This window comes from Haliotis rubra, unplaced genomic scaffold (genome assembly GCF_003918875.1).
Source record: "Haliotis rubra isolate DU_JTF1 unplaced genomic scaffold, ASM391887v1 Scf1523, whole genome shotgun sequence".
NCBI classification, from domain to species: Eukaryota; Metazoa; Mollusca; class Gastropoda; order Lepetellida; family Haliotidae; genus Haliotis; species Haliotis rubra.
In genome coordinates this window covers 50,506-122,594 of record NW_025765474.1, presented here as the reverse complement: position 1 = coordinate 122,594, position 72,089 = coordinate 50,506, and the positions used below count along the sequence as shown (strand labels likewise).

The window sequence follows — 72,089 nt, the reverse complement described above, 5'->3', positions numbered from 1 at the left end:
AGGAGATTGTGAGAAACAAGGAAATAATCAAGGCGTGATTGTTTTAAAGGGGTAGGCTGGCCAGGTATACCTCCTTTCAGTTGGGTTATGTAGTCTCAAGGGTCTTTCAAATCATATAACTCTATATAATATCCTTTATTTTGGCTCTATTTTTAGGGTTATTTACATTTTATAATTAAATTGATCAAGTATAGGATTTAAAGCACAGTTCCAATCTCCACAAAGAATAAAGAATTCGAGTCAGATTCATTTAGAATGTTGATTATTTGTTCATAAAATTCAGTATCTTCGTTTGGGCCATATACATTTATAAACAGATATGTCTTATTTTCAATTTCAATATCAATGGCTTTAAAATTTCCACGTTCTGCATCAGGATATTCTTTACTAACATAAAATTCAAAATTATTGTTGAAAAGAATTGCCGTTCCCCTCAGCGTTTGATTTGAATGAGTTAAAATAACATTCCGAGTAACCCCATTGTTGTTTGATAAACTGCTCTTGTTGTTTTGTAAAATGAACATCTTGTAAACAATATATGGGCGCTTTTTTCTTTTGAGGAATCTAAATACTTGTTTTCTCTTAAGACTATCGCCAATGCCTCTACAATTCATGGAAATAATTTTGACTCTTCGAAACCCATTATTTATTATTCATGATTCGCAATTGATATGATATAAATAAGATGGTATAGGTTGAGATGCTGACATTTTAATGACTTCCAGAATTTGTGTATTTTTCACAAGTAACAAAACGTAGTGGAATTATAATTAATAAGAAACCAACAAATAGTAAAACATGCTTCATCGGAAGCTGTCGTTTGGGTGGTCAACCCGTACCCGCAACAAATTCCAAAGTATAATTAGCGATTACTATGATGTTATAAAAAAATAGAAAAGGAGCCGTGCATTTTACATTACAGTACTTGAGCGCATAAATCAGGTTAATTTAGACTGAACGTGACTCTTTGGAAAACAAATCTAACAAGTTTCATGTAGTAGCTTCGGAATTGACTTGTGTCAATGAATGTTTGACTTGCCTTGGCCAGTGTTTGACCCAGATCAGTGTTTGACTGGACTTGGTCTTCATTTGATCTGACACAATGATTGTTTTGACCAGAGTCAGTCATTTTTCGTCTTGACTTCATGAGTGTGACCTAACTGGGTGAATGTGCAACTTGACTTGCGACTTAATTCAGTTGATATACGAAAAGATTTAGTCAGTTTTTTACTCTGCTCAGTGGGTGTTTGACTTGATTAGATGAGTTATAGCAAATGTTTGGGGCGACTTACTTAGTGATTGACTGAATGTTTGGCCCATTTCAGTCTAATTGTGTATTGGCTCAATGGACGTTTATGTCAGATAGGTCATTTTATTCTTTGTATAGTTTCTTGGGGTGGTGGTTAGCCAATTTATTTACAAGTGTTCCCTTGTGACGCTATAGACCCAGCTTCGATTCCCACGTGTGGTACAATCTTTGAAGCCTGTTTCTAGTGTCCCCTGTAGTGATTTTGCTGGAATATTGCTAAAAGCAGTATAGAACTCATTCGATAGTTATTAAAATATGAATGACAATAAAATCCTCCCGTTTGTCCAAGAGTTAGCATATGCAGTGTGAGTAACCAGATGACTCTGTGTAGGAGAAGATTGAGCTGGAGAACCAGGTGAGCAAGCTCCAGGACGACATGGCAGCCGCAGCAGCCAACTTCATTCAGCAGATGGAGGAAATGACAAGGAAGCATAACCAGGTAATGCAGACCTGTCAAGAAAAAGGCATGCAATTCTATCATCATGTCTCTCAGATAAAGTCACACACCTGGATAGAGACTCTACATCATGATTGAATTCCTGGCCACATAATACCCAAAGGCTTTTGCTTGGTATTGATGGGATGACTGGCTCAAAGTCAGTAAGCTGTGTGTGAGTTAGGTAGCTGTATTACACTGTCTCATACATCAGTGGGTTCACTCTGTAAAACTGGCATAAGTCTCAAAAGTGTTCAAGCAGACACACTTACATGTACGTCAAGATATAAATACAGTAATATCAGCATTAAATCCCATTTCACCTCATCTCACCCACCCATTTCTGTCCTTCAGGCCCTGGCAGGCTCGAACACAGAACTGGAGGCATACTACCAGGCCCAGCTGCAGACAGTGAAGGATCAGCAGGAACAGCTTCTCCAGGACAAGAAGACGGAACTGGAATCCCTGGAGCAGGACCTGAAGGAGGTCAAGGCCGCCATGGAGGAGAAGGAGTGTGAGCTGGAGGGAAGGACCGGTGACTACGAGAAACAGATCGCCAAGCTGCAGACTGACCTTGTTGAAAAGGAGGAGGAGAATGTGAAGGTTAAGAAAGAACTTGAGAATGTTCGACTCGAAGTTTGAAGATGTTAAGACATCATTGACGGAACAGATATCCAAGTTGCAGTCCGCGGTTGATGCTTTGGAGTTAAGTAAGAAGGAGCTTGAAGAGAGTAGTGTGAGGTTAAAGGATGAGTTTGATTCATTCAGGACTGAAAGTGAGAATCGCGTACAGGAGTTGACATCACAGCGAGAGCAACTTGAAGTTCAGCACACTCATATGGTGGAAAAGTGTCAGCAGATGAGTTCAGATCAAGTTGACTTTTCAAAATCTCTTGATGAGAAAACATCTTTGGCTGAAGCCGAAAAACAGACTTACTAAATCAGATTGAAAGTAAAAATCAGGAACTTGCAAGTTTGCATCATCAAATAGATGCACTGCAGAGTGAGAAAGGACAGCTAGTTGAAGAGTTCAAACAAAAACTGGATGAATCTGAGTCCGAAAAGCAGCAGACGTCAGAAGTTGTTACAGCATCTCAGTCACAACTGCAGACCATTGAGAATCGGGTTCGAGAGTTGGAGGAGGAGGTTGTGAAGAAGGATGAGCAGTTGAAACAGCTAGAGGCTGACAAAGAGTTGATCCTTCTGGAACGAAGTGACATCGAAGCTCGAGGCTCCGAGAAGGATGTGTACATCGGGCAGCTTAAGGAGACAGTGAAGACACTGGAGGAGTGTCAAGCTGATATTGAGAAGGAGAAAGCAAACATGGAAGATAAACTTACATCACTAGAATCTGTTTTGGAACAACTGGGTAAAGCAAAAAACAGAGTTGGCAGAAAAGTTGGAGGAGAGTAAACAGACCTTTAGCCAACAGGCTTCTGAAGAGAAGGAGGTCTTGGAGGGAAGAATTGCTGCACTAGAGAAGGATCTCACTGAATATGTCCAGAAGTTAGTAGACTCTGAGAAGACATTAAGTTCAAAGGATGATGAAATTCTAGCACTGAGAACAGTCATTGATGACAACACAGGATTTGTCAAATCTTTGGAAGACAAGCAAGGAGAAACAGTAAAGACTGTCCTCAAGAAGGATGAAGACATTAAGACCATGGAAGGAAAGCTTGCTCAGAATGTGGAGAAGTTCAATCAGCTGAGAGCTGAGGCAAAGGGGAAGATCAAGGAGCTGAAGGAGTCTGCAGACCAGACGAAACAGAAACATCAGGAGGAGAATGCCCAGAAGCAGAAGGAATGGGAGGAGAAAGTGAATATGATGAACATTGACAAGACAAACATGGAGAAGCAGTACACCAACCAGATCCAGTCCTTGGAGCAAAGGCTGGCTGCAGAGAAGGAAAACATGCTGAAGTTGGAGGATGGCTTCCGGAAACAATTTGAGGAGAAGCAGGCCAAGTTCAAGGAGACCATGGGCAAGATCAAGGAAAGGTTTGAGGAGAAGCTAAGGGAGAAGGATGCAGAAGTTGAAACCAAGATCCAGGAGCTCACTCAGCAGAAGGAACTTGGGATGGAAGACGTCACCAAGAGCCTTGAGGACATGCGTGAGCAACAGCTCAGGGACCAAGCGGAGCGCCACCAAACTGCCATTCAGGAAGTAGTCGAGGAGTGGAAATGTAAACTTCAAACTGTTCAGGATGAATTTGATTCAAAGTTTCAAAGGAGCTCTGAGGAGAATGAGCAAAAGAAAAGTGAACTTGAATCCATACATTCCTCCAAACTGACAGAAATGTCAGAGTCATTTGAGGCACAGGTAAAGTCTCTTCAGGAAGAAATTGAGAGGCATAGGACAGAACTTGCTGATCTTAATTCAGAGAGAGATGAAAAGATGCAGGAGCTGTTGGAGTTAAGACAACGGTTGAATGAGAAAGAAACTAGGATCAGCAACCTGATGTTGGCTCTGGAAACAGAGAAACAGTCAGGCCAGAGTGCGTGTGAATCAACTGTGAGTGAGTATAAAGGGAAAATTAGTCAGATGGAATCTGTGATTAGTGAACTCAATGAAAAACTATCTGAGGTTCAGGAAAAACATACGCAAGAAATTCAAGAGAAGGATGTTCAGCTCCAGGATCATCAAGGGCGGGTAACTATGCTCCAGACAGAGAACTCTTCAATGGAGGAGATGCTTAAAGCACTCAATGAAACTGCTCAGAATAAAGATGACCAAATACAGTCTTTGAGTGAAGAATGTGAATCTTTGAAATCTGGACAGGTTCAAGTTCAGGAAGTTACACTACAGTTGTCAGAACTGGAGAATAATTTCAAGAACTTGCAACAAGACAAGGCTGCTCAGGAGGCGGCAGCCGAACACTTGAAGGAGGAACATTCAAGGATCGTGCAAGATTATGAAACTCGGATTTCTGAAATGGTTGCAAATGATGGTGAACTACAAATAAGATTAAAAGAACTTAATGGCAAAGTGTCCAGTACAGAGGAGAGATTGCAGGAATGTATTCAGAGTTATGAGAGTCAGCTCGAGGAGTATCGCGGAAAGTTAGAGCGACAGGAAGTTGCAGTCAAAGAGGAGGTAACTCTTCTAAAGCAGCAGTTGCACGATGTGCAGAACAATGCACAGTTGACTTCAGCAGAGTTGCAGACATCTCTGCAGCAAAAAGTCCAGGAAAATGAACAGAAATTTGTAGACCAGGCAGCTAAACATCGAGAGATATGGAAACAGTTGAGACATCATGGAAAGGGAAGATGAAGGAGATTAAACAGAAATATGTAGCCAAACTCAAGGAGATTCAGGAACAAAATAAGGGGAAGGTTGCTGACCTGGAGGACAGGTTGAAGAAGGAGGTAAAGAATAAAGGGGAAGTATCCTCAGAGTTGTCCCATGCAAATACACGTCTGCTGCAACTTCAAGAAGCTGGAGGGACTTCTAAGGATACCATTATTGATCTTGAACGAAAACTGGATGAGATGTCAAAGACTTTGAATGATAAGGAAAACGAGCTTGAAACAGTGAGACAGAGTTTATTGTCAACTGAGAACCGAGTTCAGGAAGTGTCATCTGAGAAGGATCAATTGAGCCAAGAAATCTTGCAGGTTACTTCATCCCTGCAGGTAAAAGATGAAGAGATAATGAAACTGAAGAGAGACGCGGAAGAGAAAGAAAACCTTGTGAAGGAAATTGAACATAGTCAACAGTCTTCCTGTGATGAACTGAGTCAAAAGGTTGTTGAAAAACAGAAATCTATTTCAGAGAAAGAATCAGTGATACAAACGCTTGAAGATTCTCTTAAGCAGGGTGAGGCAACAGTTGCCAACCTTGAGGCAGAGAATCAACAGCTGAAACAAAGTGTTTCAGATTTCCAACAGAAATGTACAGAACTGACTTCCACGTTAGAGACTTTACGACAGAGTGAACAAGCCACAGGAGAGTCCGAAGCGAAGTTGAATGAAAGTTTAGTGGAGAGAGAACGATTGAAAGAAGAGAGTGACAAACAGCTGAAGGAATTGGCTGACAAACACAGTGAGGAAATCAAACAGTACAGCTCAAAACAAGATACAGAAAATAATTCCAAAGTTTCAGAATACAAGAAAAAGGCAGAAACTTACCTGGCTCAGATGAAAAAGCAGATGATTGAGGAGAAGGAAGAAGTAACAGCCAGAGCTAAAGAAAAAATATCTTCTTTACAAACTGTTATTGAAAATTTGAAAATAACTCTTGATGAAGAGAAGTCTGAGAAACAAAATGCCTCGAAAGAGTTCTTGAAGCAGACAGAACAGTTAGAATCCTCCCATCTCAAAGTAGTGCAAGAAAAAGATAAGGAAATTGAAGAAACAGTTCAAAAACTTGAAATGTCAGATAAAATGAAAAGTGAATTGATGACAAATATTGAACAGTTGAACTCTGAAAATAACACACTGAGTGACAAAATGTCTGCAAATTTGAAAGAAAAGGGTGAAATGAAAACTGAACTTGAAGGTCAAATCAAAAAGTTGGAATCACAAATCAAGAAACTGGAAAAGAAGTTACAGCTGTTAAGGAAGGAGAAAGAGGAAGAGATTGATTCAATGACAAAGTTACATTCACATGAGGTTGAAAAGATGGAAAAGGATAAACTTGAAGAACACAGGTCTATTGAGGAAGATCACGCTGTGAAGATCAAACAGCTTGTGAGAGAGTTCAACACCAAGTTAGCTGAAAAAGAGAATTTGTTTGAAGAATCACTCAACGAAGCTGTCAGTAAGTTTGTACATGTTGTTGGTTTTTATCTCACAGTTACTGCTTCAGGAGTCTTTTCACACGTTTCACAAATGTCAAAACATACGTCATTTTCTACATTAAAGGCATGAAATATAAAACATTGTTCCAAGCTGCGATAGACTGACCGAGTTGTAAATGACTGGCACTTAGTCAAAATTAAATTACTCTTTTTTTATGTCTTACTCAAATTTTTTGAAAATTTGACTTTTGAGTATTGTATGTGGCTACATATCAGATCCTACCTTAGATCTGTGTCCTTTGGATCTGACTCCTACATTGTTTCTGAATACTACCTTCAGTCTAAGTCCTACCTGGGGGTGGTGGGGTAGACTAGTGGTTAAGGCGTTCGCTCGTAACGCTGAAGACCCGGGTTCGATTCCCCACATGGGTACAATGTGTGAAGCCCATTTCTGGTGTCCCCTGCCGTGATATTGCTGGAATATTGCTAAAAGCGGCGTAAAACTAAACTCACTCACTCACTCACCAAGTCCTACCTCATACTCATATCTCTGTGTGTGTGTGTGTGTGTGTGTGTGTGTACCCTAGTGGTTAAAGCGTTGGCTCGTCACTCTGAGGACCCGGGTTCCAATCCCCACATTACAATGTGTGAAGAACATTTCTAGTGTCCCCCACCGTGATGTAACTGGAATATTGCTAAAAGCGACGTAAATCTCAGTCAGTCATATCTCGGTCCTTCTGTAGATCAGACTCTATAGATCACAGATGTATCATTGATCTGTATCCTACCTTTCCTCAAATCTGAGTCCGACCTGTTCTCTCATCTAAGACTGTGTGAAGCCCATTTCTGGTGTCCCCTGCCTTGATATAGCTGGAATATTGCTAAAACTGGCGTAAAACCATACTCACTCACTCACTCTTTCATTCATCCTAGATTATCTAAGTCCTGTCTTACAAGTCCTGCCATGTAGTACCCGGGGTCAGCAGCTTTTAATCATGTTAATGAAGTTTTTCCATGCCTAATTACCGGTGCTGTAGCCTGGTTGTTACAGCGTTCGCTGGTCACGCCAAAGGCCTGGGTTCATTTCCCCACATGGGTACAATGTGTGATGCCCATTTCTGGTGTGCCCCACCATGATATTGCTGGAATATTGATAAGCAGCGTAAAACCCAACTCACTCACTCACTCAGCATGCCTAATACTACCATTGATCCAAGACCTACTTGTTATCAAAGTCCTACCATATTTACTAGTCCAAACATTGAGCAGCCCTAAATAGCTCAAAATCTTCATCCTTTAGCATGTTTACGTTACCTTAAGCATTTTACAACCTGACTCAAGCTAACTAGACTAACTTACTCAAGCCAACTAGACCAACTGACCCAAGCTAACTAGACCAACTGACCCAAATACTAAATGTCCAACTGACCCAAGCTAACTAGACCAACTGGACCCAAGCTAAGCCAACTGAGTGACTAAGCTGTGACCAACTGGACAAGCTAACTAGGACCAAGACCAACTGACCAACAAGCCTAGACTAGACCAACTGACCAAGACCCAAGCCAACTAGACCAACTGACCCAAGCTAACTAGACCAACTGACCCAAGCTAACTAGACCAACTGACCCAAGCTAACTAGACCAACTGACCCAAGCTAACTAGACCAACTGACCTAAGCTAACTAGACCAACTGACCCAAGCTAACTAGACCAACTGACCCAAGCTAACTAGACCAACTGACCCAAGCCAATTCAGCTAACTGGACCAACTGACTAGCCAACTGACCAACTGACCCCAAGCCAACTAGACCAAGTGACCCAAGCCAACTAGACTAACTGACCCAAGCTAACTAGACCAACTGACCCAAGCTAACATAACATGACCCAAGCTAATAGACCAACTGACCCAAGCCAAAAGCCAGTGAGTATTGTGAGTATCAGTGAGAGTGTATTTCAGACAAGAGTCACCGTGGAGAGCAGCAGATCGTCCACGAGCATCATGAGCAGGTTGAGGAGCTGTACAAGGATATCCATGAAGCTCAGGAGAGGCATGAGCAGATGCAGCAGGAACATGAGGAGGCCTTGCAGGTACTGTACTCAGTCGGGTGACCGCTGGTCAGTGTGGTCACTACCAGTGCTGCATCTTACCATCATACAGCAACAGCTTTCCTGGACCTTGTTAGCATGCAAATCTTAGGGAAATAGATAAATATGAGAACTCTTAGATAGTGGTGGTCCAATGATCGAAAATCGATCTAAAGATGGATTAAACATAATTGTCGATTGTAAAATCATATTTTCGATTAATCAGAATTTTGTTGTTTTAGTATAACAACACTTGAGCGAAGTAAACTAATCATTAAATTTGACGAATATTCATGAACAAACATGCGCTCAACAGCATAATGCTAAGTGCATTGTATTCACAGTTTCGTATTCATCACAACGGTAAATATTACTGTAACCTGTCTATGAATAAAGTTACATCTATTGTGAACGTAATGAGATATACTGATAAATATTTGTTGCATAAATAAACAGAATAACTACATTAACATTAATTAGAAAACAACTGGGGAAAAATCCTTGAAATTGGTGATCACATTGAAAATGTATAAATCAATTATAATCAATAATCGTTCACCACAAGTCGTCCAATAATCATTAGTGGATTTGGTTTCCGATTCCCAACACTACTCTTAGATATTCTTTCAAGTTCTACTGTGCAGATACATTTTGTTGATGATGTCAGTCACAGTGCTTTGGCAAGGTTTGAATGCAGGGACGTCATAGTTTAAAGTATGTTTTTATGTTTCACCATAAGCAAAACACAAAGAAGGAGTTAACTTACTTTACGTATGGTATTTTACACCAAATTTTCTGCAGGTTTGACTTTTAGCCTGTCATGCTCTTCACACTGACCTACACTGTCCTAATCATAGATGTAATACCAGTTCTGATATATGACACTTCATGCAGGTCATTCAGATAGACATCCTTCAAGCTTTAATTATTATACTTGGTGAATAGGACAGGTCCTTCTTTGAAATTTTGAGTTAAGATAAGTTACTCATTTATTCATTGAGTGAATAATTTTTGTTTAAAACATTGTCATATGATTGTCAGTTTCTCGTTTCCTCTAGTCCTTTACAATCCTTTTCTTGCATGACATGAGGTCAAATGTCAAGGTCACATGACAAAAATTCTCATTGAGATATGTACACCATCTCAAAAAGTATAATGCTTTTATCATCAAGCGTGGTCCATGTATTCCCTGGCATGGTTCTGTGTGGAAGAGTTTGGTGAAGACTGTCATATGTCATGGTCAGCATTGATTATTTAGAAAACGGCTAATTCGTCTTAGCCAAGAGACTTTGTGGCATAATAGGTGTCGTCAGGCTTTGAACCTGCAATTTGTCTGTAGGAACGAGAAAGAGAGATGACTGAACAATTGACAGCCCTGCAGTCAGAGTTATCCGCCCTTAAAGAACAGCACCAGGTGGAGCTGTCAGAAATGGAAGAGAGGTTAAAAAAGTCATATGAGAAGACTCTTCAAGATCGGAAACATTCCATAAAGAGGAAGTCTCAGCTCTGACCCAAGAATGGAACCATGAAAGAAAGGTAGGGGAGGTGACTCTTGTAAGACTCACAATTACACCACTAACATGTTTTGTTCCTTTGCTGCAACCACCTCAAAACTAGAGGACAGTGGAACTTTGAAAATCGGAAAGCTAGAGCTGACTCGTCATGGCTTCCACTAGATGTAACATGTGTTGACTGAATGTAGATCACTGGACATAATGCACATTCTCTGCCGTGTTCTAGGAAGTTTTATGTTGTGTGTAAGTTGTCTTGTGGGTGGATCTTGTGTGACCTAGATATTACCTGTATTTTGGGACCATTTATATAAATATAACAGTAAATTGAAATTTCACAATAGAATGTCCAGAGTTGTGGCCCTTGACAGTAAGCAGGATCAGAAGCTATGCTGCTTTCCTGCAGTGAGTGTGGCAAGTGTGCATTTTGGAGTAGAGGCATTGTGTTGGTGCTGTTGTAGACATAGATTCTGTTGTAATGCACAGTTGGCAATATCATTACAGAAAGGTAAGGTTAAACTTCTGCTGATAATGATCACAGTGTCTTTATCAACACAACAAGCATGGGGATTCTGAGTGAGAACATGAGCCTCCAAGAACCACTTTTGTCATGAGAGCAACAAAATGGAATAGTTTGTCAGGCGCAGTGACTGTCGGGACCCGTGAAGATCCAGGGTAGAATTGATCTTCAGTAACCCATGCTTGTCGTAAGAGGCGACTAACGGGATCGGGTGGTCAGGCTCGCTGACTTGGTTGACACATGTCATCGTATCCCAGTTGTGTAGATCATTGCTCATGCTGTTGATCACTGGATTGTCAGGTCCAGACTCGATTATTTACAAACCGCCGCCATGTAGCTGGAATATTGCTGAGTGCATCGTTGCTTGATGCAACATGGATGAAACAACAAAGCATATTGTCAACATGATGTCATGATCAATACAAAGCTATGATGAATAAAGTATCACTCATCACCCTATTCCTCTGAGTTAATACACCCATCATGCAGGGCACAATGTATTTATTTGCCATAGAATTTAGATCAAGCTGCATCGCATTATAGTTTCACCGAAATCAGCATCATCTAGCTCTCGTTTCATTTCTGTATGAGCATGATAGTGGTTGCAAGCATATCTCTCCCAATCCTACCGACTTCATCAGACCATTATCCACATATTTCTGTTATGGTTCGTTTGACTGAATAATTTATCAATATAATTTACAACCTGAAACTGCAATATTCAACCTCATATTTATACCAACTCGTACCCAGTCCAGCATGTTAATATATTGTTGTTCAAAGAACACAGACTCAACCTGGAACACTGAATGATGAGAGAGCGGAAGGTCGCGGGTTCGATCCCCGACCGCGTCATACCAAAAAGATCATTGTACAAAATATATGGTACTTGTTGGTCCCTGCCTGGCTTTGTGTGATTAATGGGTACAACAAGGACTGGTCGGAACATTTGTCAGTCAGTATAATGTGTCTGAGTGGGGTATGGCATGCTTCACTTCACGCGGCATGGTATCTCAGTGGGCTAGCACTATAAAACCAGCTTCAGTCTGGGCTAGTACAAGCAGCCACTCATACACATAACACTTTGCGTTTTCGCATGCAAACAGCATATGGTGAGTCCGGAATATTCTCCAATATACGACGCTAAACCCAATTTCACCTCACCTCACTGAATGATGAGGAACTGAATAGCAGTGACTGATGACTACACAGACAGTGATTGATTGACTGTTCCTGATCATGTCATGTAATTTTACCAAGTACAATAGAATGATCTTACCAGACTCAGAATCATCAATACTACAGCTTGTGCATTAAATATGATTTTATATTGAGCAGCAGGTGCAACCTTTTTATTATTAGTGCAACAATGTTAGTACCTAAGGTTGCACCAGGTGCAAGTTTATGAGATAGAATTATGTACTTTAATCAGACTCAGGCTATTGACCAATGTTGCACCCTTATTCAGGCCTTTGTTATTGTAATTTATATAAATAAGATGAACATTTTTCTTAACTCGTTCTCATGAAAGTGAGAGGGTCAGTGGTGTAGCCTAGTGGTTAAAGTGTTCACTCTTTACAAGAAAGACCCAGGTTCAATTCCTCCAAAGGGTGAGCCCATTTCTGGTGTCATTGCCATGTTATTGCAGGAATATTGCACTAAGCTGTTAGCAGCATAAAACCTTATTCACTCACTCATTAAAATGGCTGTTGATATTATTTGATGCTTAATACTCAGTAAGCACGACCCAGTATAATCAGCTTGTTTCATATATTTGAATTTCATCTTAGAATGACACAATCAGTTTCTGCATGACTGAACCCTTGATTCTCAGGTTACCAAGCAGAATGTGACATGGAATGTTTCTTGTAATTGTTTGTAAGGAAGATGACTGTGGCCGTGTAGTAAGTCTCATACCCCGGAGAGTGTTTTGTGCTCGGATATTTGTTTTGTGCTCTGATATTTTGTTTGTTGTTGTCATATTACTAGCGTTGTGTTTGTTGCTTTTTAGTCTGACCATCAACTTGCACCGTTTGATCCCATGGCACAACCACAGGTACTTTATTTTACAATTTATACATCAATTTATTTGGCATCTCATCGCTTGATTCCATCTTTGTATTCACAAATGTATGTCCATCATTTATTTCTGCCTGTTGAATGTGTTGACAATATTTCTCTTCCAGATTTATGTATGTTATATTTGTTTGGTTTACAAATTTTGCAAACCGAAAACTTACGGAGCTATATTCTGAAAGGTACATTTACTTGTTTCATACTTTTTTAATGTGATTGTACAGGTTCAAGATTTCGAAATTAGAGAATCCATTAAGATGGCAATGTTTTTAAGGAAAAATGTAGAACAAGTCTAAAGCTAAAGGTATGAATACACAATGCCATTTAGAAAGTGGTCAAATGTAACGTCAAATGATTACATGTTCTTAGTAAAGTACAGATTCAATACTTTTTGGGGTTGAGTCTCATCTGGGATTCAAACCCTCACCCTCCGAGTCAGGCACCTAATCGCCAGCACACAAAGTCAGCCGCCTAACCCGCTCAGTCACCGCGGCTTCCACTTGTTTGACCACTTTCTAAATGGCATTGTGTATTCATAAGTTCAAGTTTACCTATTAACGAGGCCACGTTTCGGGTTGTGGCTGACATTGTGTGCTGGCAATTAAGGTGCCTGACTCTGAGGGTGTGGGTTCGAATCTCGGACGAGACTCAGAAAGACTAATCCCAGATATAACACATGTTACAAGTCTAAAGGTGTACACATAAATTCTGAAAACTGTTCATGAACAAAACAAACTTTGAAATTGTGTAAAGATTTTCCTAACAAAAAAAATCTGTAAACCAGTGAACAAAAAATGTCTTTGATGTATACAACTCACAGGCCTAGATATGCTGTGTATCCGGGTAAAATACGCCTAGAATGACGCATTGAAAAATAATTGTTGCGTACCAATTACGCATTTAAAATGTTAGATACGCAAAAAGTTTAAAAGAAATGCGTACAGAATATATTTATAAAAATTGCTTGCGTAATGAAAAAGACATCGATTGCTATCAAGTAGTACAAGTGTTGTACTGTCAGTATAGGATGAGTGACTTTTTATGAAATAATTTCCATTATATTTAAGTTGGTTTTGATTAGGTATGACATAAGGCAGAACATACCTGCTTAGTAAACTTATTCAATGACGTAATCCGACAATTGTGGTTGAGTAAATATGACTGAAATAATATTTGAAAGCAGTGGATAAATGAAAATACCCAAAATATCAACATTCATAATACCCACTCCAAAAAAATACAGTGGGTACAGTACCCACATGAGCTAAATCTTATCTGGAGCTCTGCAACTGTTAATATGACTAAATATGCTATAATAGATGTATCATTATGTTATGATATGGTGTCTGATGCAAGAGAATGACATTTTAAATAATCTTGGTTGTTTTTTCCTGGGATTAATTACACAACTATGAATGGATTTTGTTGCCAGATGATTTCTAACAATTAATTATCTTGTGTTTCTAATTAACAAGTGTGATGCAAGCTAACAACATAGTAAGGCACGCTGGCGCTAATCACCTTTAATGTGTGATGTTTGTGTCGGTCGGATCATCCGAATATGGTGGTTAGCCTAGGTGGTTAAATCTTTCACTAACACCATTGTCTAAATGGTTTTATTCCCAACATGGGTAAACTTCATGAAGCCCATTTCTGGTGGCATGACCTTGATGTTGATGGAATATTGCTAAAAGCACCATAGAACCTCACTCACTACTGAATTTGACATGTTGCTATAGCCTAAAATATATATTTCATGTCATGGATCTAGTATGTCCTTGATGTCTTTGTGTCTGCTCATGGATGTATCCTCCTGTTCATCCCTGTTCCCCCATGCATCAATGTCATGTCATAGATGTCCATCTTGAGTCGGCACATCGATGGCCCTGTTGTCTAAGGTGCTCGTGAAGATCCGGGTTAGAATTGGTCTTCAGTAACCCATGCTTGTCGTAAGAGGCGACTGACAGGATCGGGTGGTCAGGCTCGCTGACTTGGTTGATCAATGGATTGTCTGGTCCAAACTTGATTATTTACAGACCGCCACCATATAGCTGGAATATCGCTGAATGCAGCGTTAAAAAACAACAAACCCCAAAACTAAGGTGCTGCATATTAGTGTGCAGGGTTGGACCCTTGGGCATCACATTCCCAACAGAACATACTAGAACAGATCTCCTCCGTGGTTACAGACCCGTGAAGATCCGGGTTAGAATTATTCTTTTAGCAACCCATGCTTGCCATATGAGGCTGACTAATGGGATCGAGTGGTCAGGCTCGCTGACTTGGTTGACACGTCATCATATCCCAATTGCGTAGATCGACACTCATGCTGTTGATCACTGGATTGTCAGGTCCAGACTCGATTATTTACAGACCGCCGCCATATAGCTGGAATATTGCTGAGTGCAGCGTTAAACAACAACAAACCCCAAAACTAAGGTGCTGCTTATTAGTGTGCAGGGTTGGACCCTTGAGCAGGCTGGAGAGCTATGATTGTGGTTTCAGATCCCAGTTTGTCCTGATTTTATATTCGAAGTTTGTTAGCCCCCATAACCATGCCTCAGGTTTTCACCAAACATCTGAGACCAGCATCACTTCAGGACAGGCCATGATTGAACTTGAATAGTAACACGTGCTATATTTGGGATTGCAAATTATCAGTAAAGTACAAATTCTAGTTCTTTTGGGGGTTAAGTCCCATTTTGGATTCGAACCCACACTCTCAACGAAAGTCAGTGATCTAACCCACTCAGCCACCCTGGCTTGCACGAAATGGAACTCTGACCACTAGTAGTCCAGACCTCATGCTTTGTGTACCCTTCTGACAAGTGTAAATTAGCACAGCTCCCATGTCCCAAAGCTGTGAATACACAAAGGCATTGTGAAAGTGGTCAGCTGTAACATATATAAAATTTGGGATTACACATTCTCTGTGAAGTACAGATTCTAGTAATTTCGGGGGTTGAGTCCCATCCAGGATTCCTACCACACTCTCAGTCAGGCACCTAATCACCTACTTACAAAGCTCCATTAAACCCAAATAAACTCACTCATTCATCCAACATTAAATGTTTTAACTTCTCTCAAAGCATCAACTTGTAATGCGTGCATCGTATATCTACGAGTGCTATATGTTAAAATTGCTTTGTACCCTCCTGACAAGTGTAAACTAGCACGGCTCCCATGTCCCAAGTCTATGAATACACAATACACGTGTCAGATGTAACATATTTGTTAGATTTTATGTTTGGGATTACACTTTCTCTGTAAAGTACAGATTCTAGTATTTTGGCGAGTTGAGTCCCATCCAAGATTCGAACCCACAATCAAAGAGTCAGGCACCTAATTGACCTAAAAGTAGCATAAAGCCCAACTAACTCACTCACACTTTCAGCAGTAAATGTTTTAACTTCTCTCACAGAATCAGCTTGTAATGCTTGTGCTCATATATCTAAGAGTGCTATATGTACAAATTGCTTTTGTTACCACTGTATCTTGCATGTTTATCTACAGTTGCATGTTATATTTTCTTGTAAAATTTGCATAGACTGAATTCTTCAAAATTCCATTTACTGTCATGATTTGGTATATTTGAATCTTCCATAATGTTCCAGCATTTATTTGTCTGCATGGTGATATTGCCATTTAAATTGGAGTGAAATATTTCCATTCAGTTCGCCAATATATGACCTGGCTGCATATCATTTATATTTTACATGGGAGGTTGGGTAGCTAAAGCGTTCACTTGTCCTACTTCAGACCTGGGTTTGATTCCCCATGGGGGGTACATCGAGAACCCCACAAAGCCTATTTCTGGTGTCCTTGCTGTGACATTTCTGAAATAATGCTAAGAGCTAAAACCCAACTCACTTACCACAGTTTACAAATTTACTGTTTACTTTTACTTTTTTTACACAAAGTTTTCTCTGTGTGTCATTTTGTGTGTTGGAAAATTAAAAATATCCTTTCATTGGTAATCAAATATGATCAATTAATGTTTACAATATCTTAGTGTGGTGACCTAGTTGTTCACATGTTCTTTAAACCTGTTAATTACATTTTTTATTATGATTGCTATGAGATATCTAAAAGCTCTGTCAGGATCCTCTCATTCATAGTGCTTACTATTAGCCACTGGGATATGAGAAGAACAGTAAAGAACCCTAAATACAGTCTTGTCTGGAGAGACATGTCATTGCTTTGTGAAAGGTCTCATTAGTTAGACGTATAGGAGATTTTGTCATATGTGATGTCTAACCAGATATGAGCACTTCTTAAGGATATTTATAGCACAGGTGATTCACAGACCAGGAGACACATATAATAGAGATATCATCTTATATTATTACAATCCTGTCTATTTTATCAGTGTTGAACTGCTTCAGCTGATATCACACAAATACAAGATTTATATTATCGGTGACCTTGACCTCCAGGAACTGGTGCAGCAGAACCAGCTGGCCTTGACAGCGATCCAGAGCGGCTCCTCCAGCGGTGACCTGCTCAGGCAGCAGATCATCCTGCTCAACAAGCAGATGGAGGACCTGAGAGAAAAACACAAGTAAGGAGCATGATTATTTATCGCCGCACTCAGCAATATTCCAGTTATATGGCATTGGTCTGTAAATTTAGTCGCCGCACTCAGCAATATTGTAGGTGCAGAAAATTATATGGCACCTTTGGTTTGTGCAATAGTGTTGAAAGCAGCTTTGTACAGTCCTTCACCCGTGATGGGCTTGGGGAAGTGGTGGTTAAAGCGTTCGCTCGTCATGCTGAAAACCCAGGTTCGATTTCCCAAATGGATACAATGTGTGAAGCCCATTTCTAGTGTCTCCCAGCTGTGATATTGCTGGAATGTTGCTAAAAGAGGCGTAAAACCAAACTCACTCACTCACTGTAAATAATCAAGTCTGGACCAGACAATCCAGTGAAAACAGCATGAGGATCGATCTACAAAATTGAGATACGATGACATGTATCAACCAAGTCAGTGAGCCTGGCCACCAGATCCATCACCTGTTACTACAAGCATGGGTTGCTGAAGACCAATTCTGACCCGGATCTTCAGGGGATGAAGCATTAGCCTGAGCATGCTATGAACAAATATTTAACTGTACCCTTCTGAAACTTCTAAAATGATGTAGTCTGACAAGCTTTAATTAACAAGTAGCGCACGTCGTCATATGAAAATATTCTTCAGTAGTCCACTTGACATTGTACAAGTGTTTCATAAGCTTCCAGTGGCCTTAACTTCACCTTACAGCAATGTCACATCCCCAGTGTACTTTGTGTGCATGTTGCAGGCTGGAACTAGCGGAACTAGCAGCACAGGCAGAGATGAGCCATCTCCACAAGCCACTGGTGGCACCCCCTAAGATCAAGTCTCTAGACATCACAGACCCCAACCTCCCAGCTGAGGTGCAGAATCTGGAGCTCTATAATGAAGACCTGCAGGTAGGTCTCAATATTAGGACATGGGCAACTGCCTCACTGGGGATGGGGACACTGGAACTCACAGGTGGATCTAACTGGGGAATTGGGGCAGGGGCACCTGCTTGTGCATCTCACTGGGCTTGGGAACTGGTGCACCTACAGGTGGATCTCACTGGGGATGGGGACAAGGGAACTCACAGGTGGATCTCACTGGGGATGGGGAACTGGGGCACCTGCAGGTGGATCTCACTGGGGATGGGGAACTGGGGCACCTGCATGTGGATCTCACTGGGATTGGGAACTGGGGCACCTGCAGGTGGATCTCACTGGGGATGGGGAACTGGGGCACCTGCAGGTGGATCTCACTGGGGCTGGGGAACTGGGATTGGGAACACACCTGCATGTGGATCTCACTGGGATTGGGAACTGGGCATCTCACTGCAGGTGGATCTCACTGGGGATGGGGAACCTGCAGGTGGATCTCACTAGGGCTGGGGAACTGGGACACCTGCAGGTGAATCTCACTGGGATTGGGAACAAGGGCACCTGCAGGTGGATCTCACTGGGGATGGGGGCTGGGGCACCTGCAGGTGGATCCCACTGGGGATGGGGACAGGAGCACCTGCAGGTGGGATACACTGGAGTACACCTGTAAATAGGTCTTCTGGAAAGGGGTACCAGGGCACCTCAAGATAAGGTCTCAATTGGGAGAGAGGACAGGGTTTTCTGCAGTTAGGTGTCTCTGAGGATATGGTAAGAGCACCTGCAGGGGAGGTCTTATGGAGGGGGTTGAGGAAGAACTCAAACACACAGGTAGGGGTAGAACCTGGTTCTGATATGTGTTGGATAATGTTGCAGGCCCAGGTCTCCCATCTCAACAATGAGCTGTCACACACTCGGCTGAGGGAGAAGGAACTACACCAAAGAGTAAGTTATACGACCATCTGGTCTACACAGAAATACTTGTTACCACAGCACCTCAATAGTATGCCTTTATTGTGTTCAGAAGACTCCCAAGAAGTCTCTGTCTTCAATGAAAAACAAGGACATATGTAAAACAGAATCATGACATATTATGCATTATGAAATAAAGCTTTCAGAAAATAACATTTACTCATACAGGTTTAGTTAAGTTTACTGGTTGTAAGGAATTTACATCATGTGTCTGTCCTTGACATGTTCATCTGTCATGTGTCTATTGGTGAAGTGGTCATGTGTCTGTCCTTGACATGTTCATCTGTCATGTGTCTATTGGTGAAGTGTTCATCTGTATTGTGTCTATTGGTGAAGTGTTCATCTGTCATGTGTCTATTGGTGAAGTGTTCATCTGTCATGTCTATTGGTGAAGTGTTCATCTGTCATGTGTCTATTGGTGAAGTGTTCATCTGTCATGTGTCTATTGGTGAAGTGTTCATCTGTCATGTCTATAGGTGAAGTGTTCATCAGTCATGTGTCTATTGGTGAAGTGTTCATCTGTCATGTGTCTATTGGTGAAGTGTTCATCTGTCATGTGTCTATTGGTGAAGTGTCTATCTGTCATGTGTCTGTTGGTGAAGTGTTCTTCTGTCATGTGTCTATTGGTGAAGTGCTCATCTGTCATGTGTCTATATGTGAAGTGTTCATCTGTCATGTGTCTATTGGTGAAGTGTCCATCTGTCATGTGTCTATTGGTGAAGTGTTCATCTGTCATGTGTCTATTGGTGAAGTGTTCATCTGTCATGTGTCTATATGTGAAGTGTTCATCTGTCATGTGTCTATTGGTGAAGTGTTCATCTGTCATGTGTCTGTATGTGAAGTGTTCATCTGTCATGTGTCTATATGTCTATATGTGAAGTGTTCATCTGTCATGTGTCTGTCCATCATGTCTGTCAATCATGTGTGTGTCTTCATTGAATCACCTGTCATTACAGATCGACATCCTGGAACATCGGCTCCAGAACCCCCACGGTGACGACACCCCTCCTCTCAGCCCTGCGGGTTCCTACTCCTCCGACGGACCTCTGTTGCGGGAACCCACAGAGTTTGAGGTAGCTATGGTAACAGTACAGTAATTAGAATGGCGATAATACCCCTGATAATTAGAGGTTGTACTGGGAAACCTGTTAATCAGGACAGTAACATTCTTTGTAAAATAGTCAGGATTATTTCAGCAATTATTGACTAATATTTATTTCTCAAAATCAGATTACTTAATATGGTACTGTCTGAATGATGGTGGGGTGTTGAGGTAGCCTAGTGGTCAAAGTATTTGTTAATCACACAAGATACCTGGGTTCAATGCCAAACATGGGTACAATTTGTGAAGCTCATTTCTGGTGTCCCCCTGCCATAATATTGCTGAATTTTTGCTAAAAGCGGCATAAAATGTGAAACTTACTCACTTTATTAGACAATTTGGATTCGTTTCTGAAACGCCTTAATTCTGAAAATTCAATTTTAGATTTGCTCATCTGAATCTCACTTGTACTGAGAACTCAGAAGCCTTGACTTTGACTAGCTGAAAGTTCACTTGACGTGACGTCCTTTAGAGTTGACCTCAGATGTTAATAGAGGTATCAGTCAGAGATCTTATTACCAGGGATGAGAATTTTCCGAGGATCCGCAGTATTCTGGGGTATTCTCATTCCTGTATAACAGAGATTGGGTATCTGGACTTATGAGCTTCTATTGTGGATTTCTACAATATCAAATTGTTCTGCTTGTCTACGTGTATGATATCCATGTACAGCCTTATTGCATTTTTTTCAGTATTTGAGAAACATCCTCTACGAATACATGATGGGGAAAGAAACAAAGGTAGGTGTACGATGATGAAGTGTCCTGATACTTCATCCCTTAGGCAACAACATTTTGAACTCATAGGAATACAGGGTTAGAATTGGTCCCCAACAACATATGCTGTTGATCACTGGATGGAATGGTCCAGAGGGGTGGTGGGGTAGCCTAATGGTTAAAGCGTTGGCTCGTCACGCCGAAGACCCGGGTTCGAATCCCCACATGGGTACAATGTGTGAAGCCCATTTCTGGTGTCCCCGGCCGTGATGTTGCTGGAATATTGCTAAAAGCGGCGTAAAACCAAACTCAGTCAGTCAGTATGGTCCAGACTCGATTATTTACAGACCGCCGCCATATAGCTGGAATATTGCTGAGTGCAGCGTTAAACAACAAACCAACCATCCAACCAACCATGCCTTAGGCAATAACATTTTGAACCCATGGGAATTCTGGATGAGAATGGGCCCTCAGCAAGCTGTGGTGGCTGTAAGAGGCGACTAATGGGATTGGCTGGTCAGGATAGCTGACTTGGTTAACACATGTCATCATATCAATGTACAGATCAGTGCTCATGATGCCAATCAATGGACTATCTTGTCCAGACTTGATTATTTACAGGCCTCTGTCATACGACTGGAATATTGCTGAAGTGCAGCATTACACAACAAGTACTCTTAGTAGCATTGCACTGATTGAATGAATGTGTCAGTAAATTATTTGGCAGAAAAGTAAAACAATTCTGTATACTAACTGCGTATAAACATGATGATTTTCAAAATGCAACAGTCATATGTTTTCATTTGGGGAAAACATTTTTAAAATTGTTCTCAGAATCTTTAGCATCCATGTTGGAAGAGTACCACAGATAATTATCCATTTCGCTTTGTGTTCCAGACTCTTGCCAAAGTTATTGCTACGGTTGTGAAATTCTCTGATGAACAAACTCATAATATTATTGCAAGAAATGAAGGAAAACTTGCTGTAAGTATTATTCCCATTAATTCAAGAAAATACGCTAACACTTGTCATAAACTTTACAACCTATCCGGTCTACTATCCACAGACCACTATCCACAGTATTAATTTCACTCCTGCTTGACAGAGTACTAACACTTGTCAACAGTATATAAACTATTCAGTGTCCACTATCACACTCCACTATCCACAGACCACTATCCACAGTATTAATTTCATTCCTACTTGACAGAGTACTAACGCTTGTTAACAGTCTATAAACTATTCAGTGTCCACTATCCACACTTCACTATCCAGGGTTCACTATCCACAGTATATGGATTTCATTCCTACTTGACAGAGTACTAACACTTGTTAACAGTCTATAAACTATTCAGTGTCCACTATCACACTCCACTATCCACAGACCACTATCCACAGTATGGATTTCATTCCTACTTGACAGAGTACTAACGCTTGTTAACAGTCTATAAACTATTCAGGGTCCACTATCCACACTTCACTATCCACAGACCACTATCCACAGTATGGATTGCATTCCTACTTGACAGAGTACTAACGCTTGTTAACAGTCTATAAACTATTCAGGGTCCACTATCCACACTTCACTATCCACAGACCACTATCCACAGTATGGATTGCATTCCTGCTTGACAGAGTACTAACGCTTGTTAACAGTATATAAGCTATTCAGGGTCAACTATCCACACTTCACTATCCACAGACCACTATCCACAGTATGGATTTCATTCCTACTTGACAGAGTACTAACGCTTGTTAACAGTCTATAAACTAACCCAGTCAAACAAAATTGTGAAAACGTTGACACATGTCATTGTATCCTAACTGTGTAGATCGATGCTCATGATGTTGATCACTGGATTGTCTGGTCCAGACTCGATTATTTACAGACCGCTGCCATATAGCTGGAATATTGCTGAGTGTGGCGTAAAACTAAACTCACTCACACAACAGGAACAGCATTATTTCGGTTCAGCAAATCGATGAAAATATATATCTTGCATGCTGAAATAAAATGTATTTTGTCTGAACCTGTGTGTTATAATGTCTGTATTGTTAATGGTTGTAGTAATGGCTGTATTTGCTAGTAATGGCTGTATCTGCTATTATGATGATGATGATTATTTGGCGCTTTCCAACATGATGCGTGTTCACTCATGGAAATGCTATCAGTGGCTGTATTTGCTATTATTGACTGTATTTTTTATCAGTTTCTATGTTTGCCTCTATTTATCTTTATAATGGCTGCTACTTTAACAGCTTGTCTTGTTAGCCTTTATGTCACAGCCACCTGGTGTTACACTAACTCCCCACTTTAACTCCACAGACTTAACACAGACAAGCTGGTGGTGATGTTGGTTGGTTTCTGTTTTACATGGTCGAATTTTCTCATCTTGTCATGGAACTGAAATGCTTCACAAGAATGTTTAACTTTTTATACTTGGTCTTACTTTGTACCAAATGTTTGGAAATCATCAAATCCTTAATTTCTTGCATGTATTTAACATTGTAATATGTTTTCTTTTATGTGCACGTATTGAACTGCCTCTATTCTAAGAGCATGTGTTGAAGATAGTGTAAGCATCATGTGAATACTGAGCAACTTGCCTACACATTTTCATTCATTGGCATAAATGTTCTGAAAACACACTTCTATTTAGAAAGTGGTCAAATGTAACATATGTTATTTTGGGGGTAACACTTTCTCAGTAAATTACAGATTGTAGTACTTTTGTTAGGGCTGAGTCCCATCTAGGAACCGAACCCAAACTCTCAGTGTCTGTGACCGCCTCCGTGGTGTAGTGGTTAGAGCGTCTGCCTGGAGAGCGGAAGGTTGTGGGTTCGATCCCCGACCGCTTCATACCAAAAGACGTTAAAATATGGTACTTGTTGGTCCCTGCCTGGCGCTCAGCATTAATGGGTACAAGGACTGGTCAGCTCGAGTCAGTATAATGTGTCTGAGTGGGGTATTCATGCTTCACTGCGGCATGGTATCTCAGTGGGCTAGCACTATAAAACCAGCTTAAGTCTGGGCTAGTACAAGCAGCTGCACATACACACGCATGCGAAATATTCTCAAGCACGACGTAAAACCCAATTTCACCTCACCTCAGTGTCTGTTGTGGCTGAGTGGGTTAGACCGCTGACTTTTTTGTGATGATTAAGTGCCTGACTCTGAGAGTGTGGGTTCGAATCCCGGATGGGACTCAACCAAACAAAAGTACTGCAATCTGTACTTTCCTGAGAAAGTGTAATCCCAGTGTAACATGCGTGGCATAAATGTTTTTTTATATATCATTGTTTGAAAACAGTTTGTTTTTTGTTTTCCTATCCTAATACCATTCAAGTTGCTTTAAGTGAAATAACATTGAATAATACAGTGTGAAGCCTCTCTACCTCACTGAGCTTGATGCGTAATGTAGCATAAGATTGTGAACATCACAAGGATGGGTGGTTGTCCATCCATGGTTAATCTAAGTGAAACCCTTATGTGAAGCATTCCAGTTCTATTTTTCATTCTCATTTGTTGGACGGAGCTTGTTGTGATTGTCGTAGCCTGGTTCAGAAACTGCTGACTTGTGGGTTTCACAGATACCTCTTGGATGTACATGTACTGAACAAAACAAGTATGATCATGGATATATAAAAGGATGTCATAATAAAATGTTGTGCTCAGTCTTCATTGCAAAAAACAATAACCCAAAAAAATTCATGATCAATAACCTTTTTTATTCAGTATAATGTTCTGTCCTTAGCAGGGAAAAGTGGGGAAAATTTGGTGAATGCAATTTTGACATTGTGTTTTATAAGACTATTCCTTGCTGTACTGTAAAACTAGGTACTAAAACCTGTGAATGTCGTGTTATTTTGTCTGTTTCAATACAAGTGACTAATGCAGACCTATAATGTTAATAATTACTGTTAACATTAACTGGAAATTATAATTCTAATATGGGGCATTGGCACTTCCTACACGTCTGAGCAGGTCTCAATGATCCCCTGTACCAACATACATTAGTTTGGTATAAAGTCTTGTGAAAGCCTGCCAATATCTGGTGTTAATGGCTAGCAGATTTTCTGGTATTATTCAAGACCAGCAGGCTCTTGGCATGATATGTCAGAATGGTTTGTTTTTTTCAAAGTGTGCCAGGGACACTAACTAAGAAAGAACCACTTGGAATTAAATGGGCCAACACAAAGTACAGCTCACCAATCCTCAAACTCGATTAGCACTTGTAATTCAGAAATATTGCCTGTTCTTTTATATCGATTGATTCCATCCTTTCCAACTTCTGAATCTCCTGGTAAAGAAAGGAGACAATGTTTTTCCTGATGCATGTCTTCGGTTTGCTTCTTGCTGTATTTGTGGCATAAATATGAATACTTGGGGTGCATCTTCCATACTGTCAGGTACACTGGTGGGAGGCACACAGTACACAACACCCCTTAGACTTAAGACCTGGCTAAACTTGGGATAAGGAGGTCAGACTATGTGACCAGGGTGCCGTTGTACAAAACGACCTTAGCTCTAAGGTTACCTCAACTTAGACATTCCTTAACGTAGACTAAGGTAGCCTTAGCGCTAAGGTCGTTTTGTACAACGGCACACAGGGCCTAGATTTCCGAAGCTCTCATAGTGCTAAGATGTTAATGTTAATGCACATCACTTACGACTATCATAGCACTAAGAGAGCTTCAAAAATCTGGGCCCTGTCTGATTGTAAGTCTTTACCCTAGTGTAACTGTGATGATATCAATGTCTTCCATGATATGGCTGCAATATTATTGACATTCTCTTTCCTCGTCAATTGTGCAGTTGCCATTATTAGCATCTTGTCAGATACAATATCATCAAATTGTAGGAAAAATGTCCTTGGGGGAAAAAATGTCCTCGGTTAAGAAGTACCAGAAAAAAGTCCTATTGTAATAAGAAACTATTTATTCATCAAATTAAATTTTGTGATTATAATGGACAGATTAGATATTCAAATTGATCTTTGATCTTTAAAACAATGTTTTCAATGGCGTGAGTTGTAAGTGTCAAAGTGTCCATGCGTTTTTGTTCACTGATTACGTTGTCAGTAGACATTAATATCCATCAATATTCTGTAGTAGGAATAAAGCTGAAAACCTCTGTAATGTATACAGGATCTGTCTATTTTACATTTGTTGTAGGAATATACAATACATGAAAGTGAATAAACGCTATGAAAAACTATGAAAAACTAAGAAAATACTTTTTATTAAAAGTATGTGTTTTTCAAAATAGGACTTTTTTTCCGGTACTTTTTTTCAACACACCTATCATCAGTCAAGCGTGAAAATGTTGGTGTCCCAGAGTGGTGGTGGTGGTGGTGTAGAATTGGCAGGGGGACTTGTTTCAGTTGTTCTGTCACAGTTCAATTGTCAATGCTCTCAATCACAAAGGTCTGTTGGACCATTATTCCAGCTCTAATCAGTATTTTGCCATTTGGAACACAAAATTTGATGCCAGAGTATCACTTCCACAAATATTGATTGATTTCAGACACATTTTGAGAGGTATTGATAAATATTTTTCACTCAACATTTTCATTAATGTATGTTGTATGAAACTTTTAACTAAATACTATTGTCTTCACAACTCCTCTGCAATGTATGTTGTTAGCACTCTTTTCTTCAGCTGTTTTTTAATTATCTAATCAATTAAGAAATTACAAGCTGTAGCAATTTTTCCAACTAAATATCACTTGTCATTTTTTGTGTGTGAAGACCCTGTAGGTGTTGAATTAGATAGCAGTCTATTGTTAAGAGTGAAACACCCTTGTCTTAAACCTTCTCTATTTAAATCTTTTTCTTTTTTGTGGTGGTTCCCTCAAATATTCAGCTATATTTATATTTGAGGCAACTAAGGGGATCGGGTGGTCAGGCTTGCTGACTTGGTAGACACATGTCATTATATTCCAACTGCGTAATTTAATGCTCATACTGTTTATCACAGGATAGACTGGTCCAGACTCGATTATTACAGTAATTAGAGAGTGATATTATGTGGAGTTGTGACACAGACTTCAGAATCAAATTACAAAAATCTTATTTAATTTGTTGAATATAGTGTATGCCTTAAAATATGTAGAATATGCTACATGCTGCACAAATCTTTCAACCCTTTAACATTGAGGTTACTGTTGGTCATTAGGCCAGACCAATTCTATTTCTTGTTTTACGGATTTTTGTCCTCAGAAAACCTAAAGGCAGGAGAGAAAAAATAAATAAATATAAGGATATAAATACTAAAAGTATTTTACTTTTGGCAATTTATGAAGTGTATATGGGGCAAAACACAATCTAAAAAAAACTTTTCTTGTAAATTTACATGTTTGACAAATAAAACATCCAGATTTTATTTTTTGAGCGGGGGAAAATTAACATTTATTTTTTTTCTTATTCTTGAAATAATATGACCGGCGGATCCGTAAAACAACAAATAAAATTGGTCTGGCCTTAGTAAGAAGATCGAGCTTACAGTTGGCCATTAGTAACCTATGCTTGTCATTTGAGGCAGCTGACAGGATCAGATCTTCAAGCTGGATGACTTTGTTGACACATGTCATCATAATGTCCATCAATGCTCATGATATCAAGGAATGTCTGGTCAAGATTTGATTACTAAAGGACCCTGTGATGTTAAACAACAAAGATATATTTCTATTATAACATTAAAGCACACAGATGCAAGTGTTCTCATGCTTTAACTATAATAATTACTTTATTTTACTATACATGAGGGTAGAGTGAACTGTATTTCTTAAATAAATTTACTTTACTGATAATCTATATTTTAAGTGAAGCAGAACAGAGGATAATGTTGTGAGCACAGAAGATACTTTGGCGTGATACAGTAATTGTCAGCATTTGTAGTCTCTGCCTGTATTTTCTGTCGCTGGGTGCCCTAGCCAGCAGAATACTGACTGTGGTACTAACATATACCACACAGAAGCAGTACTGGCGTGTACTACTTGAAATAAGTTAAAAAACACCCTATTCTTTCATATTACTGTAATTACTCTGACATCGTATGTATGAAAACTATTGCAATGTGAAAGAATCGGAGATTTTTAACTTCACATTACCTGAACAGTGTTTGATTTTATTCTTCTGTTTTTCAGTCATGGCTGTCTCCGTGAGGTCATCCGAGTTGTTGTTTTGTGACAGGCAGCGCTCCTCATCCCAATATCTGTGATATACACATCGTATGCATGGAGAACCACCTCAATACCGGCAGTACAGCTACTGTACACTCGCCAGACATCTGTGATTGTCTGTACTGGGCGTCTGTGATGGTGTGTTGATGTCTGCTGTAGACTGGCCAGACGATGACATCTGTGATTGTCTGTGATGGTGTGTTGACTGGCCAGACAATGACATCTGTGATTGTCTGTGATGGTGTGTTGACGTCTGCTGTAGACTGGCCAGACGATGACATCTGTGATTGTCTGTGATGGTGTATTGACGTCTGCTGTAGACTGGCCACACGATGACATCTGTGATTGTCTGTGATGGTGTGTTGACGTCTGCTGTAGACTGGCCACACGATGACATCTGTGATTGTCTGTTCTTGTTAAATATGTTGGTCATCTGCTGTAAAATAGTGTGTCAGATGGCATCTGTGAATGTGTGTGTTAATCATCTGCCAGTCCAATGATGGGTGACTGTGTGCATTGAAATTTGATCATCTGTGATTGATTGTATTGATCAATCTGTTAGCGACTGTTGATCAATGGCTATGTAGAATTAATTATTAATGACTCATTAATTACCAGACGATTAGGTACTCATGGTTATGTTGCTATGACCATCTGGACATCTGAATATATAAGCATTACATCTGCACATCTGGCCAGAGTCTCCAGACTCAGTAAGCTCATATAAACTGTCCACCCAGTTATAATTTCTGCTTAAACATCTCCAAAACAACTGACATAATCAAAGGGAAAGAAGTCAACCAAGCACAACAATGAAATTGGTACCTGCTATATCTGGAGTAATTACACTGTGAACTTAGTATGTTTGCATCAAGTTATTGAGAAAACATATTGGAAAATGGGTACATTTAATATTTCAGTGAGCACCATAAAAGAAATTCATGTTCCAAATATATCTTTACAAATTCATTCTGACCATGAATGTTTCTTGACAAAAGGTTAAAGGTGCAGCAATCTGTTACACGTATAGTTATATCTGAAACTATGGTAATAGTGTTCTGAAAAATTCCTTGCCAAAACTTAGCAGTGTATCAAAATTGTCAAACAATTATTGCTGTATTTTACCATTGCTTGCATATACTGTATTCTCCATATTTAAAATCCTATCATAATTATCATCCCCACCAATTTCAAAACCAGCTTGTATTGAATTTACGCAAGTGCCGAAGATCAATTTTATTTCTAATACAGACGTATTTGTTGAAAAGAGCTGTGTTCAGTGTGCGAAATAGCCACTGACCCGCTAGCCCGTGGCTAGTAAAAATCCAGTCTGGCCATTAAATCTCAACAGTCCCTGGCCTGACTGGCTAGTGAATTTTATGGGGTCATTTGTTTTTGATTGTATTTTACCTTTTTGTAATCCTTTTCTTAGTTTCTACATTAAAATTTCAGGTTAGTGAATTATTTTGTGGGCTAGTACCGGTAACTTTTGGGCATGGTTAACACGACTGGCTAGTATAATGGAAACTATTTCGCACACTGGCTGTGTGCAAGTTGTATATAAAACCTGGCAAGTACTACCAAATTAATGTTTCTCTGATGTTTGCACTGTTTCCTATTGCTGCATCAACTAACAGCAATCCTGTCAGGTTTGGATAAGTGCCCACCCTTTGTGAATATTCTGAGCACCAGCAGGCTTACAGAGAATGAGGTAATTCAGTTTGTCTTGTATGATGTTGATAGATGTCATATTTACAGGGTATTGGAGTCATTTATAACTGGAGTCATATATTTACGTAATATATTCAGATATGTACAAATATGGTTCATACCTGGTGTTGACATGTCCATACTTTCATCGATTCCCGCTTGGGATGGGATGAGTATGAATAAGCCTTAAGTGTTGCTGGGTTTAGGGATTTTATTAGTTGTTATGACATGATTATTTTTTAGGGAAAGTAGATTCAAATTAAGTTTGAACAAAGCCCCATATTTGTGAAAGATGTTAAGTTTTAGCTCACCAGTATCCAAATCGGCATCATCAGAGATGAAATAAACTGATCATCTTTATCATTAAAAAAAATGGTTGTGAAATTTTGAAAACCTGTTACAGCAGCATGATCAAGTGCTACAAATGATGGTACTGTATATATTCAAAGCAGGGATGTATTATTAGAAGTTCCTGCAAGCCATCCGTCAGTTGCCATAGTTACCATGGAGGTAATGTTCCATGAGATTACTGCTTCCTTATGACACAAAGTTGCCAAAGTAGGATTTTTGTTATGGAATCACATCACAACTTATCAATATTTCTAAGATGTAAAATAGATGTTCCTTTTCATCAAACTCTACCTGATAAATGAATTATTTTTTTCATAACTCTCCCTTTAGCTGTAATCTTCTTTGTCCAAGATCTCTGTGGATTATGTAGTGTACTTGTTTGTAATCTGTTATGCTAGTTTGGTAAGATACCAGACACACAACTAAACCTGTTATGTAATTGGTGGCCCCATCCTTGGTGTGACCAGATCACTGTTTCTGTACAAACAGACCCGTGAAGATCCTGGTAAGAACTGGGTCTTCAGCAACCCATGTTTGTCATAAGAGGCGAGTAACAGGATCGGATGGTCTGGCTCCCTGACTTGGGTGATACACGTCATCATATCCCAGTTGCGTGGATCGATGCTCATGATGTTGATCACTGGATTGTCTGGTCCACATTTGATTGTTTACAGACCCCCGTCATATAGCTGGAATATTGCTGAGTGCTGCGTAAAACAACAAACCAACCATTCAGTACTCTAAATGTACACTTGAGGTTTTCTTATTGTTCAGACCTGTTTACACAGTGGTGCATATATGAAATAATATCCATTCAGTAACCATTCAGTACTCTAAATGTACACTTGAGGTTTTCCAGTACTCCTATATTGAACAAATAAGGAGTACGTACTCCTGATGTTGAAAAATTATCTGGAGCCCTGCAAAAACTGCACAAGCACTTCTTCCACATCCATTCATGCTAAGTTTGGTTCATTATCTAGCATCTCCCAACTCTCACCAAACCTTCCATATAATTGGTGGCCTTGTCCCGGGTATCTGAAGATAACTGTGTGGAGTTTACAAGCACTTGGTCTTATTGAGTGAGTGAGTTTAGTTTCACGCCGCATTTAGCAATATTCCAGCTATATGGCGGCGGTTTGTAAATATTCGAATCTGGACCAGACAATCCAGTGATCCACAGCAAGAGCATCGATCTGCACAATTGGGAACCGATGACATGTCCTGAAAGTTTATTTAATGACCAGTGAGCCTGACCACCTTCCCGTTAATAGTGTGCACCCCGCTAGTCGCCTCTTAAGACAAGCATGGGTTACTGAAGATCAATATTCTAACCCGGATCTTCACGGGTGCCTGGTCTCCATCTGGTAATGTTGAGTGTGGTGGTCATCACTTTGTTTTATCATCATGTTGACATTGTATTTGTAATGTATATCAACAGAGTGACACTGATGGAGTTGTACCTTGTATCTCACAGCAGTTCAGCCATAATGCTTGTTGCCAAATATTCTGCTTTGTGCAATATAGTTCTGTTTTGTTTTTTTGTCTATTCAATATTCTTTCCATCTTATCGATCATAATTATTAATAATTATGCATGTTAATGATTATTTTTATAATGCTCATCAACTTGGTATGAATGTTAGAGGAAGGGAATGAATATTTGACTATCTTGCCAACTGATTGGTTAAGGTAACAAATTGTTTTGTTTGTCTTGTAGAAGTGCATAGACGTTAGCTTTACATGTACATTTCATTGTGCTTATTGTATTGTATGTTTTAATTACCAAACAGCAATAAGGGACACACAAATTGCCAATGTGAAATTGAATATCACGTTTCTTGAATGAAAGCTCAACACCTTGAAATCCGATAGCAATTTATGACTTTGCGTTACACTTAAATGGTATTTCAAAGATTGATCTTGATAGTTTAAGTTCATAAATGTATCCTGTTACGGTTTCCATGACATAATTAGATCTTTACCTTTTCTTATTTTACTCATATATCTGCCTTACGTCAAATATTCAAGGACAATGGTGGGTAATAAGTCAACTCCATTTAACCTGCAGGATAGAACTGCCATTATGTCAACATCTACCCGTGTAAATACCATGCTCATTTCCACTTAGGAACAGTGAAATTTCATTATTTCAGACACTACCAATTCAGAAACCACAATTTTCAGTCTTAGTTGGTTCCTCTCTGCATTTTTCAGTCAACATTACTCATAATCTTTAATCTAGATAAATTCACTAGGAAGAGATTAATAAGGTTTCCACACTGAATGTGAAACCCGAGTTTCTTATATTGTGGCTGTATTTATTCAGTGTGTAGTCATCTCTATTCTCTTGCCACCTCAAAGAATATTCACAATTTAAACAATGTGATTGAGAGATTAATTTAAAAATATGAAATTAAAGCCCAGATGATCAGAAGATGGGTGAAAGAAACATTTGCCCAGACATATAATTGAGGAAATATTGTACTTTATTCTGTGTATAGTATTTTCACAAAACACCAGATGATACCTAATGATACTCTTATTTTCATATATCCCTGTATCTCCTGGACCCATTCCACAAAGATCTCGGTGCTAAGGTAGCTGTACGATGCTTTAGGGAATGGAACACTGGCCCATGTTAGCCATACTTGGTCAAAGTTGATATTACCAGCATTTAGATGATTCATATTATAGTCCAATACTCATTTCCACTGCATGGGTCAAAATGGAAAGTTCTCTTTCAAGACAGTATATATATCAGTGTATCAAAGATTAAATGGTTGCAGAGTATCAAAGTCACATTTCTTTTACTACTCAAAGTTCAAGAGCACCCATTTTGTATGTGACTATAATTCATCCGTCATCGCCATTAAAAATATAATTATTCCATATTCTCGGCTTCAACTTCCTTCAAATTCATAAAAATATAGAAAAACTTGTGGTTTCTTTATCTCTGCTGGGGGTCTTTGAAAATGAGATTTGTGCATGTAGGTTATCTCCCCTTGTTGGTGCTATGGAGACAACATGGTGGTGGCCTGCCTATCAGATGTGTATATATTGTTCCTGCACAGCAGTTACTGAAATATTTTCTGGGTGTCCACAATGTGATATGACCCCTTCAAGAGGTGCATGATTCAGATTATTGTATATATGGGAACATGATGATAAACTTACAATAAACTATAATCCACATTTCATGTGTTTTGTTCTTGAACAGTGTCGACTGACTGACTGAGTTTAGTTTTACGCCGCTTTTAGCAATATTCCAGCAATATCACGGCAGGGGACACCAGAAATGGGCTTCACACATTGTGCCCATGTGGGGAATCGAACCGGGTCTTCGGCGACGAGCCAACGCTTTAACCACTAGGCTACCCCTCCGCCTCGAACAGTGTCGAAGATCAATGCTTACAATATACATATCGGGGAAAAAAGTATGCAGATTTCCAGTTTCTGTTGTACAGACAAGCACACTGAACAAAAATTTACATTGTGTTTGTTTTATTAAGAGAAAAGATGCACTTGAGTGAGTGACCAAGGCTGTGATATGCGTTTAGCATTCTTTTAGCCAAATCACTATTGGGGACTTCAGAAATGTGGAGAATCATCCTGGTGTGAGGCTTGATGAAACACTTTAACCTCGAGGCTACAGGAATCCACATCACCACTGTGGACAACAGACAAGGGTTCCACAGCTATTGGGGAATCAAACCCAGGTGTGCGGCTTGATCAGACATCTGTTTTTACCACAAGGCTATCTCGTCTCTCAACTGTCCATATTGCAACATGGTGGTGGCTATCTATCATGGCCGGACGTAGAATCTGAAACAACAAATTCATCAATGCAGTACCTTTCTTCCTCAAAGTATTATGAGTGAGTGAGTAAGTTATACACAGCTTTTAGCAATATTCCAACAAAATCACGTCGGGGACACGAGATGGGCTTCACACATGTGAGGAATCCAACCCGGGTCTTCGGCGTGATGAGCGAACACTTTAATCACCAGACTACCCCACCGCCCCTAAAGTATCATGAGAGTTAGTAGGTTAAAAATGTCACTGTAGAACCTGGTGTAGTTGACAGTATCACAGACTTTGAATAATTTGCAACCGCACCTGCACTGATCCAATCATCTGGGTCTGTTGACTAGAGTGGTGGTATGGGTCTTGATCTGCTAATAGCAGTGAATTTGACCATTTGATTCTTTCAGTCTGTGCTTCTAATAACAGACCCTCACCCATGCCTGTCTCGAGCAAAATCTCCACCTTGGTTGATGTGTCCTCCTAAAACAGTGATATTCAACAAAGGTTAAATCCAACCCACATAGTAATACATTAGGTAACGTTTTGTTTATTATTTCTGGAGTGAACTTGTCATATTCAATGAGTGTGAGCTGTACTATGTTGGAGACTGAATATTATTTCGGTTGCTGTTACAATAACATTCCCTGAAAGGAAGAACGAGACCATTTTGGGGGAACTCACAAAACATCTTTCAAGAAATTCTTTGTGTAACCCAAGGCAAAATTATATTTCCCCAATAATTTGGGGGAAAAGTGTTTTTTTCTCTCTCAACTACTTATTCATAATATCAAAGTCTTACAAACTTGCTGTCGATTGTGAATACACGTCATAACAAAATCTGGCCACATACAATGAAATGGTGTTCATATACCTATCACAGCACTGATGACATGAACTAGCTGAAAGCAGCTCTGTGGATTATGTGATTTACAGGATCTTTTTCAATTTGAGTGAATATTCCTTTACATCGCAGTTCACAATACTCTTAGCAATGTCAGCAGCCTGAACCTAACAGAGTTGAGACCACATAACCATCAGCACAGTGGACACAATCAGCCACATACTGTAACACCACCACCCTCATATAAGTCACAAGGTGGGGGCTTCCTAACCTAACAGAGTTCAGACCACATAACCATCAGCACAGTGGACACAATCAGCCACATACTGTAACACCATTACCCTCATATAAGTCACAAGATGGGGGCTTCCTAACCTAACAGAGTTCAGACCACATAACCATCAGCACAGTGGACACAATCAGCCACATACTGTAACACCATTACCCTCATATAAGTCACAAGGTGGGGGCTTCCTAACCTAACAGAGTTCAGACCACATAACCATCACCACAGTGGACACAATCAGCCACATACTGTAACACCACCACCCTCGTATAAGTCACAAGGTGGGGGCTTCCTAACCTAACAGAGTTCAGACCACATAACCATCAGCACAGTGGACACAATCAGCCACATACTGTAACACCACCACCCTCATATAAGTCACAAGATGGGGGCTTCCTAACCTAACAGTTCAGACCACATAACCATCAGCACAGTGGTGGGGGCTTCCTAACCTAACAGAGTTGAGACCACATAACCATCACCACAGTGGACACAATCAGCCACATGGGGCTTCCTAACCTGTAACACCACTACACCAGCCACATATAAGTCACAAGGTGGGGCTTCCTAACCTAACAGAGTTGAGACCACATAACCATCAGCACAGTGGACACAATCAGCCACATACTGTAACACCGCCACCCCTCATATAAGTCACTGTAACAACTCCCTCATATAAGTCACAAGGTGGGGGCTTCCTAACCTAACAGTTCAGACCACATAACCATCAGCACAGTGGACACAATCAGCCACATACTGTAACACCACCACCCCCTCATAAGTCACAAGGTGGGGACTTCCTAACCTAACAGAGTTCAGACCACATAACCATCAGCACAGTGGACACAATCAGGCACATACTGTAACACCATTCCCCTCGTATACGTCAACGGTTGAGGGGCTCAGCTCATGGCTCATAAAAGAGATCATGAGCACCTAAGCTCAAGATCACGGATAACAGATTCAAAAGCAAAGAATGCGAGTTAGTTAAGTTTTACGCCGCTTTTAGCAATATTCCTGCAATATCAAGCGAGAGTACACCAGAAATGTGCTTCACGCATTGTACCCAAGGGGGAAATTGAACCTGAGTATTTGGTGTGACTAGCGAAAACTCTAACCACACACCACACACAAAAGCAAAGAAATTCCTAATGAAAAATGTTTGGTTTGAAGTAAGTACCTTCAGACTTCTCAACAACACTGAACTGATCCCTCGCTTCATTTCAGACTGGGGTGGCTGGACAACTGAAAGGACAAAAATAAATAGTGTCATAATGCAATTGTACAAGTCGTGTCCCCAATACTCTAACCCCCCAAGCTAAACTCTATGCAGGATGACATCTAGCGATGAAGTTGACATCGGTGGAGTTGGTACAGAATAAAGTCATGCATTGAGAATTAAGATCCTTTTATAAAAACGTCACCTATACCGAAAAAGTTTGATAAATTCTTCAGTTTAGCATTCATAGCACTTTGTTTGAATACATCTATACTGGGCAAATAGGTAGGGGATCATGAATCTTTTGGAGAGTACTTTTTGTAGTAACAGCTGAGATCACAATTTCATGCAAAATATACCCCCAATCTTGCCTGACTTTCAACTTTTTTTTCAGCATATATACTGCATTTCACAATGCCATACTTACACTTAAATAATAACCAATTTAGACAATCAAGAGAACAAAATATCAACTTACTATGACTTCTGCATCACAACAAAGTAATGTTTCATAGATTATAACATGCAGGATCTAATTCTAATCACAATTATAGTACATAACTCAAATCTTGCTAAGGATATAATCTGCTTATCACTGTATTTACTTTTCAAAAGATGCTGAAGAACATCTGATTCTTTCATTTTGCCATAGTTAATCTTTCATTGCACAACAAGATTAACTATACTTATATAACATAACCAGTTTATGTTTCACATATTTTGAGTGGTAGATGTCCAATATAGGTCCTGATTACTAACTGATCCTACAAACATTAGGTCACTCTGTAGGTCACAATTAAAGTCAAGCATGTCCTCAATGAGGTCGTCTTGTACTACAGCTATCGTAAACTGTTGTCTGTACATAAGTGTAAGGACACTACTGATTTGTTCAAAGAATTGCACTCTTTTTACTGACAAACACATCTTATCTCAGAATCATTCCACTGAATTTCATTCTGATATTACATTTAAAATATATAGTTCTGTTTCATTTAATGCTTCATGTAATTCTGACTGATCTCACATAATAATATACTGGTAGACAAACTGTTATGGATTACAACGCTTTATTTTGTGAGTGCGACGTTTCGATACAGATTCGAAACGTCGCACACTCAGGAAATACGGAAGTTGTAATCCATAAAGTTTGTCTACATTGTACTTCTAAAATGCCACTCAAAGAAGTGATCTCACATTAATTCATCGGTTATCCTTAGCAAAGATTGAGCAACATGATGTGATCCCCTGTGATCACAAAGTATCAATACATCACATATGTCTTTATTTCACACGTCACATTTTCCTTGGGAAGAGAGAAATCATCAACAGTACAAATGCTAGTCACAGACCATACTTTCAAAAGTTTGTTTTCGTAATATGCTAATTGTACATTTTGCCTACTATCTTGTAATTACCATAAAACCTAGAAAACTACTTCTGAATATGTCACACTGGGATATCTGCATTCTGTAAGTTTGTAGATTTTTATTAAGCAAGAGGAATATTTATCCCGAATAAATGTTAATATTTCTACTCCTATTGAACATCAGTTACAGTTCATGAAAGTAAGGCATAGAGGAATCGGAAGGCTACTAAAACGTTTCAAGTGTTTTGCAGTTGTCATCTTAGAATGTTTGTCAGTCAAAAGACACAGGGGATCTTGCTTCAGCTTCTGCACCAGCTTGCTGACAATTTCTCTCCCCTACAAGAAAAGTGCCTGTGTGAAACAACACATGGACTACCCGTGAAGCAGTCAGTTACTCGGTCATCCTCCGTGTAGTCCCGCTGGTGGCGTGCGTCAGTTGCTCCTTGTCCTCGCTGTCAGTAACACCGTCATCAACATCTTCTCGCGCTACATGTACTTCTACAACTATATGATAGTAATAGGTGCTTGCTTCTGATGGTAGCACAAAGTCAATACATGTCTTCAACATGCTGACTTTAACTGAGTTTAATTTTACCTGACTGGAACAATCTTGGGTATGGTGACATGACTTGTCTTGAAAATTATGTCCGCATTTAAATTTTCTACATTTTACTGACTGACTGAGTTTGGTTTTACGCCGCTTTTAGCAATATTTCAGCAATATCACGGCAGGGGACACCAGAAATGGGCTTCACTCATTGTACCCATGAGGGGATTCGAACCCGGGTCTTCGGCGTGACGAGCCAACGCTTTAACCACTAGACTACCCCACCGCCCCTTCTACATTCTAGGATTTACTAAGACATGCTGGTAATCTAACAATGAATATCTTACACTTTGGTGCAAAATAAAGAATTGCGATCCCTGAAGAAAATCATATTAAACCAACCATTGGATAGTGCCCCAGTACACCTTCTGGTCCAGTGATCTATACAGGGGACAGTTCTATTGTACAGTTACTAGTTCGGTGATGACAGTGGAAAGGTACTGTTGTACAGCTACGGCTGAAAGGATCTTAACTGTCGAGACAGTTCTATTGTACAGCTACTGGTCCAGCCTGATATACAACTGGTCCAGGGATCCTTACTGTAGGACAGTTCTATTGTACAGCTACTGGTCCAGTGATCCTTACTGTAGGACAGTTCTATTGTACAGCTACTGGTCCAGTGATCCTTACTGTAGGACAGTTCTATTGTACAGCTACTGGTCCAGTGATCCTTACTGTAGGACAGTTCTATTGTACAGCTACTGGTCCAGTGATCCTTACTGTAGGACAGTTCTATTGTACAGCTACTGGTCCAGGGATCCATACTGTAGGACAGTTCTATTGTTTAGCTACTGGTCCAGAGATCCTTACTGTAGTTCTATTGTACAGCTACTGGTCCAGTGATCCTTACTGTTGGACAGTTCTATTGTACAGCTACTGGTCCAGTGATCCTTACTGTAGGACAGTTCTATTGTACAGCTACTGGTCCAGTGATCCTTACTGTTGGACAGTTCTATTGTTTAGCTACTGGTCCAGTGATCCTTACTGTAGGACAGTTCTATTGTACAGCTACTGGTCCAGTGATCCTTACTGTAGGACAGTTCTATTGTACAGCTACTGGTCCAGGGTAGGACAGATGATCCTTACTGGTAGGACACTGTTCTATTGTACAGCTACTGGTCCAGCAATCCTTACTGGTAGGACAGTTCTATTGTACAGCTACTGGTCCAGTGATCCTTACTGTAGGACAGTTCTATTGTACAGCTACTGGTCCAGTGATCCTTACTGTAGGACAGGTCTATTGTACAGCTACTGGTCCAGTGATCCTTACTGTAGGACAGTTCTATTGTACAGCTACTGGTCCAGTGATCCTTACTGTAGGACAGTTCTATTGTACAGCTACTGGTCCAGTGATCCTTACTGTAGGACAGTTCTATTGTACAGCTACTAGTCCAGTGATCCTTACTGTAGGACAGTTCTATTGTACAGCTACTGATCCAGTGATCTTAACTGTGGCATTGTTCTATTGAGTGAGTATGGTTTTAAACTGCTTTTAGCAATATTCTAGCAACATCACGGCAGGGGACACCAGAAATGGGCTTCACACATTGCACCAATGTGGGGAATCGAACCCAGACCTTCGCCGTGACTCTCACCCAAAGATCTTACCATGTCCTGACAACACATCTACACGTCATGAAGAAGTCAAGTTAAAATGTCGCTGAAGCAGTCCCATTCTTTATCACATTTATTTCCTCTTTCGAAAGTATTATACAACAATAGTTAAACATGGGACAACACGGTGAAGTTTGTATGACAAGATGACTTCAACAGCAACACAAACTGGACATGGTGATCTGTGCGGAACTAAAACTCACATGTAATGATAAACTACAAAAGCGATCAGGCGATAAGCGAGACAGGTGATAGCAATAAGTATCTCCAGCCCACAATACATTGTCTAAAGAACAATAACATCCACATAAACAATGAATTAAGATTAAAACTATCCCAAATGTTTGAAGAGTCAACACTGTTCTTGTTCTAAAATTCCTTTGCTTCAAGAACAAAGCAGTAAAATACTGGTGTGATGATGAGTTCTTACACTTTCAAAATCTCATTATTTGTAGTGATTATATGCAGCTGATGACTTGTAATTGACTTAACAGTCACACGTGTAGAAAACCCCACAAAAATCTGAGTTTAGATAATAATCCTACAACATAGTGTGAAATGGGCCAGAATAACTTGATTTGAACAAGAACGGGTTCACAGACGTTACACAGTCAACCATAATGTCACCAGTATTGGCAAAGGAGATATCTGGCTATTTGTCACAAATGTTCACAGTTATCAGGTCATGTACTGTGATTGGTCAATTGTTTTCCGTTTTCACTGTCAGGTGTTCTGTGATTGGTCGACTGCTCAAAGTCACAGGCGCATGTCTGTTTGTTGGTGACGTCCGTTTCAAGGTCAGTCAACTGTTAAGAAATTGACATGGTATTAACATTGACATACTTGATTATGAAAAAGGCCACTGCAAGGCTGAAGAAGAAAAACATTCGTTCCCAGGTACTGACTGACTGAGTATGGTTTTACGCTGCTTTGTGCTTTTAGTAATATTCCAACAATATCAGAGTGGGGGACACCAGAAATGGGCTTCACACATAGTTGACATGTGGGGAATCGAACCCAGGTCTTTGATGTAACGAGCTTTAACCTCTGGGTACTGGGTCTTCAGAAACAGCACTGAAGCAGTTTTACTTGTTCCTCAGTCATTGAAGCACACCTAGTTGCCGTAGTACAATACAATCTTAGTGCTAAGGTGATAGCCACTCCCATACCTGTAACACTGTCCCACTATAGGCACACTGCTACGGTTGTTTGTACAACGGCACCCAGGTGCCAACCAGCTTGACAAATAATTCAAATGTCATTACCTGTGAAGCAAACATTTTTCAACCTTATCATTTGATTTTCATCACATCTCACATTGTAGGAATGTTACAACTTCACATCTGGCTTCGACTTAAGCATTAGCTTTCTTGTACAAATTCTCTCTGATCATAAGCCTAAATACTTGCATTTTGCCTCAAGATCTCCATTTAATTTCCTAATGTTACAGTCATTCACAAGAGGGACACACATTCTGCCTTGGGGTCTATCCAGCCCTATAATCCTATTGAATTCAGCATGACCCGACACACTGAAACAGTCATCTAATAGAAACTTCCACATTTGTGGTGGAAAACATATCAACAAACATCTAATCTGCATTAACATTCCACGGAATGAAAACAGATCTGATGATTGCCCCATCCAATTAATAGGTGCTGTTGTTTTCAAATATCTCACTATCAAGATGTGAGAGTGATTTCTGGTCAATGATCATGACTACTTTTCCACAGGAAGACAGATTAAGATGGATGAAAATCTACTGAGTCTCTTCCACTGGCCACAATTCAAGAAGACAAACACTGCAAGAGAGGTACCGGACCGGGAGATAGGGAGACAATAAGTCTTGTTATCTGTCACCAACATTTACGCCCTGTAACCAGTCATCTTGACTAATTACACGTGTTAGCAATGTTTATTAGAAAATGCTTTCAGACTCACAAAAACAATTTCATTATTTTCTTTTAGAAGATGTAATGAAATTCCCAAAACTAAGAAGTCTGTGGGGTGATCAAGTCACCCGTCACAACTAGGCAATGCTCCCAGGGATTCAAAAATTCTTGTAAATGTCACTGCTCACCATCAAAGTTTTGCCAGTGCAAACATGCCAACAGGTGTCATGAACATTCAGGGTCTCTATATATACATTTTGTATTTACCTTCAAATCCTGTAATATCAAAAGGGTTTCTGTCCTAACTGTGCAAATATTTACCCATTCAGCATTAACTACTCAGTAAATTATGCAACAAAAGTTGGCTATTACTCCAGAGCCAGGTCCTGTAAACTGTCCTTTAGTCCAGTAAACTCAGCTAATTAAGTCCACACATCAACAGTAAATCTACAGATGAAGAACATCAGGTAACAAATCTGGTTGGAAGACTCTAAGATTAATGGCAGAGACAGAATCTAACATCATCAAGGACTTTTGAACCCCTGCTGCAGTAACCCATGATGACAGTATCCCATCCCATGACGACAGTAACCCATGACAACAGTATCACTCCAACTCACACTAACTTATCCCTCTCACCTTGCATCACACCCACATCAGTATCTGGCTTTCTTTGCTGGCCCCTCCCCTGCTCCTTCGTTCTTGGGGGCTCAGCCTCCAGCACCTTGAGCCTCTGTCCAGTGAGGTGCTGACCGTGTAGCACTTGAATAGCCTTCATAGCTGACTCCTTGCTACCAAACTTGGCGTAACCGTAGTTACGTCCTGACAGAGATAAAAGGTACATATGGGTAAGACAGCAAGTATAGCATGTGTCGTCATACAGATGACTAAAAGGAGCACAAAATGGAATAGTTTTTGAAGAGCTACTTAGGCCATGCCTCAACTGCAAGTGACCATCAAATTACCAAAGTTTGTTTCTTTGTCTGTTATTGTTTAACGCCACTAATCCACTGGACATGATCCCCCATGCATGCTGATTCACAGATCCACCATGCATGCTGATCCACTGATCAACCATGAATGCTGATCCAATGATCCACCATGCATGCTGATCAACCATGAATGCTGATCCAATGATCCACCATGCATGCTGATCCAATGATCCACCATGCATGCTGATCAACCATGAATGATCCACCATGCATGCTGATCCAATGATCCACCATGCATGCTGATCCAATGATCCACCATGCATGCTGATCCAATGATCACCCATGCATGCTGATCCAATGATCCACCATGCATACTGATCCACCATGCATGCTGATCCAATGATCCACCATGCATGCTGATCCAATGATCCACCATGCATGCTGATCCAATGATCCACCATGCATGCAATGATCCACCATGCATGCTGATCCAATGATCCACCATGCATGCTGATCCAATGCATCAATCCATGACCCATGCATGCTGATCCATTATCCACCATGCATGCTGATCCAATTATCCACCATGCATGCTGATCCAATGACCCACCATGCATGCTGATCCAATGATCCACCATGCATGCTGATCCAATGATCCACCATGCATGCTGATCCAATGATCCATAATGCATGCTGATCCAATGATCCTCCATGAACACTGATCCACCAGGCATGCTGATCCACTGATCAAACAATAATGCTTGATCCACTGATCAAGGAATAACCAACTGTTTTTGAGCAGAGACGTCTGGACAAGTACAGTACATATATGTTACAAGACAGGACGAGACAATGACAGTGACAACCTACCTGCCAGAAGATACACATCGATAAGATTTCCAAATCTGCAGAAGGCATCTCGCAGAATCTTCTCGGACACAGACGAGGGCTGACACACAATAAACAGCCTCTGTGCTACAGGCGTGTCTTCAGGTTTGAGGGGTTTGGGAGGGGGGAGGACGATGTTGCAGTACCCAACCCTCTCCATGGAGCTGTCAGCGTTGAGGACCTGGTGTGGGTTGATCCCAGCCTTCTCCAGCAACATGGCGGCCTACAACAGATAGCGTTACCATGGTTACATTGTGCTCAAACGATACAGTACAAACACACTGAATTGCTATAGAGTAGTGGTATATTTTCAGAGTGAGTGAGTGAGGTTTTAACAGTATTCTTGGCATGTCAGCTGGATCTAGGAGGAAACACAGGCCCTCGTGTCTTTCTTTGCGAGGATTAAAGATGTTAAAAACAAATAAAACATTTGAGATGACCCCCGACTCGAAATGCTTCACAGTACAATACATTATGACAAGGCGGACACTTTGCTTGGACCAAACACTTAAGTCTGCTTAAGTCGAGTTTTACTTTGTGTGGATATATTGTCATCCATTTGTGTCAAGATCGTTGTTTGTTGAGAGTCAAAATCGGGTTTCAATCAACTTGCAGAAATAACAATATAGAATTGGTAGGTTTCATGATTGGTGCTCGATAGGCCAATCATCCATGATTATGTTCACATTAAGTTTTAATCGATTACATGCGATGGTAGCGTAGCGATCAGCAAAGCAAGCTGGGTGGGGTATACAAAAGTGTCCGGCCTTGTCATAATGTATTGTTCTGTGTAGCATTTCGAGTTGGGGGTCATCTCAAATTTTTTTAAAAACATTTAATCTTTAATCTTCACAAAGACACGAGGGCCTGTTGGAGGAAAGCCTGAAGTGATCCAAGTTTCAGTCATTTACCATGCTGGTGAAACCCACAAGCACAGGTATTGTGCTGACAATGCAAGAACAGCTGCAACCTTAACAACTGGGCCAACATGTCCCCAAAACAAATACTGGTACATCCTATAGCGTAGTGCTGTGTGACGATCTTGCTAGTCTAATACTCACCTTATGTCGGACGTCAGGGCCATCTCTTGACCTTGACCTACAGCAAGAGAAATGAGTATTAGGTGAAGGGCATGGAGTATAAATCACTGAATACGACCTATTATCTTGCCTCACACATAAATGTTGTTTTCTGATTGGCTGAGTGCTCTTCTATTATTTTCAATGTACCCCGCTTACAAGTGAGTAACATTTTCTATGTACCCTGCTGGGAATGCCAAACTCATTTGGTACTTTGTAGTAGTAATTCTTTATCTCAAATAACATTGAATCACGTATGATGTACGGAAATTACCGATGTTTTGCGAATGCAAATCGATGGAAGGGAGATAACTCTAAATTTGTTTTTCTTGTCGTCTTATACTCCATGCAATGATCTGATACCCATGCTTCAAACAGTTCAAAATTACCATTGAGGTGTTCGGTAAGATAAATACGTTGTTCACTGTTCTCGAACCATCGATGTTTCTTTATGTTCCCTTCGCCCTTCCGGCTCAGGGAACATAAACAAACATTGAACGTACATCAGCCCATGTCCCCCTCGAGAACAGCTTACATCATAATGTGGTCATATTGGTCGTAATTGTTGTAAAGTGACTCACCCTGAAAAACTGTTTCCTGGGGATCCCCCTCCGTCGGCAAATGACACTCGGAGCTGACTGCCAATAGGGTACTCAAAGCCGTCCAGCTTGTCTCGGGCATAGGATGCACACTGAGGGTTAGAGTAGCGTGCATACCCAATACCTGCAACATAGGGATATACAGTGCTGTACAGTGCATCAAGGATGTATCATATTGTATGCATGTAGCTCCTGCAACAAGGATATATAGTAATGAACAACACCAAAAACATAGGGCATACAGCACAATACAATATCTACCACACAAGCATGAACAGAGCTGTACAAAACCTGTCACATTGAATATATAGATGTACTACATATCTGTACATTTCAAATGTTTTACCTTCTGTGTAAAGTTTTGTAGACCAGGGACACACCCAACACATAACTTAAACAAGCATTGTCAATAAGGTGACATAATCCCCCCCCGCCAAATTATCAAATCAAACTTATAAAGTAATGAAAGTTTAAGCTAAATGTCAACAAAAACATGACCAGTCAACCTCTCTTGATGTCTTGCTCTTTAGGTGTTCAAGCACACACATAGTTCCAAGACTGACTTTGACATGAATGTCATAGTGTATGAAATATGCAAAAATAGTACTAAAGAAATTGCTTTTTGAAAAACATTTAAGGGAAGTCTTGAAAGTCTTTGAAGAAGATCCAGTGAACTGTTTTTGAAATATCTTGCTGACAATTCAGGTTAACATGCTCAAATCTTCAAAGTGTCTCTGTGACCTTGAAAATTGCGCCTTCCCTAGATAAAGCTTTGCATTGAATATGAAGACAATCAAGTGAACGGTTCTTGAGATAGCTTAAAGGTCACATGCAACCAAAAAATCAAACATAATTAAAACACAATTATCACTTCTTCATGACATATAATATGCATTGCTGATTATGAAAAAACAAATAAACAAAATTATAAGCGATAATCGCAAATCAAAAGTGCAATATTTTGTACTTGGGTTTACCTCCCTCGAAACGAAGCAGCCGGGATACCGAACCCAGTCAGAGCGGGTGGGTGTGCACTCAAGTATAACGGCTGGTTCATTAGCAGATGCCGCCTTCACGGGTCATTGTGTGTGTATATATAGAAAGTTGGGTTTTGTAAATACATGCTCATTTTTGTGTATAACATTTTGCAATCAACAGACATCATAACATGTCATGTGTTCAAGTATCACACCTGCCTGTCTGTGTAATTACATAATGTGACAGAGACCGAACTCGGGCCATAAATCAATGCGCTTTTGTTTATGGTGTATAGCCTGATTGGTGTTAAGTTCAAATTGCATGTGGTCAGTGATCGCAGTTGTGTATTGAATATTGTCATTAGCAGACAGGCAGGCAGACACACTGGTGTCAATAAAACAAGACATTGAGTTTTGTCTGTGACAGCGACATATCTATATCACAGTTAGAAATCGTGTCAACTCTAAATAATGCTTTTAAGCATCGAACTGAGAAAGTGACTCGTAAGAAGAACGTGTGGTGAAATAGACAAATGAAATTATATAAACAGTTTATTTACTGTCATAACATACAAAAGCTCGCACCTGTGAGATATCAACAAAACATTAGGAAACTAGCTCACACCAAAGCCTTCACAGAGTATTCACCAGACAGCCCGCTTCCAAGTTGCGCGAACCTATTTCACTGCGCACGTGCTATGAGCGCAGCCAGCTGTTGAAACCCGTATTCCCCAGAAAAGTCTGGGGAAAATTAGTGAAACGTTTGAACTCCGATTTCGCGCGTTTTTTTTCATCGCGTTATTTTTCAACTTTATAAGTTGAATTTGCATTTTTGACGCTTTGTTTCGGTAAGTCAATACCGAAAGGTATCAGAATCTGCAAAGTTGTGTTTTACGTTGCATGTGACCTTTAACATGCACGTTTACATGCTGAAATCTTCAATGTGTCGCCATGACCTTGAAAATTACGTGAAGGTCACCAAAATCGACTGGGCCCTGCGCCTTCCCTAGATAAAGCTTTGTATTGAATATGAAGAAAATCCAGTGAACAGTTCTTGAGATAGCTTAACATGCAGGTAAAACGTTAAAGTCCCCTTGTGACCTTGAAATTAAAGTCAAGGTCACCAAACCTGACTTGGGCCTTTCTTATACTGTGATGAACCTAGGTACCAAATATGAAAAGAATCTAGTGAACGGTTCTTAAGATATTCCAATTCGTGACGGACGGACAGAGCCTAATACTATATCCCCCGCTTTGCGCTAAACGCGCGGCGGGGGATAACAATGATTGCCTTACCTGTTGACTCATTGAAGTCACAATATTCCAGTCCGGGGACAAGGCTGAAGAGCACGGACAGGTAGCGCTGGGGCAGCCCTATCGCAGCCACAATTTGAAGCTTGACACACGGTGAGGAGATGGCGTAGTTTTCCAGTAAGTCAAGCGGACCCATCTGAGCTGGCGACATGGGGACTGTGGATGAAAGATTCTGTCAGTGATGGTACTTTCCAGCATCTCTCAGTTAATAAGCATCCAGCATTTAACCCTTGATTTGGTACTATTTAGTTTTTCCGATAAAATGAGGATATAAACTGAGCAATGAGAGAACCAAATTACAATAATTTACACCAAACATTGTACTAGAGACACAGTTCTTGAAGTCATTCAACGACATGCAATGATAAACCAGAGGCGTGTTCAGAACCGCGAGTGCCCGCGAACGCTAGCGAACGCTTGATCCTGAACGCCTGTGCCCGTTCCAGTGGCCGCGCGCGCACGCGAACCATCCTCTCAGTTGCCTCGCCAAGCGAACCAAGATGGCGACCATGTTTAATGTCATTCATCACCACTCGCCCCTTTCCGTAACCTCCAACAAGAAGACAAGAAGCTATTCGGCTTGTCCCGGAATAACACGAGTTGGTCACGAATGGTTTAATGTAACCAAGCGCTCGCATCCGTTCAGGGCCGATGCGAGGGCTTATGGGAGGCAAAAGCGCAGGCGCTCGCGGTTCTGAACACGCCTCAGGTGAACTGCCCATCCACTTACAGTCTCGTCCTCCAATAGGTCCTCCAAGACCACCACCTAGACCTCCGCCCAGACCGCCACTCAGTCCACCTCCTAGACCACCTCCTAGACCCCCTCCAAGACCACCGCCAAGTCCACCGCCAAGTCCACCTCCAAGGCCACCACCAAGACCACCCATACCAACGCCATGTCCCCCGCCATGTCCCCCGCCATGACCACCGCCATGACCACCACCGTGCCCACCATGATCTCGATGGTCACGGTGGTCACGATGACCTCCACCACCATGTCGGTTGTAGCTGCCACCATAGTCCTCATCATACGACCTCTTCGACCCTGAGGTTAGAAAATATATACATACATCATACATTGTTCTACAGTACTGGCCACTGACTGACCTCACTGAGCATGGGATGAATAACAAGTTGGACTGCACTGTGTTAACTACATACTGGTATACTGCAATACACACTTCAAATGATACATATTGTAATAGTTTTTCTATATACCAGGTTCGTGGGTACAAAAAATATAACAAGTTTTGTAAGTATATCTATAATTTAATTTTTGGCCAATTGACGCAAATGACAAAAGGCTTTCGACAAGGACTGGTGACAGTTGAAAATAAATCAAAACTGACATATTTTTGTCTGAAAACTTGAATACAAAATGAATGGCAAAATAACCAAAAAAACATACAATTATAAATAGGTTGTTGGGGACCAATGGAACTTCTTCTACCCACCTCTATTTTGGTCATAGTAGTATTCCGGATCGTCCATTTCTCGTACACCTTTTGGGCGTGGAGGTTCAGCAAACATCGCCTTGTAACCTAAAAGTCACAATAGCCAATGTTTAAGAGAGGGGGTCATAAACATGGAATAGTTCAGCAATATCCATGTAAACATTCAGATCTTCAGAAGCAATGATGACAAAATCAGAAACTGCGAAAAATACCCTAATCTACCTTATCCAAATGAAGTTCTTGCTACACCCTCAACATACACAATAGACACACAAACCCTGTCAAGAATATGCTGTGCGCATGCTCCTTGTGTTAAATAGTGTTACCCTGAGCCCAGTATTATTATTACTTTTATTATTATGATAATATTTATCATTGCCGGTCATGCTAAAAACATGAAAGAATCTCCTGATTGCCATATAGTGAAACCTCTCGATGTATGGGTCATGGGAATTATCATCCTTTGTATGTATATGAAAAAATGTGGGTGAACAATTTCATTCTATCATCATTATATTCATATCATATATGTAAGGCAATATGTTGAGGTCATTTAGCAGTGATGAGGGTAACCCAGATCTTACTTTTGTCGCACTCCTCGAAGGCCTTGGCCGCGTGATAGGGGCGGAAATACTTGACGTAGCCAAAACCTTTGCTTTCACCGCCCTTGTTACGGAGAACATTCACATAGTCAATGTCTCCATATTGCTGAAACAGAACAGGGAACATGACCTTCAAACAATCAATCTAAAGTTGGGTGAATGAGTGAGTGAAAGGGGTTCATGTTTTAACCGCAGCCGCTGCAATATATCGGAGTGATTTTACTGTGAAGCGAAGGGGTACAATGTAACACTTTCAGACAGGTTACTGCTGAGTGAAAATTTTATGCCAATTTTAGCAATATCCACAGCAGGGGCACCAGAAATGGGTTTTGAACATTGTATCTATTTTAGAATCAAATCCGGGTTTCCGACAAGATGAAAGAACGCTTTTAACCACAAAGCAAGAGGCAGTTTCTTTCGTGGGTGAATCCCCAATCCTGCCTCCCACGTCAAACTGTCACCAAGTAACACTGCAAACTCACACTGAACTCTGTACGCAGGTCGTCTTCTTTGAAGGCTTTTGGAATAACAACAAATAATCGAAGAATTCTCTCTTCTCTTTGGGGTCTCGAATAGATCCTTCTCTTTTACTATTTGCTATGACAACCTGAAAAATGGGAAAACAAAGTAAACATCTTGAAAAAGTACATATTAGGAACATCGATAACTTGAACGTAGTAACAACTTGAACATGAAAAGACATCCATACAAAAATGTTACAAATATTTCTTTGCAGGTGCTTGAATTCTGGGCTGGTAATAACCCTTTACCCTTCAGACAAGATTCCATATGAAATACTGTTTTCCTTATAAACTTGACTATGCTATAGCTTTTTTAGAAACCTTCTTTCTTTTAACATTATTGATCAACGAGAGATAGAGTGGCATTTAAAGTCAGCGAGTAAGCAAGTTGGATATAGCATTGCTTTCAACAGTATGGCTTGTGAAGTTGATGAGTGATGAAAGCCTGAAGTGTTTCAGGTCTTAGACATTTACAAGCTACACCACATGATTGTTTCATATTACAGATAACTGATTAAAAATAACATTGTCTCATAGCTAGCACTCTACTGTTTTATAACTTTGGAAACAATCGCGGACATAGGAATGCTGCCTACAAACCCAAGCACAGTGTTTCCGCTGACTAAATTATTTATCGGACACTGTGTCTGGCAACCTAAAATTTTACCAGTCATGAATGAAATTTGCCGGTCATATCCTATTACCATACTGTAAATACTCATTTTGAAGTTATTTTTAGCCTGGGTATTTCCGAAACATAACACTTTTTGCGACCATGAAAGCACAGCCAAGACTGTGATTTCGCTTACCCATGATTTTTTTATTTTAATACATGATTATTTACCGGACACAGTGTCCGGCTTGGCTTTCAATTTACCGGTCCCCAACGAATTTTACCAGCTATTTTCAGGTATATACCGGAGAACGGAAACACTGCAAGTAACATCATTTTTTTTATTTATTTAAGGGGGGGTGGGGGGGAGGAGGAAAGAAAGAGGATAGGGAGTAAGGGAGAAGATAAGGATTCAAACCCACTGTCATAGGTTTCTGCCATGCCCAAGGAACACAACTGTGTACAGCAACCTATGCCCCCCAGTAAGTAATGATGATATGTTGCACTTCTTACCTTGAGTGGTCGAGGCTGTCCCTCGATGTTTCTCCCATTCATCTCCTCCATCGCCAAGGCTGCCTCCGAAGTCCGACTGAATGTGATGTAGGCAATTCCTGTAAATGAAAACATTATTGACTACTGCTAGCAAGAATGCATAACATATCAGGGATAGAAATACTTTTTTTTCTAAGTGTGCCTTAGGGCACCAGGCAAATATATTAAATGTGCCTTTCAGAAATCAAGTGTGCCCACATGTTTTTAGAATAGATGACTGTAGCAACAATGATGATCATTTGAAATTTATTGTTAGTAAACAACAAATGTAAACTGTTTTCTGTTATCACTGATATGTCTAATCTGTTTAAGATGGTTTTCTTAAGCTTCATTTGTTCTGCTTTCCCAGCACCTTTAGTAGATAAGAATTGTGTGACAGGTTATCTTGTTCAATATATCTAACATACACAATTTCCTCTTCAATAACCGAACTTTTCAGTACTCCCAACACTCTTAATGGAAAAACAACCAGATTTCTTTACATCCTCCATCATAATTCCAGTGATTTCCTGGGCGATAAAGTCAATAAATGTTTTTGCTTGTTTGGCATTTGCGTAAGTGTTTTGTTTTGGGGAATAAAACACTAAAGGTGAGGTATGTCTCTAAAGAACTAGGCATGCCACAAGGGCACTGAGAACATATTTCATCCGTGCCATTTCAATATGTACCGTGACATGGCACTCTAATATATGGAATATTTCGAATCCTGCATATATACAAATGTTACAACCATGACAAGTTTCCGAGACAAACTATTAATACAGGGATAGGCAAAGTCACTGGTTCATTTATCCATTTGGACTGGTAATGGCATCTTTCCACCATGAGCACTTTGACATGGCTTATTATGCTCCTAGAAATAATGTTAAAATACAAACATGACAAAAAAACAACATTTTAACCTGGAGCTGAAAAAGAAAGAAGCTCTAAGCAGATCTAGATAAATCCATGAATTCTCAACTTTTATTATCCAACATCTACCTTCTGTCTAGTGTCTACTGATTACTAATAGAAACCTGGAAGGTGTTACATGGATACACATCCACAATATCTTATAATTTGCTGAACAAACGAAGCTTGGGAAATAAAGTGTAATACTTAGGGCTGCAACGAATACACTATGTGGCGAATATGATACGTATCATGAATTTTGGGTAACGAATACGAATAATTATTCAGGAATATAATATTGTAGTTAAGAGATTGATGCACTTTATGGAACGCCTATGTTGACAGTTTTGATTTGTCACAGCAATAACCAGTGATCTCATGACACTCAAATTTGGTATGTAATAGTTATAGTCGACAGTACCATGTGCGGCCTTAGCAAACTAACATGACTTGCACTACTGCAATGCTAGTACATGTTCCATTCTTGCATATCTCACTTTGGAAAGGACATAAGGGTTCAAGAAAAACATGCTCTCTTAAAAAAATCGTAAATATTTGGTTCTGGTGACCATGAATAACGAATTGAATTCATGAAGGGCTACGGTTCGATTCAGCAGATGCGAGTGAATCGTTACAGCCTTAGTAATGCTTGTCTTTAGACATGTAAGAATGGTATTGAGGCATGAGTAGTAGCATTCTCTTCCCACAGAGGTTACTTGTCATATCTTCCTATGAACCTCTGTTCTAATACGGCCATATTTCCCGGTTCTCGTAAAATCCCCTAGCGGCAAAAGATCGCAACACGAATTAACTCCCTTCTTTCTATCCAATCAGAACACGCGTAACATCGACTTAGATTCAACCTGACTAACACAAGCAAATGTGGGGCCACAAATATCCCCCATCTGCCGGGGAATTGTGTTGATGTTACACACAAGACGTTTAATGGCTAGCTTGTCCGTTGTCAACGAGGGCGATGGAGACGCCATTGATCGGCCATAACATGACTGAGTTCTGTCTAGAAGAAACGTTTGCCCATTACGCAGGGGAAGAAATTTAGTTTTTCTCGAAGCATACGCAAATTACCGAGGCCTTGCGAATGATCACTTTTGAAACAACATCGCTGATTGCACAACTAAATCTGATTGCCTCCAATCACGAGTCTTGAACGCTCACACCATGAAAGGGCCGTATTAGAACAGAGGTTACGTAGGAAGATATGACAGGAGTAACCTCTGTGGGAAGAGGAATGGAGTAGTAGTTATGTGGGAAGAAGTGCAGTTTACTGTTGCTTTCTGAAGCAGTCTTTGGCTAAGACTACAAACTCTGGCCCTTGATTCACAGATCCTGTGTGGATCTTTAATCCTTAGGGTTAGTTGTGTTAGTGTTCAGTAGGTGATCCCAACTCTAGGGGTGAAACAGCATACCGCGGTATTAGTAGAACCACAGCATTTTGCCTTCGGTTCAGTATACCGTAATGCAATAAAAAATTCAGTATTTTCGTTTTTCGTACCATCATTTCTATCTAGTCATATAATGACAATTTTGTTCCTTCAAAATAACAAAGATTATGGTTAGTTTTTTATATGGCATTAAACAATACAGAGGGGGAAATAACTTTGGCTAGTGCCACATGTAATATCACTTGCCCTGATCATTTTTCCACTATACATGCTATACCCGGATTATTTCCTTGTTGATTTTTTAAATAAACAACATAATTAACATTGGAAAGTCAACTGGACACTGATACAGCGTGGTATACAAATTTGCTTGCCAGACAGAAAAAAACACTGGACTCAGACATGGGGCAATGGGTTATTTCCACCCCTGCAATATAAGGTTTGGCTCTTGTTGTCAGTTTTCTGCGTTATGATCATATCTCATATACACAACCGAAATGGACCGAACCAAAGGCCTTGTACCGCAATACGTACCGTACTGTGGTAAGAGCATACCATTTCACTCCTACCCAACTCTAGTCCCAGCTCTTGGATCCTCTTTCCGAACAACATGATCAAGCAGCCTTTTATAAATATGATTACCATGATTATTAGGTCTGCTGGTTAAAAAAAGCCTTGATGATCCTTCACACTAACCAAAATCTCTCACCCACCCCATATTTACAATCCATATAGTTAGCTGTCAGTTAGGATTTTGGTCAGCTAACCCCTTAACCAAATAGATACAATGCAATATGAGCATCTGTGGAAACACTGTATACATATTCTTTGTGGGGGAAAATTGCCTACTGCATAGAAACCATGCAGAAAGGTAAACAATCAGTTGGTTGAGACTTTGTAAATGAGCACTTATCTGAGATAGGGTTGGTGTCCAACCGTGAGGTGTTGAGTAATTAGATTGACTCATCATGCTCATTAGCCAAGCTGAGCTTCAAGGCGGCACCGTCAATAATAGTAACTAATCGTCATCAGGTACTAATTGAAATCTGAAAGTCCGCACCTACTCCCGCATGAGCAACCATAATTTTTTAGACATTACATACATTATTACTACACTTAACAGGGTTTTACATGACGCGTGATTCCTGCGTATTTGACGCAACAATTGTGTAAACGACTCTCAAAATATTATCATATGAGTCAAGCTTGACGCAAGTTTTTATGGGTGACCCTCACAGCTCAGTTCAATAAAATCGATTTGATAAGCAAAAAATGATATTGTCAGAATGGTCCAGAGAACTCAGAGGAGACAGTAATCCTGGCTGTTTGAATTGAACAATGCTGTAGTTTCATTTGGTGGTGTGACAGGGTGCAGGCTAAAACGGAACCACAGCAAAACGGCTACAAATCTTATGGCGAAAACGGCACCAACTAAAATCTTATGGGGAAAACTAGTTTGTTATAAGATAATCGGATTGCAGATAATAAATACATCTACTATTATGTCGGAACTATCAAAATTAAAGAACAAGGATGTATTTTTATATTCAAGGATACGATGTGAAAACTACTTTATACGGTAACGGCGCATTGAATAACTCAACTATTAGTGATATTCTGAACTCAGTACAACAGTTCATTTCTAAAAGTAACCGCTTACAGTAATTATCAAATCTACGTATATATTCAATGTAAGGCAAGTTTTATATATTTGATTTTCTGTGGCTGCTCATTTTAGTTGCTAGGCATATCCAACACTATACCGAACATATTTATTATTCAATCATTTATCTGTTATTTTGTCACAGTATTTTTCTTTTGTTGTCAAATTATTTCAATTATGTATCCAGCTATTCGAACAATGTAATGGAGTTGCGTCTATATAAGCCACTAGGCTTGTTCGCCTATCCAGGTTTCTTTGACGAAATGAAAATGTGCTTAAACCAAATATATCTACTGTGCCGACAGTGATTGGAAGTGGGCATCCCATAGCTGACAATCGGATTGCAGAATGTGTAGATAGTAAATACATCTACTGTGCCCACAGTGATTGGAAAGGGCATCCCAATTTAGCATGAAAACATCGCAACCTTTGATGTTTTAAGTACATTTACTCAACTGAAATCGCCCAGTGTCAAACTCAGTGTCAAAATGAAATTGTTTTTAAAACGCACAAATGTACCCATTGTTTACCGTCGCCGAAATACCTTAGTTGTACGTGCGACGTTAAATAAAGCAAATAACAACAACCCATTGTTTGTTAGTTTTTTGGTTTTATGGGGATTTTTTTTCTTTTTTGGGTTTACATAACATAATAATTTTTCTGAATATACATAACATATATTATGCAAGCTTTTTTCATATTTTACCAATTTTATTAGACATTTCCTGAAATTGTGTCACTGCCGTTACGAAATTTGTAACATCATTTTGAAAAGAAAAAATCCAAAGATAATATTTATTTCATGTACATATATATTAAAATATCTAGTTTTACAATATAACATGGAGTTTTGAAATTGTATATTTATTGCTTATGAAAAAGACAAAAATCAAATGCCACATCTGTGACATCAGTCACTGGAGTTGTGACACATGAACATTGAGTAAAATTGGGTGGTGTAAAGTAAATATAAAAATATAGTTTCCCTACTTTTGTTACTGTAAAGTGTAGAAAAATATTGGGATAAGTTAGTTACCATAATTTTTTGGGTTTGATTTTGACTTAAGTTTGTCCGATACAAACATCTGACATAAATATGCACGGATTTTGAGAAGGACTCATATGTTGATATAATCTTGCTAATGTTATAATGAAATGAAATAAAACATGAGTCACCGTCATACTTTGTTTAATATATGGTGCCGTTTTAGCCCAGAAATCAGTAGCCGTTTTCGCCAATATGGTGCCGTTTTCGCCACACAAATTTGGTGCCGTTCTGCTGTGGTGCCGTTTTAGCTATAACCCGGTGTGACATACATTTACATACTGAGAATGATTAACCCAAAGAAATATTAAACTTTTCATGACTCCCAAATATTGAAAATGACTACCAAAAATAAATATTGTGAGTCACCATGACTCCCATTTTTAAAAGTCTGTGTAAAACCCTGACATAATAGGATATGAATCCCAGCTATTCCTACGATCCATGTGGATAACAATGGACCCGTTCTTTGTTCTGCATTCGTCTTATCAATTTACGTTCTAAAATGATCGCTAAACACATCAACAAGCCCTTCCAAGTGACAAACACTAGTAATAACAAACGAGAAAATAGCTAGTTAGAAAGAATGATCATTTTAGTATAAAGATATATCTTCTTTAACGGTTTGACAGAGTTATCTGTCCTTGGTCGGGCTTCTTCGCGAAATGATTTTCTGCAGTTTCTTACCTTTTTCTTCATTTGTGCGCCGATCTTTTACGATCCACAGGTCCTTAATAGTTCCATATGCAGAAAACGTTTTCTTAAGCATTTCATCTGTGGCGCCTTTGCCACACATGATAAACAAACGAGTATTTGGAGCATCTTCGTGGTTGTACGCCATCTTGGATTATTCAGTAGCTTGAGAAATATGTAACTGTTATTACTCTTAATACAACATCTGCTAGATTTTCAGTAAATGAGCACAACACTGTAGCAGATTTAACATTACTATCTTATTTGAAAACCCTCTTTCTCTTTTTTATCTATTTTGACTACCTAAATAACAAATATAGTAATCATATATCTAATTCAAAACCATACACAGATTACTCCCAGCCACGTGACTTGGCACTATAAATAGCCCTAAACACGGAAACGACCAATGCTAGTTCACTGATTAATGTTTGTAAGAGGTTGTCGTATTTTCATTCTGAACAGGTAGCGTATCAAACTGATCTCATCTTCCAATTTCTCATTCTAACCTAAAACACACACCCTTTACTCGTTTAATGTCACATATGATGCTAGGACCCTATGATTCATGGGTCAGTAAATATTATTTGGGTGTGATGAGTGGTATATTTTTATATATGCCTTGACGAACTGGAAAAGGCTCTAAAAGTCGTTTCTCGGACAGCCAAGTCACTTGTGGTTGAGGCATAATGTTTATTGCTCATGTTGGGGTTTTTTTCTGGTCAGATCAACACGAATTTGCATTATTTGGTTATTTTTACAGTGTAATTACAAATGATAAATGGGTTTAATCACTAATCTTGAAAAGAATCGAAGAAGCTCACGAGATAATGTATATATTCTGGGGGTTTCTCCGCCTGTTTTACACGTTTGACTAGCTGAATATTAAAATGGCAATGTAGACAGTGTTTCAATCCACAAATAGTAATTTTTGTTTAAATTACGTATTTTTTTTTAAATATAAGTTTATTAAAACGAATTAATTGTTTCATTATGCTCAATAACTGAAGGTTAGTGTTGTATGAAGATGGGGAAAATAGATTGTTCTCACCAAAGAATCCACCCCATGCAAGTTAAAGGGGTCTTCGTTTATGTGTAAAAGTATCTGTTTTGGTTTCTGCTTTCTTCTTTTGTTTCTGTATAATATTTATGCATGTTGTGAGCGAAATCTGGTGTCATTTTGACTTGGTGCCGTTTGAGCCTGATCAATTCATAATACAACGTTAGTTTAGAGCATTTCGCACTCGGAATGTAATTGTTATATACCATTCAAAAAACGTAGGGGATCCATATTGGATTTCATGGGCGGATCCAGGAATTTTGAAAGGAGGAGGTTCGGGGGTGGGGTGGTGGTGTTCGAACCCCCTGAACCCCCCTCTGGATCCGCCACTGGATTTACAAGATTGATAAAATGAAAATGCTGAAGAGAAATTAAGGGAAAATGTGACAATTTATTCCATTCCTTTGAAAATGTTTCATCTGTTTGGATATATTTTACTTTTTCTCGTATGCATTGGCACTGGCTAGTGGTATGCTCGAAAAATGGAATATCCCCTACTTTTTTTAATGGTATATATTACGATAATATGAAACACCGCCTGTGTGAATATTGCACTTTGTCCCCTGAATTCAGTGAGGAAATTGTACTTCTAGGCCTTGATAGGAATATCTGTGTGTAACGTTATAATCTTGTATTATGGGATCAGTCCGGACCTTGGGATCAAGGTAAAGGGGCTTAATTGGTTGGGTCGGGAGTGAGGGATTTACAAAGGACTGTTAATTGTGCACGTAATATACTAGACTAACACTTAGTCTCTGAATATATATAATTTTGATAGAAACAAATAATTCCTTTTAAATTTAAAAGGAGACCCAGTGAGAAGAGAGATTCAGACCTGAGGAAATGTAGGCTTGCTTCATCTAGGGCTTTAGCATTGCAGAAAGGCTGGGAGGATGGGCAAATAACGCTGCTCAGGAACTGTTAGACAGACAAGTAATAGACGTTAACAGAGTCCCCACCTTTTCTGGTTGATTAACTACGGTCATATTAACTGTAATCCTTATCATGGTAAGGGATCAATGTGTTTGTTCATTACTGTTTAAGGTGTATATAAGCGTATGCGGTTAACCACGAACTGTTCCACCTTGCGGATCGAGAACGTGTAATCCCAAATACAATATTTGTTATGTTTCACCTTATAGTTCGGGGTCTAGTTTCAAATTAACACCGTTGCCTTGATTATCGGAGTCTCCGAACAAAGCAAGTAAATATATTCGCTGTAAATCGCAAGTAGGCTTTTAACAGAAGAATATCTATTGCTCATCGTTATGGCTGATGTTCCCTCAAACAATCTGCATAAACGACAAACAATAAAGGATCATGAGGCGATGTTACTTACTTTCGTAGCCGTGGCACGCCCGTGTATGACAACAGCACCATTTAGATGCTACCATTTTGAACTGGCAGGCAGACTAATGAATGCATTTGTGTAACACAAAATGATAAAAAGAAGAAGAAATGGTTATTAGAGCGAGTGAGCGAGTTTGATTTTACGCCGCTTTTAGCAATATTCCAGCAACATCACGGCGGGTGACACCAGAAATGGGCTTCACACATTGTACCCATGTGGGGAATCGAACCCGGGTCTGTGGCGTGACGAGCCAACGCTTTACACACTAGGCTACCCCACCGCCCTTGGTTATTAGATGGTGATGTACTTGAAAACGAGAATCATCCTTGCGTTCTTTATCTGAAGTTTAGAGTGTTTCTAGTAATGTTTCGATAACGATGTAATTGTTTGGACAAATTCAGTTTTCAAGTGTAAACTTCCTTTACCGAGAATATATACTGAACATCATTGAAAACGCACCACTTATCAAAGTTCAGATTATTAAAAGCACGTGTAAGGAATTGATATTTTTTTGAGTTGTTAATAACAGATGGACGACTGACAAAAACAAAAACACCGAAAAGACGCTCATTCATTGAAATGTTCCACAGTTAGAAAGGATCAAACACTCGTGGGGTCAAATCGAAAAGTCAATATCGCGTGTGACCGCCCTTTGCATTGACACATGCAGTTCAACGTCTCCTCATTGAGTCAATAAGCGTTCTTGAGGATGGCATTCCACTTCTGCAGTAGTGCAGCCTCAAGTTCACGTATGTTTCGCATCTGTTGTCGCCGCGAAAGACTTTGACCAATTTCGTCCCACAAGTGCTCCATGGGGGATACATCTGACGACTGTGCTGGCCAATGAATAACCTGGATGTGTTGCTGGGCCAGATACTGCATGGAAAGTCTTGTGTGTGCCCGTGCGTTGTCCTGTTGAAAAGTATGGACATCTTGGTGATGATTAAAGACAGATACGATGTCATTCTGAAGAATCTTCTCACGGTAATAAAGGGCATTAACTCTCCCTTGACAGACATGAAGGCAGTCCTGTGATTGTAATTTATTCCACCCCAGACCATGACACTCCCCACCACCCAAAGGTCTGTCTGAACCACACAATCATCAGCATAACGTTCACCACGTCTACGCCAAACACGTAATCGGCCGTCATCATTACGTAGATGAAGACGTGACTCGTCAGTGACTACCACACCATGCCATTGTTGTAATCTTTACTGAAAATGTCTGCTAGCCCATTGCATACGCTCATGACGGTGTCTGTCAGTCAGAATTAGTCCAACGTAAGGACGTCGAGCATGTAGCCCTGTTGCGTGTAGACGGCGTCGCATGGAGTCAGCGCTGATGACCCCCACGTCAACCTTGAATTAGTGCAGCAGTCCTGGCAGTCGGCAGTGTTCAATCACGGATATGGACAAGGTCAATATGGCGACCCTGATGGAGCGTGGTAACACGTTGTTTCCAAGGTCATCGAAGGTCACGGGTGCTGCCTGTCTACTGATGTCGTCTATGAAGCCTAACGATGGTGGAGTGTCCAAGTCCAAGATGTCGATGGTACCAACCTGAATCATGCCTAGTGCACGTTCTCTTTCGTGAGGCATCTCTGTCCTCGTTTCACAATCGTTAGTGAAGCAATGAGTATTGGTTCTTATCACCTGCTTTTAATGTCACATTCAGTATGATTTCAGAATGAAATTCGCGCTTTTTTCATGACGTGGCTGCATGTTGATGCATTTTGGAATTAAGAGTCATACCGTCGACAAGAATTTGTTTCTAAAGCATTTTTTCAACTGGACATGCCCTTCGACTTCATGTTAGTTATATTCGTTGATCATTGTCATGCTGAAATCCATCTTGATGAAAATGGGGACAATTTTAGACTGGTGCGTTTTCAATGATGTTCAGTATAAATATACCCTTTAACATTTAAAAAAATCATTACATGATGTTTTTTTTGGAGGGAAACCTTTTCCCTCGATTCTCACTCTGACTTAGCACAAATTGTCCCTCGCTCATTAGACTATTTTGATTGCACGCTTATTTTTAATGTCGTTCCATTCAAATCGGACTCACATTGAGGCAAACAATAGCCAACCGTTCCAGGGTAAATATCAATATTGAATCGGGATGTTTATATGTTGTATGCCTGTAGCTTAAAACATATGTCCCAAATATCTCCAGTCCTTGCAGTTCGGTTAGTTTAATCTACCCCTTGATCCATTCCCATGGGGGCGATGGGGTAGCCTCACTCACTCACTCCATTCCCATGGGGGCTGTGGGGTAGCCTAGTGGTTAAAGCGTTCGCTCGTCACGCCGAAGGCCCGAGTTCGATTCCCCACATGGGTACAATGTGTGAAGCCCATTTCTGGTGTCCCCCGCCGTGATGTTGCTGGAATATTGCTAAAAGCGGCGTAAAACCATATTCACTCACTCACTCCATTCCCATGGTTCTAGGGATCTCAAATTACCCGCCCTTTATTTTCATGGGTGAGTAAGGTAAACATGAAGATGTTCTGTTCATCCAAAGGGGCTTTGACGCTTTTAGGTCCATCAAGGAGTTTTTCATTGTTAAATTTCTATCAAACTATCAGAATCAAAAGGACTGGATATATTGTTGATATCACCAACCCAACATTAGGTCTGGTTTGTAACTTCACGTCTTTATGATATTCTCAAGGACGTCCATTAGACCTCACCTCTGATTGGTCCATTAGCCAAGTAGCGAAGTACATCAGCTTGACTAATGGAGTTTGGGTAATCTGAGGTCGCGAGAACCAGTGTAATATGGGTTTACCGAACTGCGAGCCCCGAAGACATAGAGCATGTTAACTTGTTCCCGTCTCGATATGTGTAAAATAGTGCGAATACGACATGGTGAGCGCTGGCGCAGCGTTACCAGACAACCAGGCTGCGTTATCTTATGATTCACTCACTAACTCTAGAAATAACACCGAGGATATATTAAAGTGTTTATTTTTTCAGGTTCAATGGCGTCCCTGACGGAGCAACTAAAGAACTGCAAGCTAAAGAAAGTAACAGACCCTATTAAAGATTTCTCCAGTCCAAAGACTGCCGGCTATATGAGTCAGGAGGAGATAACTCTTTACCAAAACTCGGTTATTGATGTAAATACCGAGAAATGGATGCACGTACTTAAAGAACTGACATTTCCAACAGAGTTATGTCCTTTGAAAATCGAGGAAGCAAACCTCTTTGTAAAAATATTCGAAAACTGCTACAGAAATCTCGACGCTCAACAAATCTGTGACTTAAACTGGCGTGAGACGTTAACGTCAGACGAAAAATTAAAAATTGAAGATGTCACTAAACGTTTGGAATCGGTCATGGAACAATTCACGGCAAGAGATGGTTTTGCGTTTGTGAAGACGTCAAGCCGAAGCGCCAAGGACGCACCGATGGTTCAACGACGATTCAAAGATGTGTACCACAAGTTCTTAACGGAATTCCCAGAAGACGAACAAAGTGAAAATATCCAAATTACGTGTCTCCTTAGAGCTGCATTTGAAGGTCTCAAAGTGAAAACCGCAGAAGACGTGGTTGATATGATGCTGAGGAGCGAACGAATCTACCAAGACATGTTGCTTGCTCTGAAAATCGAAAGCAGATTTGAAGAGAACTTTGTCGTGAGAAAATTCGTTGATGTTGATGTTGATATGGAGTTTAGGGGGTTTGTGTTTGGGGGAGAACTTGTAGCATTGTCGCAATATAACTACCTGATTTTCTCGCAGAGGCTCTTAAACACGGGGGACCATCTCAAGGATATTATTTGCAAATATTTCAATGACAAGGTACGACCGTTGATGAAGGAGCAGGATTTTCCTACAGCATACATAATCGATTTTGCAGTTTGTGACAATGGTAAGTATGTGCGAGTATAGAAACAGTTTATGGTTGCATTTCCTTTTCATATGAGGATCGGTTGTGTGTGAGTTCGAATACACAGTTAACTTCCGCGTTATAATTGGTCTTCAGCAACCCATGCTTGTCGTAAGAGGCGACTAACGGGATAGGGTGGTCAGGCACGCTGACTTGTTTGACAGATGTCATCATATCCCAATTGCGTAGATCGATGCTCATGCAGTTGATCATTGGATTGTTTGGTCCAGATTCGGTTATTCACAGACCGCCGCAGGGGTGGAAATAACTTTAAAATTGCTAGTGTACTCCGGTACAGTGGCAGATGTAAAATCACTTGCCCTGATAATTTTCCCACTATACCGGCCGTTTTCTTGTTGACTTTTTAAATAAACAACATAATTAACATTGGAATATCAACTGGACACCGGTACAGTGTGATATACAAATTTGCATGCCCGACAGACAAAAACACTGGACTTGCACTTGCGTCGGGCAATGGGTTATTTCCACCCCTGCGACGCCATATAGCTGGAATATTGCTGAGTGCGGCGTAAAACAACAAACAAACCAACTCAGGTACCTGGCGAGACCGACCGACAACGACTTAATCACTGTACCACACACTACAGTTATGTAGAGTACACAATGTTATGAGTGCTTTCCGTGTTATGCAGGTGACAAGCTGTGGGTGATCGAGATTAACCCCTTCGCCGAGACGACGGACGGTGGATTGTTCAGTTGGCAACACGAGCGCCATCTGTTGGAGGGAAAAGAAGGATTTCAGTTCCGGATTGTAAAGCGACCTAAACCAGGGGCCAAGGCTATGTTACCGCAGAGCATCAAGGCATTGTTGAAATAGAGGAAGGTTGTGGAAATAGCGCCAAGAATGTGTTACTGCAGAGCATCAATGCTTTGTTGAAATAAGAGAGGGTTGTGGAAATAGCGCCAAGAATGCGTTACTGCAGAGCATCAAGGCTTTGTTGAAATAGAAAAAGGTTGTGGAAATCGCGCAAAGAATGCGTTACTGTAGAGCATCAAGGCTTTGCTGAAATAGTGGAAGGTTGTGGAAATAGCGCCAAGAATGTGTTACTGCAGAGCATCAAGGCTTGGTTGAAATAGGAGGGATGTGGAACTTGGGGCCAAGGCTGTGTTACCGCAGAGCATCAAGGCATTGTTGAATTAAGGGAGGGGTGTGGAACAGACCAAGACTGTTACCCCCAGTATAAAAGCGTTGTTAAAATAGGGGAAAGTGTGGAACGGGCCAAGGGTATGTTACCACCAGGGTATTAGGGCGGTGTTGAATATGGGAGGGGTGCGGAACAGGGTCTAAGGCTGTGTTACCGCAGAGCATCAACGAGCTGTTGCGTGGGAAGGGTTTGGAACAGGCCAAGGCTTTGTTACCACCAGGTCATTGACGAATTGTTGCGTGTGTGTGTGTGTGTGTGTGTGTGTGTGTGTGTGTGTGCGCGCGCGTGTGTGGCGCCAAGTCTGTGCTACCTCAGGTCGTCGTTCTGAAGTGGACATTGTGTGTATTGTTGACTCTAAAATTGTTTCAATATTTCATAGCATTTATTACCTTTTGTACATTAGATACAACTCTACCGTTCCAGCACTGTGTATTTGTCGGTTTTTGGTATCTTTATCCTGTACTTTTCACGAATATTTACTATTTATACAAATCTCAAATATTACTTTTATATATCATATAACAGATGACAATAAAACGGGTTAGTTTTTCACAGACTGTGCAGTTGTTATAATTAAGCGAATTAAGGCAGTGATTTTTAGTATTCCAGTTATGTCACAATGATCTATGAAAAACTCATGAAGATCCCGGTTAGAATTTGTCCCCAGCAACCCATGATTTGTTTCATGTTTTTGATCTGCAGCCCTAACAGGCAAGGGAACAGTCGGGCGGGTCAACAAAAGAGAAAGAAATGCATTAAATGCATTTTTCACTCATTGTGTAACTTATTTCATGAAATTTGAAAATTTAGATAAAAGCGGCAATAGTCTTATTTTAATGTATGGTGTACATCAAGTCGGTTTGCTTCGGAAACGTGTTTAAATAAATGTAGATGAAAGATCCAACTGACTTGGATTGCAAGCTTAAGGATTATTTTATTAAATATGGGCGTGAATTTCTACAGCGGTGAAACAAGAAAACTTTCACGTCAGAAAGAAATTTCAGGGCGTGCAGTAGACGGGAGACACAGACAACGGACGGATAGCCTCAAAAGGATACTTTACAGACAGGGTGATTAGTGTCACTTGAGGTCATGGAAAGCGTAACATCTATACTTCACATTTTTCATTGTTTTAACTGAACTGTCGAACAAACACAATTTATTTTTATCGGATTTGACAAAAAAGGTATTAGTGTTATCAAAACGTTCCTGAAAACTCGACGAATCACAGCAATCTCCATGTCTAAAACACAGCAATCTCCATGTCTAAAACACAGCAATCTCCGTGTCTAAAACACAGCAGTCTCCTAAAACCCAGCAATCTCCATTTCTAAAACACAAACAGGAAGAAAATTGCTTCTCGTATAACACATCAACAACCGGCGAGAGTATTCGCCGACAGTGAGGACAGGCTACACACACACTGTATCGATCACAAAAGAATCGTTCAGTTCTCAGCAGACAGGACGTCATAAAGAACAGACACGTAGAACTGTCAATGTACTGCCTACTGCAATACTAGTTGCTCTTTGAACACATAGCATGTGGAAGTTTATAATGACGCTTAGTCTGAATATATACTTTCAGATAAAAGCAAACAGTTTCTTTTAAATTTACAAGGAGACCAAGTGAGATATGAGATTCAAAGCCTGAACTTTGGAGGCAATCTAGATTTGCTTCATTTAGAGCTTTCGAGTTTTGGGAAAGAGATGCATGGGCGGACGGGAAAATAATGTGTTTTGGGAACAGTGTGATTGACTACTTTAACACATAGTTGGAACATGTCTGCCATGGGTTAGGGACCAATAATTGGTATATATGTAGTAATTGTATAATGCAACATTTGGAAATCCCAATTGTGACGGTATTGTTACGCCATTCTTTATATTCATGCACTTATGGGTACAATATTCTCCATGTTAAATCGGCCTGTATGACGTCTCAATATTCTGAACACATCAGAACATTTCATGAATATTCACATTCACGTTCCGGTAAATGATCCGTTCGATATAAGTCAGTATCTTCAAAATCCAGGGGTAGCCTAGTGGTTAAAGCGGTCGCTCGTCACGCCAAAACCCGGGTTCGATTCCCCACATGGGTACATTGTTGCGTTTTCGCCTGATAAATACAAGCCAAAAGTGGTAAAATCTACCAAAGTGCGAAAAAGCGACATTTTGGCCGTTTGTAGTCCTGTCGGTATGTAGCATTGTCGTGCTCTGAGAAGTATTGTTCTTTTCTTCAAAATGGCGACAATGACACAGTTTCCAACGTCGAAATATGTCGATTTGTTTGATCTTTGCCCTGTGAATAAAAAGAATAAATATTATTCAAAACGCGACAAATGGCCAAAAAGTCGCATTGTCGCGCTTTGGTTAAATTTGACGCTTTTTGTCTGTTTTTAAAAGGACGACAATGTCCCTTCTAGGATTCCATATATTTCGGATACTGGGTGGGAGTGGAACATCCATCTACACGGCCACGTTTCACATGCAGCATCATGGAATGGAGGCGTGGATACGTAAATGCAAATATTCGCTTTAGAGAGTCCTGGCATGCATCCTCGATAATCCCCAGGGTATACGTTACGATCACTCTCCACTATACCCTGGATGCATCCACGGCTTGGCCCGATGATTTTGTTACCTCCCTTGGCTGGCTTTTTATCCAATCAGGTGTCTACGCTGGGAAGTTAAGCGAACCAATCACAAATCACTTTCGCTTCTTAAATTATCTAACCGTTTAAACTTGGCAACACAATTGATGCAGAGGTACTCTGAAAGAGGTCGAAGGCGTTCTTTTATATATTTTTTGAAAGTTTCAGATCTTTCAATTTGTCTTAATTATTTCCTAAAAAATCTGAGTGGCACTGCGAACAAACCTTCTCGATTGCGACCTCTATCTTTGTTGATATTGGCAAGCTCGGATGTAACGGCGGCTTAGCTGATTGGCTACTGTGAGAATGCGGAGCCAGCAAAGGGAGGTAATATAATTATCGGGCCAAGCCGTGGATGCATCCAGGGTATAGTGGAGTGTGATCGTAACCACAGGGGCGTGTCACGCTTAGAAACAGCATTGGAAAGACATATAGGTATATAGACCCTACCCTAGTACTATATAAAAGGCCTTTTATATAGTACTAGGGTAGGGTCTTTCTAACGCTGTTTCTAAGCGTGACACGCCCCTGTGATCGTAACGTATACCCTGGAGATTATCGAGGATGCCTGGCATGAAGTCTTCTCTCAAATACAGGAAGGATTAAATATTGTCACGTGGTATGCAAATTGCCTTGCGGCAGGGATGCTAGTCTAAGTCGTCACTGATCCCAAATGTGATTTGCATGAAACAGGGAGCTTGTATTTTTATACAAGCTGTTTTGACTTTATTGTCCATAATTATTTTGACATGTTCGCCTTGAATACATCCTGCTTCGCAGAGAGAGATTTTCCTCATTTTTTCAGTTATTGTATTTTTTGTTGATCTTTCGCAATTTGATGACATCCTGTATTTATCTAATGATATGGACGTTTGATATTGGACTGACACGTGATAAATTCTCAATAAACATTTTTTTCCTTTTTGGTTTGGTTCTCAGATTGTTTACTGTAGTAATACCGCGTATCACTGGCCACATACGTTATTGTTTTCTTATCGTAGTTGACCACAAATCATGAATTAATATTTTTTTATTTTTTTTAATTAGTCTTTCAATATTTAGATGTAAATATTTTTTCACAAACACCATCTCTATCTGTAGCAATGCCTGACAGTGTGTTACGCACACATGGCTTACAGGCGACGAATTCTGGGTGTCTCTCTGAATACATCTATCTGAACAACTGAGTTAAATATACAGCTGGGTTAAATATACAATTTATTTAATTCCAACGATAGCTTATTGCTAACTCAGATGAAACAATACTTTGATCACAATGACAGTTACAGAGTTATTTTAATGGTGTGTAAGTCTATTATCCATGTGGAATAAAAATGTTCAAGAAAAAACATTCACGTTAGTGAATAATCCTTCGTTTAATAATCACCCCCAGAAAACGAGGGATTACATTTTATCACATAATTTGTTTTTTCAGATGCTCTTATAGTAATAGTGGGTGAAATGGTCCAAACAAGACTCCAAATATCCATCGAACAGTGTTCACCCTACATGTTTTTGCTTGAATGGTTTCAAAACCAGACGCATGGATTCAATTCAAACGTAAAATCCTTGTGATTTTGACAAAAGCAGATACAAATTAACCTCCGTGCCACTGTTACAATGTTTATGCTTGTGAGTGTGTCGACTCAATTAGCCGGCTACTCCACTGACTTGAAAGATAACTCGTGTTTGTGAAGCACCCACCCTCTTCAGATCAGTACCCCCGGGCGTGGTTAAGCGCGACATCCGGCTCCACCTCCTCTCTCCCCAGCCCCCACCCCCACCATCTCATTCCCTCCCCACTTCCATCTTTCCCCTCCACTCATGCAGCGTTATCGGATGCTGTTACTTTGTAATGTACCATTTTATTAACCTGAGTGCCGTTGTACAAAACAACCTTAGCGCTAAGACTACCTTAAGTCTATGTTAAGGTATGGGAGTTACGGCCACCTTAGCGCTAAGATCGGTTTGTACAACGGCACCCTGCACTGTTAACACACTCACAAAAGCGTAGTAAGTTTTCGTGTCAAATTTTTACTAAATGAAATATTTTGGGATAAAAACGACAACGAAGCAACAATCCATAAAATATTTTAATCCATCATATTTCATTTTCGTAACTTTATTTTAGTTTATATAATTTTTAAAAAATTATTTTATTGAGAGATATTCCCAATCATTTACGAATGTGGCGCATTCAGTACTTGGAGGTATTTTTTGGTCGGGAAAAGATGACGTACATTTTGAACTCTTGGATCAATCAGAGAAAAAAACCTATTATATATCATACTATCTCTCACATAGATATGTTAGTGCGGATGTCAGTATTGAGGCGTAAACACGAAGTTCGATTCTATAGTTATCCCGCCGTCAGATTGTATGGATAATATTGGCAGGTCTGTATTGCATAATCATATTTCGTCGATGTCGCCTTAATTAAGTGTCAGATTTTCCATATTGTCTTGACTCTTAAGGGCTACTGCTTCCTTTACAGAATCCCATGGCAGCCATATCGCCCCCACCGCCACACCCCCAACTGTCACACACATTGGTCAAGGCACGTGGCTCAGCTTGACCTTCGCCACCATGATGCGATGTAAGGAGCTGTCTCGTTAACGCTAACAAAACAGCGACATGAGCTCAACACAGCGCCTGTAGTCTTGACGAGTGTCATGTATTGTTCCGTGAAATGGCTGTGACGTGTTCACAATAGAGGTGAAGGTTAACGCCTTGTTCCCGTCGACCCCTGAGGACGTAACGGTACTATTGTGGTGATCTTAGTTACCGATATGAACGCCTAGATACGGTGCAAAGTATGATACTTTAGATAATGTCGAAATATGTTTTACCAGTCCAAATCCCTATGCAAATTACATCGTTTAATGAGTATGTATGTGCTGTAAAAAGAACATATTTTGAAATGGGCAGAGTCGAATTTCTATAATGTTCCACTTGTCGCTAGTTTTGTTGCGCGGCGTTTGGTGAAGACAGCAGCGTTAACCACCACTGACAAGGCAAATTCAAGGACGTCGTCGATGAATTTCAATACCTTTGTCTGCCCTCTCTTCAAACATCATCGGAAACCCTATATCCCAGACCATTATGTTTAAATATGATCAATGTGTTGCTGTTAAAAGTTAACGATTTGTATAACGGTAAACGAATTAGTGTTTTGAAAAAACTATATATATTTTGTAATACCATCTCGAAAACTGTACAATGTTCAATGTGAACCATGTACACTTAACTGTACAGTCGAACCCCGTTTATCCGGACATTTGATACAGTCAGAAATCGTCCGGATAGCGAGGCGTCCGGTTACCTGGATCAAACAAGCAAAACGTCTTGACGATGTATGCTGAAAATTTATTCACGTATGTACGTGTATATCGATAAATCAAGGGAGGAAGGAAGTGTACAGTGACGTTGCTCAGTCGAACGTTTTGGTGCAGTCACACGACGTTTGCGTTTATAGCAGGCTGACTTGCCATTATGGCCAATACCTGTGTACAGACATATATTTGTACCTCTTATGCCGAGTATCCTGGCCTAAGCTCTGTTCTGCCAGTTACACTGAAAAACAACATCTTAATTAGCCAACACTGCTAAACCAACGAAATATTTCATAATTAATCAGGAAACAAACAGTGTATAATGCCGTTTAAAAACATCACACAATGGTTTTTTCAAATTCAGTTTGGCTTTCCACCGAGTTTTTTTCTGACCCATATTTACATACGATCTTTTAAGTGGACGTTCGCGTTCGAGAATTGCGTTCGCGCGGCATAGAATCTACATGTACCTGTAAAAATCCACCTGTATGTTACACAGATGTGTAGAATGTTCAATGCCCTATCCAATGCTATGAGATCAATTACGAATACTCTGGCGTTTTGAAAGATAGACATTGTTTATCGGGGAAGTTTGAGAATTATCATTGGTGAAAATTTGATGGAATTTGATGATTTGATGAAAAACAGATATTCAGTGATCACTAAGATGCCATTTTGGAAATTCCATCCTCCAAGTAATATCCGATTTTGACATTTTAAAACATACACCAAATCGTGATGATTACAAAGTGTGTGTGTTATCCTATTGTCCGCGATTCTGATTGACTGAGGAGAAGTCAAAATTGAATGTTATTTTTCAATAACGGATTAAATGCAATTTGTTACTGTTATCCTTTGATAAATGCAAAATAACGTAAAACAATCCTTAAATGTGTAAAAAATGGCGACATTTACGAGGTTATTTTCAGCACTTTTGCTTTGCACAAGATTACATCAAGCAGCTGGACTTTTCACAACAATTCAAATCTGTAAAGTGTATTTGTGTGCGTGATATATTTTGAATTTTATATACTACCCATCAAAAGTTTAGACTCACTTAAAGCACTCACTATATGTTATGTATATGTATGTGGTTACATCGAAGATGAATTTCTCCACTAACTTGGGGGAACGGACTGCAAACCTTATGAATTGCACGAGGACCCATGCATCAAATTTGCTGAAAAGCATGTGCAAATATAGTGCATGTAAACAGCTGCGTTTTTGGTGTAAAGTTCTCTTAAGAATTCGCCAATTTTCACTGCGTTTTATCATTTATTGAACTCATGACAATAATCTTTTCAATGTTACGAATTTGTTTTACAATACATCAGTTCATGTGTAGACAGTCCCTTTAAACAGTATGGAATATTTTGCAAAATCTAGTTTAGAACAGTTGACTGAAGTAAGTGGCTATATTTACACTAGTGAGTCTAAACTTTTGATGGGTAGCATACTCCAAAGTGACGGTTGAACAGCAGGGACATATATGTCGCTCTGGCATCCATGGGGTTAACGTCTCTCGGAACAGGAGATCAGTCATACAGCATGGGAGGGGACAGAACCACCGAGTAATGTGCAGGTATCTCAGGAAATAATCCACCAAGAAACTTAAGGAAACATCAAGTTCTTTCCTTTACCC

General features: G+C 40.0%; 3 protein-coding genes across 5 annotated transcripts in view; 2 read left to right on the top strand and 1 right to left on the bottom strand.

The window, feature by feature from the left end:
* The window catches only part of LOC124270530 (golgin subfamily A member 4-like), a 56,584-nt gene extending 26,445 nt beyond the window's left edge, over window positions 1–30,139 (top strand). Inside the window, 16 exon segments of the mRNA XM_046705549.1 lie at window positions 1,641–1,748; window positions 2,100–2,381; window positions 2,416–2,498; window positions 2,666–3,128; window positions 3,130–4,972; window positions 4,975–6,504; window positions 8,441–8,571; window positions 9,908–10,049; window positions 10,052–10,104; window positions 17,112–17,236; window positions 17,979–18,129; window positions 18,967–19,035; window positions 20,019–20,135; window positions 20,857–20,904; window positions 21,778–21,864; window positions 28,029–30,139. Coding sequence (XP_046561505.1) covers window positions 1,641–1,748; window positions 2,100–2,381; window positions 2,416–2,498; window positions 2,666–3,128; window positions 3,130–4,972; window positions 4,975–6,504; window positions 8,441–8,571; window positions 9,908–10,049; window positions 10,052–10,104; window positions 17,112–17,236; window positions 17,979–18,129; window positions 18,967–19,035; window positions 20,019–20,135; window positions 20,857–20,904; window positions 21,778–21,864; window positions 28,029–28,046 — 5,250 coding nt within the window. The 3' untranslated portion in view covers window positions 28,047–30,139.
* A 3,475-nt stretch (window positions 30,140–33,614) lies between these two features.
* On the bottom strand, window positions 33,615–57,162 carry LOC124270533 (RNA-binding protein 45-like). The gene is given in 15 exon segments (XM_046705555.1): window positions 33,615–33,949; window positions 34,244–34,411; window positions 36,239–36,303; window positions 42,396–42,578; window positions 43,559–43,799; window positions 44,638–44,674; window positions 45,237–45,378; window positions 47,528–47,701; window positions 48,276–48,590; window positions 49,000–49,086; window positions 49,584–49,707; window positions 50,084–50,157; window positions 50,160–50,208; window positions 51,249–51,346; window positions 56,977–57,162. Coding segments are annotated over 15 exon segments (2,004 nt in total). The 5' UTR covers window positions 57,131–57,162; the 3' UTR covers window positions 33,615–33,856.
* A 209-nt stretch (window positions 57,163–57,371) lies between these two features.
* LOC124270531 (cell division cycle protein 123-like) lies at window positions 57,372–64,711 on the top strand. 3 transcript variants are annotated; one of them, XM_046705553.1, is made up of 4 exons: window positions 57,372–57,447; window positions 62,376–63,272; window positions 63,947–64,135; window positions 64,392–64,711. In XM_046705553.1, the coding sequence occupies exons 2-3, from the start codon at window positions 62,381–62,383 to the stop codon at window positions 64,129–64,131; spliced, it is 1,077 nt and encodes a 358-aa protein (XP_046561509.1). In that variant the 5' UTR covers window positions 57,372–57,447; window positions 62,376–62,380; the 3' UTR covers window positions 64,132–64,135; window positions 64,392–64,711. The 3 variants fall into 3 exon arrangements, with proteins under 3 accessions (XP_046561509.1, XP_046561508.1, XP_046561507.1); XM_046705552.1 differs by having other exon boundaries at window positions 63,947–64,137; window positions 64,333–64,711; XM_046705551.1 differs by having other exon boundaries at window positions 63,947–64,711.
* Window positions 64,712–72,089: the final 7,378 nt, after the last annotated feature.

Bases quoted from the DNA above. Each gene is read 5' to 3' on its own strand.
- LOC124270531 (XM_046705553.1), top strand. From the start codon at position 62,381: ATGGCGTCCCTGACGGAGCAACTAAAGAACTGCAAGCTAAAGAAAGTA. The intron at 63,273-63,946 runs GTAAGTATGTGC...CGTGTTATGCAG, and splicing joins TTTTGCAGTTTGTGACAATG to GTGACAAGCTGTGGGTGATC.